The 72,089-nt window shown below is 40.2% G+C and overlaps 4 protein-coding genes, 2 long non-coding RNA genes and 1 pseudogene across 8 annotated transcripts in view; 6 read left to right on the forward strand and 1 right to left on the reverse strand.

Moving 5' to 3' along the window:
- Positions 1-443: 443 nt before the first annotated feature.
- LOC131244321 (pentatricopeptide repeat-containing protein At2g29760, chloroplastic-like) lies at positions 444-2,718 on the forward strand (annotated as a pseudogene).
- Positions 2,719-13,454: 10,736 nt separating this feature from the next.
- Positions 13,455-17,621, reverse strand: LOC131243991 (probable LRR receptor-like serine/threonine-protein kinase At3g47570). Its single transcript, XM_058243654.1, has 2 exons — positions 14,941-17,621; positions 13,455-13,938 (listed from the first exon to the last, which is right to left on the reverse strand). The coding sequence occupies exons 1-2, from the start codon at positions 17,615-17,617 to the stop codon at positions 13,487-13,489; spliced, it is 3,129 nt and encodes a 1,042-aa protein (XP_058099637.1). The 5' UTR covers positions 17,618-17,621; the 3' UTR covers positions 13,455-13,486.
- Positions 17,622-27,525: 9,904 nt separating this feature from the next.
- LOC131243992 (pentatricopeptide repeat-containing protein At2g29760, chloroplastic-like) lies at positions 27,526-30,946 on the forward strand. Its single transcript, XM_058243655.1, has one exon. It carries the CDS (start codon positions 27,589-27,591, stop codon positions 29,812-29,814), a length of 2,226 nt encoding a protein of 741 aa, XP_058099638.1. The 5' UTR covers positions 27,526-27,588; the 3' UTR covers positions 29,815-30,946.
- A 6,656-nt stretch (positions 30,947-37,602) lies between these two features.
- Positions 37,603-45,244, forward strand: LOC131243994 (uncharacterized). The gene is made up of 3 exons (XR_009170239.1): positions 37,603-37,697; positions 44,691-44,749; positions 45,149-45,244. It is a non-coding gene; the product is annotated as an uncharacterized LOC131243994 (long non-coding RNA).
- LOC131243995 (uncharacterized) lies at positions 39,199-39,955 on the forward strand. 2 transcript variants are annotated; one of them, XR_009170240.1, is made up of 3 exons: positions 39,199-39,331; positions 39,432-39,555; positions 39,777-39,955. It is a non-coding gene; the product is annotated as an uncharacterized LOC131243995 (long non-coding RNA). The 2 variants fall into 2 exon arrangements; XR_009170241.1 differs by having other exon boundaries at positions 39,435-39,555.
- A 7,312-nt stretch (positions 45,245-52,556) lies between the features above and the next one.
- Positions 52,557-56,933, forward strand: LOC131243993 (uncharacterized). 2 transcript variants are annotated; one of them, XM_058243656.1, is made up of 5 exons: positions 52,557-52,845; positions 54,068-54,107; positions 54,241-54,401; positions 54,484-55,224; positions 56,901-56,933. In XM_058243656.1, exons 1-5 carry the CDS (start codon positions 52,627-52,629, stop codon positions 56,916-56,918), a joined length of 1,179 nt encoding a protein of 392 aa, XP_058099639.1. In that variant the 5' UTR covers positions 52,557-52,626; the 3' UTR covers positions 56,919-56,933. The 2 variants fall into 2 exon arrangements, with proteins under 2 accessions (XP_058099639.1, XP_058099640.1); XM_058243657.1 differs by lacking the exon at positions 56,901-56,933 and adding an exon at positions 56,009-56,148.
- Positions 56,934-63,974: 7,041 nt separating this feature from the next.
- The window catches only part of LOC131243998 (clathrin light chain 2-like), an 11,084-nt gene continuing 2,969 nt past the window's right edge, over positions 63,975-72,089 (forward strand). Inside the window, exons 1-2 of the mRNA XM_058243662.1 lie at positions 63,975-64,560; positions 66,232-66,385. Of these exons, the coding sequence (XP_058099645.1) occupies positions 64,127-64,560; positions 66,232-66,385 (588 nt within the window). The 5' untranslated portion in view covers positions 63,975-64,126. The remainder of the gene's footprint in view (positions 64,561-66,231; positions 66,386-72,089) is intronic.

A 72,089-nucleotide genomic window follows, 5' to 3' on the forward strand; every position in this document is an offset into this window, starting at 1 on the left:
CTTTGGTGCATGGACATCCAAGACTAGGAAGCCCTCGAATCATTGAGCCACAGGACCTGCTTGCCCAAGCAAGCTTGTACAAACTCTAAAACCCCGTTGATAGAGCTCCACCGTTGCATGCTCTGTGTGTGTGTTTTTTTTTTTTTTTTTTTTTAACTTTCACCAACTAGAGTAATACAGGCCAGGTCAGCACTTCAAACGGCAAGGGTGACAAGTAATCCAACCGTAATCCGATCTTCATCTCCTCGACCAAGTGTAGAGAGAGGCGTTTCCCTTACAACCTAGGGTCCATAGCCGGGGCCCATAGGCCTAGTTGACGTCTTAGGTCTATCTATCTAATCATTCATGTAATGGAAATTGAGACGAGCCATTTTAGTTTACCGCATGTAATCCGCTGCCCGTTAATAACCCCAACCTTACAAGAAAAACTCACATAACTGAAGATGGCAACCATTAGTTTCCTGCCAATTCCCATCCAACATATCTGCCCCGCGAAATCCAACAGCTCTAATAACGGTATTAACGACCGAAACCTTCCGGACCATCCCACGCTTTCCTTGCTCCATGGATGCTCCCACCCGGCACGGCTCAAGCAAATCCATGCGCGCATGCTCCGTCTCGGCCTCTTCTTCGACGCCTACTCGGCCAGCAGGCTCCTCACCGCCTCTGCGCTCTCTACTTCTCCAAGCCTCGACTACGCCCACCGCGTGTTCGGCCAAATTCCCCAACCAAATCTCTATTCGTGGAACACTCTCATTCGCGCCCACGCTTCCCTTTCCGAACCCACGCAGAGCCTTCTCATCTTCTCCCAAATGCTACTCCAAGGTGTCCACACACCCAACAAATTCACCTTCCCTTTTGTGTTCAAAGCTGCTTCGGAGCTCTCCGCTTTAAAAGAGGGAAGAACAGTTCACGGAATGGTTGTTAAAAGTGGGCTCCATTCGGATGTTTTCATCCTCAATTCTCTTTTTCATTTTTATGCTGCCTGCTCGAATTTGGATCTTGCTCACCAGGTCTTTGTGAAAATTCCTCAGAGAGATGTCGTTTCATGGAATTCTATGATTACTGCTTTTGCTCAGGCAGATTGTAGAGAGGAGGCGTTGGAATTATTTTGGAAAATGGAGTCTGCAGGTATGAGGCCGAATGAGGTGACAATGGTGAGTGTCCTTTCTGCTTGCGGAAAGAAAGGCGACTTGGAGTTTGGGAGGTGGGTCCATTCTTATATCGAGAGAAACAAGATTGGAAGGAGCTTAATTTTGAGCAATGCCATGTTGGATATGTATTCCAAATGTGGGAGCTTGGAAGATGCATGGAGGTTGTTTGATGAGATGCCTGATAAGGATTCTTTCTCGTGGACAGCAATGCTTGTTGGATGCGCAAAATCAGGAGAATTTGAGGCTGCTCGACGTCTTTTTGATGCAATGCCTAGATGAGATGTTGCTTCTTGGAATGCCCTGATCTCTGCCTATGAACAGGGTAGCCAGCCTAAGGAAGCTCTAGCCATCTTCCACAAGTTGCAGCTCTCTGCTGAGGCAAAGCCCGATCAGGTCACACTTGTTAGCACACTCTCAGCTTGTGCCCAACTGGGTGCAATTGATTTGGGCAGATGGATCCACACATACATGAAGAAGCAGTGTTTCGGGTTGAATTTCCATCTCGCGAACTCCAAGTGTGGGGATCTAGAGAAGGCACTTGAGGTGTTTTGGTCCATTGAATGGAAAGATGTTTTCGTTTGGAGCGCAATGATTGCCGGGTTGGCGATGCATGGGCGTGGTGAGGCTGCAATCAACCTCTTCTCAAAAATGCAAGATGCCAAGGTCAAGCCCAATGCCGTAACTTTCACCAATGTCCTGTGTGCCTGTAGCCACTCAGGGCTAGTTGACATGGGTAGATTATATTTTAATCAAATGCTGCCTATCTATGGGATTGCACCTAAGGTTGAGCATTATGGATGCATGGTTGACATCCTTGGCCGTGCTGGACTCTTAGAAGAAGCTGTGGAATTGATAGAGCAAATGCCGATGGCTCCCCATGCTTCTGTGTGGGGAGCATTGCTTGGTGCTTGTAGGCTTCATGGAAATCTTGAGCTAGGTGAGCAAGCTTGTAAACGTCTCCTTGAGTTGCAGCCTAGGAATGATGGAGCATATGTGCTTTTGTCTAACATATATGCCAAAGTTGGGAAATGGGATGAAGTTACAAGATTGAGGAAGCTGATGAAAGATACCGGACTCAAGAAAGAGCCCGGATGCAGCTCAATAGAGGTCGATGGTGTCATTCATGAGTTCCTAGTAGGAGACATATCCCACCATCTATCAGACAAGATCTATGCAAAGTTGGATGAGATTGCTTTGAGATTGAAATCTGTGGGCTATGTGCCAAACATGTCACAGATCTTGCAGGATGTTGAAGAAGACAATGTGAAAGAGCAAGCACTATATCTCCATAGTGAGAAGTTGGCAATTGCATTTGGGCTTATTAGCACGCAACCATCCACTCCCATTCGGATTGTGAAGAATCTCCGTGTGTGTGGGGACTGCCACTCAGCTGCGAAGATCATTTCTAGTGTTTATGATAGAGAGATAATTTTGAGAGATCGGTATCGGTTCCATCACTTCAAGGGAGGGCATTGTTCTTGTATGGATTATTGGTGAATTTGGGTTGAGTTTAGCTGCAAATTTGATGGAGGGTCAATCAAGAAAACTCTTGTTCAGTCAGCCTGTGGTAATTCCATTGAACATAACACAGTAATTAGCAACACTGAAAGAAGGGATTGTTGTCTTTTGTTTTCATGTTTGTTAATGCTCTGAAGAGATGAAAGGAAAATGGATGCAGCACTTGATATCACTGGAGCAGGACCAGCAATCTAATCTGTTTGGATGCACAACTGAATTGTATTGCAAATATTCAGTTGACTCAAGAGGAAATGGCAGAAGACTTATGATGTTTTCTAGTATTCTTATCGAGGAAGTGGCCCTCAAATCGCATCTAAGCAAGACTGCAACTCATTTTATTAGAGACTAATGACTGCATTTCAATTTGATGATGCCCGGAAATGCACTGAAAGAAGCTGCAACAAATTGCAAGATTTTGAAGCTGGAGGAGAATGCTAGGTTGAAGATATTTTGCAGCTAATCTTGAAGGAGCCAAGGAAGTTCCCCTCGATGTTGAAGCTTATACAGGAAGCTCAGCCGGTCCAATCAATTGATCTAGATGGTCCATCAGGTCCAGCGTATATTTCATGGGTTACCATGCAAAAATCATAACAATTTGAGAATTAACCAAGAGCCTATGAAATGGAAGGTGAAGATCATCTAACAATTTCAACCATCTATGTTTTTGGGGGCTCTCATGGATAGCTTATAGCCCCCTAGTCCCGAGTCCTAACCTTTTCCATCCATGGCTTGAAAAATGGAGCTATGTGAATGAAAGAAAAACCAACTTACAGAATATTGGAACATCCGATTGTCATGAGTTCTGCATGGAATCCCACCAAATGTGTACTTGGACATAATGGACTGTACAGATCGATCCACTGGACCTCCCAAGTTTCCTATGCAACTAGTACATAACTTAATAGTGCTTACCAATGTGCAAGCCTGTTCTAAGAAAGTCTATTCAAGATCCAAGTCATTCAGCAGATGGCCCCAGTGTATGTTTCTCAGCACAAAATCAGGATGTTCCAGTGTTGCTGGTGTTGTATGCTAGTATCTGTGTTAAAGTGATAAAGTCCCTCAATATACATTGATACACCACACTCTGATAGCTTAAGCTTTTGGAGTGAATGGTTGTTTGACAATTTGTTGATAGTATTAATAGAATTCTTTCTTCAAATAGTGCATCATGAGAGACTTCTGCATCCAATTATTTATTTCGAGCAATCCACCAAAACATCAGGAAGACCTATTTTACATCTATCAATGCTTTGATCACCCCTCTTTAACTCATAGGGAGAGATTAGTCAATTATTGAAGATCTCTAGCTTTCGTTTATGGGGAGTTACTGTGTTCTTCGGAAGATTATGGTGAATGACACAGCAACAGAGAAACATTAATTTAGATTAACCCGACTATTGTACTGGTTGAGCAATCCTGACCTCCGATTCATGGACAATTGTTTGTTGAAAACAGGACCATTGGATACTTTTTATTTTCAACCATCCAAAAATGTCCACTAATCCATTAGTCAGTCAATCAAAGAAGCATAGGGACCCATGATTTGGACAGTTCAATTTGACTGATTTGTTGTATTCCACGTATGCACTTTCTAAGTAAAGCTGGGAATGTATGCATGTGTGGCCATATGCTGGATTTTCCAAGGCCCACATCTGAAACCCTATATCATGTTCTGCGCTTTGTAATGCACATGTGTACAGTTGTACAAATAGCACCTGTGACCTGCCAACGTCTAAAAACACTCCAAGATAGGGAAGCGATCTATATATTAGCAACCCCTGTTTGTATGTGCAGAAAGAGAAGGAGCTACTTCTCCATAGATAGAAGTTGATAATTGCTGTTGTACGTCCGTAGTAGAGGTCCACCTGCACCATCTGAATGGTGAAGAATTTCAGCGTCTGTGGAGATTGCCATTCCCCAGACTGCTGCGAAGCTCGTTTCCATTGTTTATGATAGGATGAATGCTCAATGCACTCTCTTCATTGCATCTGGAAATGAGGAACACGTGAAAAATCAGAACCACTTATCAGGTGATCCTCACAACATGGATGCCGTGTCTCAAAATTCAAGCTGACAGGATCATCAGGTGAGTCACATTTGCACAAATAAATTAACATTAAGAGAAATTGATGATGGTCCAAATTATACCTTGTGAACAGATCCACCTGATTTTTGATACATGGCATCTGAACAGCTAGGATCACCAACCATACGGATTATTCTATTAACCTGTACAGTACGTGGGCTTCTCCATGAGGAGGCCATGGACATGCCTTATTTCCTGTACAAGTGATCCTGACTATTCGAAAGTTGGGTTGAATGCAAATGGTCCACCATTCTATGATTTTAATCTGCCCGTAGAACATGATCAATAGATATGGTCATTTTGACCAAATCTTCATGCCTTGCCTATGGCCTATCATAGTGGGCACCTACCACTTTCATGTAGCCGGGTGTGGAAGAAGAGAAGATATCACCGTCTTCTTTTCAACTAAAAATCTCTATTACAATAAATAAAATTGGTATTATTAATGAAAAGGGTTGTTCACAAAGCCTTTTTATATTACTTAAAATCCTAAACTCTAAATTCTTTAAATTTTCAAAATAGTAAATTTATTAAAAATAGTAATTGACTTTGAATTAATTTAAACTCTTTTGTATGACTCAAATAAATACTTTAAGCTATTGGAGGACTCTCCAAGCCATAAAATAATCTAAAATAGCAAAATTTTTAATTTCCTAAAATAGTGAATTTTGATTTAAAACTAACTTCCGAACATAACGCATTTTTAGGAAAATTGTTTGAGGCTGATGGCCTTTCACATCGACCAGCTTGTAGAGCTCACCAAGCTTTCCAACGACTTATTATATCTGCAAAAAGAATAATTGTTCCCAAAGTTATGGTTGTCAAAAGCTATGGCATGCACCAGACCCTTCGATTAAACCCTTTGCCATAATTTCTTTTGATCCTAGCAATTCATGAGATTTTGTCTCAGCTTTTTCCTACATCGCTTGTGAATTATTCCAACAAATCTAGTCACCATAAACATCGTCCAACCGGCAACTTCCACTCAAGCGTTTGTGATCACCCTTTGAACTTAGAAGCCAAAGCTCCATGAATATTCTGAAGGAGAATTTTTATAGTCGATTCCCAATTCAGCACCAGAAGTCAACCTTAACAGATACAACTCAATCCTCGATAGGAACTGAGAGCCCAAGCTCCATTCATATTCTTAAATATAAAACTTTGGTAGTGGATTGATGACTTGTGAGAGACGATTTCCAATTTCGCACAAGGCCACATTGAAAGTATGACTGACTCAATTCAGGACTGACCGAGTCAGTCTGAGTCGCCGAATCTCAGTCCATGTTTTGATAATCTGGCAAAGTAATAATTTGAACTCATGCTCTCATCACAAATCAAGTTAAACAATCCACTAGGATGGGTCATAAACAAAAAAAAATGGGATTGTTCCATCAAGGCTGTTATTGGAGAGATCGATTCTGCGAAGGAAGGTGAGATTTGCAATATGTGGAGATACAGTGTCATTCAGGCTCCTGGACTGTAGATCTAAGGCTGTGACTCTTTGGTGCCTGGAACTGCAACTAACTCCTTCCCACTTACAGAAATGGATGGAATTGTTCCATGAACTGAAGACTCGAATATGGTCGTTGGTTATTTGAGATTTGAAAGTGAGGAGAGCCAGTCCATCCATTTCATTTCGTGAAGGGGTGGTAGACTCAGATAGGGAGTTGATGACACATGAAAAGAATGACTGACCAAATTACAATCAAACTCATATGTTGAAGGTCCATTGGGTCTGCTTTTAACTCTAAAGTTCACGAGTAATGAGGTATTTATACTGAAGCTGGCCTGCAGTTTGCAAGCTCATGGTTTAGTGATCAAGACTTTTGATATCATGGGCCCCACTCATCAGGATGACTCATTCAACACTATCATCTGGATTGGCTCTCCATCTCGCCTCATGGATGACTGATATTTCAAAACTGCTTCTCATGGATAACCTTTTACGCATTAAGAAGGAAATGTAATCTTCAACTTACATGTATATGGGTTAGTATAGAATTTTGTATAAAATGCGATAGTCATTGATCAACGAAAGATATGATCTGTAGATTTCAGGATGCTGTTGAGACCATAACAGTCACAAGTGGAATACATCCGTCGACATTTATTTATGAAATATACACATGCTATTAGAATAGAAGATTTTAAGTGTTGGAATTCCAGGGGCAGCAACAAGCTTTTAGAGTAGGTAATTATTTGACATGGTATCAGAGTGAAAGGTCTCCGCCAGTATGTGTTAGAGAAGAAGCACTGTAGTTATATTGCCTGATTTTTAGCTTTAGGACAATATCGAAATCAATGTAAATTGGTGAATTTGGTTATGGACCTTTTGCATTAGATCTAAACTATCTGTTCATGGATTTTCAGAGTCAGATCTGAACAGTCTGTTCCTTGATGTCATTTTTCTTTAGAATTATTGAGCCACACTTTGGGCATTTGGACCGATTGTTCAATTTTAACCATCCTTGAGCCCATCGAGCCATTTGACCACTTTGGGATGTGGGGCGTACTCTTGTCTCAACTAGGGTCAAGTCTCACGGTCTCTTGAATGGCTGAGTTAGAATGTGGGGCCGAAAATTGTATTCAAGAGGTCTTAATGTGGTCAAGGAGTTTCAACTCATTTTTACCTTAATTTTTGCTCCCTCTGGAGCATATGATCCGGCAATCTTGATTTCCTTATTGAGATCTTTGAATTAAATGGTCAGTCGCCCTGATTGAATTTTGGATGATGAAAACATTAGATGAACAAAATTAATTACATATTAAGTTGGCCTTATCTAATGATCGAATGGTTAAATTTGAGTAATAATTAGTCTGAATAATTTGATATTTAATATTAGGTAGTCAGATTGTCTAGAATCTATCCAAATTTATCCAAATTGATTGTGACTATTTAAAGAGAATTTTGGACAGATCTGATTCATTTCGTATCAGACCAGGCTAAAATTTGTCCCTTCATCTAATAAGCATGTTCTAATACATTTGATGGCTCATATCAACCTAAAGATGGGCTAATTATGGAAATTTGATTAATCTAGTCAATATATGTAGGTTTTTATTTTTTATTTTTTTAAACAATTACCTATATTTGAGTGGAGAGAGAGAGAGGGAGAGAGAGATTATTGTTGGGAATCCTTGGAAGCAAATCTCAAATTCAGATAATATAAGGTGAAGCAAACATAAACAAAGTAATCACAAGAACACACAATTTTTTCATAGTAAGACCCTTGTATGAAAAGACTATGGTACAAAGTGACAACAAATCACCATGAAATTAATAATACAAGAGACGGATTCACTTACAATGCTTGAAAAACCTTTGTTTTCACCTTCCAAAACTTTATAAATGTTTAGCCCTTAATTGGAATCTCATAATCCCATTTACCCCCATATATATATAGTGTCACACTTGGAATAAAAAATAACTAAATCGCACAATTACGCAAAATTACATGCAAAGTTGATAGAACGTTCGATAAGATTGACAGCCATCAAGACTTATTAATTGAAGAATACTTAAAAAACTATACGAGCAAAAGCTAAAATTTAAAATTTTCTTAATATGATTGAGTGGTCTATTGATAGCATCAACATACCTTGTTTTAGTTAAATTGAAGACATTTGACAACAATGATCTCTCAATAACATTTACTAGAGGATCTAACTTGGGACTTTTTCAGCTCTCTGCACTGGAATAGATAAGGGAGATTATCAACATTGATATTGCGATCTTTACATCGTGACCATTTGCGTGGAATGATCTAAACTGTCTATTATATTTTGTTTTAATTAAAATCTAAAATGATCGCATTGACAGGTTCTTTGAAGATGGCATGGGCTAAGATTTGTGGGGATTTAAAATATTTATGCTGCATATCTCATGAAAGACCGTTAACTAAGAAGCAGTCAAACACCTCATTTTCAACTGATGTTTATTTTCCATCCAACCCATTGATAAGGTTAACTATAACTGGATGGAGGGAAAATACAAAGATTGGCTTAATCCAAAACTTTTGTAGCCCACAAATGTTTTTAATGGTCATTCACCACTGTTTCTAGTGGTGTGATCCACCTAAAATTTTGATCTACTTAAGTTTTGGGATAACGTCCTAAAGTGAACTGAAAAAATGGATGAATGGCGTGGATATACAACACTTCATCAATGTAGGCCCTACACGGTAAGGGTAACACCCACCAAGGTGTTACCCATGGCTTCTCATGCAAGAAAACAGCATACTTATAAATAAGGTTATTATTAGTCTACGAAGGGACCGAGCATCGACAGAGAAATCTACTATTTGCCGTTGATGTTTCGCAACGTAGGGACCGATTCCTCCCCATGTGCTTGTTGAACAACCTTATTCTACATCAAGATCCCAAAACAGGTGGGCCTGCAACGTAAATAATATTTTTCAACCTTTAAAATCACATGGTGTGGCCCACTTAAATGTTAAAATAACCTGATTTTCGGGACGTCCATTCATTCTGATGATAATCGTAAGATGAATGGATTGGATGACATATGAAAAATTTTAAGTACATCACCTTAAAAGGTTTTAAAGGTGGGTGCCTTCATACATGCAGCACCCTGTGGTGTGACCCACATGTTTTGATCTGCCTGAAAGTTTTAAGACATGAGGTGAAATTGGAGAGGATGCATCAGATGGACCAAGTGGATTGGATTTGAGCTCTCTATCACGGTAGAGCCATACGAAACAGTTGTATAAAAAGCTTTCCACAGGAAATCACTTCGAGAGACACGGCCTCAAGTATGATATAAGCCTATTGGGTTCACGTTTGTGAATAAGGTGAGAAGTTTAACTCATTAAAATTCAGGCAGTTCTATGTTAAGCCAAAAATAGCCAACCCACCTATTTATATGAGGATCCAGACCCCATATTAGTTGGGTCTAAGTTAAGTTTAGGATTTACAATTGAATTTTCATACTAATAATGTTGTAAATGATTTAATGTCAGCTGCTATCAATTTTGATGATTAAAAAAAAAAAATGACGAGTCCAAATTCAATTAATAAACCAGATGGTTAATGCAGTCAATACAGTATTACCGATAAACTAGATTGTTATTGGGTAGACAAGGGTAACAATGTTTTATAAAAGGGTTGTGAGGGTAAGAACATATTGGGCTAATTAACTACTTTTTCTTGAGTTTGGGCGTGATTTAGATCTAGTTTTGGATCCATGGGGAGAAATGAAATTGGGCCTAATATCCCATGAAGGCCCTTGTTAGGTCAATAATTGGTGATTCATTATCAAATTATTAAATGATGAGAGAGAAAATTGTGTTAAGAGATAATTATGAAAAACCACCTACTTTTGTTCTAATTTCCAAAACATGCGTGCTTTTAAAATATCATTCGGTTTCGTGATATTACCCTTATCGTTTGGGGTGGATATGTTAAAGCGTCTATGGAGCCCACCTTTATGTATATGATTAATCGATGCCATCCATCCATTTTCTAAACTCATTTTGCGCCATGAGCCCAAAAAATGAGCCCGATTTGAATCTCAGGTGGGACCCAGGAATGTTTCAGTGGGAATTAATCTTTGGATCGTGACATGGATTTATTTGCTGTGGTCCACTTGGGCATTGCATCTGTTTCATTTTTTGGGTCATGCCCTAAAAGGACCTAGAAAAACGGATGGACAGTGTAGAATTCTCACAAATACCATGGTGGCCCCACCGACCTCTTGACCCAAGTCTGGTAGCAGAGTAGGTGAGACCTTGGCTTTCCTAAACACGGTGCAGCCCCAATAGTAGGGCCCACCTTGATGCATGTTTTATACGTCCACACCATCAAACCTTTTGATAAGATCATAGAAGCCTGGATGAATGGGAAAACAAATATTAGCTTCATTTAAAATTTAAGTGGCCCTTAATATGCTTTTAATGGTAAAACACTTATTTTTTTGTGTTTTGGTCCATCTAAAATTTGGATCTGCTTAATTTTTTGGGTCAATTCTTTAAAATGATCTGAAAAGGCAACAGGTAAAGAGGCTGAGTGGCTAAGGGATCTTCTATTAGAAATTCATTTCTGTGTAAAGCCTATATCGGCTGTGTCACTACATTGTGATAGTGAAGCCACATTAGCTAGAGCCTATAGCGGGACTTATAATGGTAAGTCTAGACATATTAGTCTTCGACATGATTATGTCAGACAATTAATTCGAGATGGAATTATTGCTATTTCTTATGTGATCCTTTCACTAAACCTCTACCGAGAGAGGTAGTAAATGCTACATCTAGAGGGATGGGGTTGAAACTCTTCAACCAAAGTTCCACCAGTGATGGTAACCCAACCTAAAGTCAGAAAATCTCTGATTTTAAGTTTAATGGGTAAGAACAAGTCACTGATATGTGGAAAGTTTTTCAGCACTAAAATTATAAAACCTCATCCATAATAGATAAGTGCTGAGCATTACGATAGAGGGTTGAGTCTTAAAACTCTTAATGAAATCCAGTCTATAAGGACAAGTATCTTATAGTAACGGAGATACTGGAAGGATTTCACCTATATAAACGTAGAGATGGTGTCGTCTCTTATGAGAGTTAGGAGTTTTTCTCTCGGGATCGTTCATGAATTAGGATAAACACATGGCCATTAATTGTGCTGAGCAAGATTGTGGGAACTCTAACAAACACATAGCGAATATGTGTGTGGTATTTTCAATTCTGTTATCTAGGAATAACTGGTTCAAAGCTGCGGCTACTAGTCACTTCGACAGAGTTTTGAAATACTTACACTAAGGAAAGATTAAAATCGAAAGATATATTTCTTTATGCCTATAAGCAAATCATTCTGGCAGTATTGTTTAACCGAAAAAATATTTTAATAAAAAATCAAGTGGGGGATTGTTGCAAAAAAAAAAAATTTGATTTTAATAAAAATATTTTAATAATAAAATATAATATAATATAAAAAGTTGTTTTGAAAAAACACTTTTCTACAGGTTTTTTAGAATAGTCCCACATGGAAAAGAGAAGAGAAAAATCTGTGGTTTATATGAAGGAAGTGGAGTATTATAATATTTACTTACCTAGTCCGTGGATTATGGACCTTGCGTGTTCCAGTGCGTAGCACTGGAACACCGGCGCGCGCGCTCGGGCACGGGCTCGGTCTCGGACTCGGTCACAGGCACGGGCACGGGCACGGGCTCGGGCTCGGGCTCGGTGCGAGGGCGTGGGCATGTGAGGCAGTGTGGCTGTAAAGGCGCTAGTGGAGCGAGACGTGTGCGAGTCGCGGTGCGACTAAGTGGCTATGGCGGGTGGCTGGTTAGTAGAGAGACTAAAGGACTAAGTGAGAAATCTCTCAGTATAAATAGAGGGACTGAAAAGAGTCAATGCAGTGATAGTGAGCCATTAGTGCGTCCATCATGAATCTGTATGGCTAGCCCAACAGCTAAAACGTAGCTGTTGTCTTACATACAGATCGCATGCAGGACTTGATGGTCCATCACTTGATCAACGGCCATAAAACGGCTAGTTTTCCAACAGCTAGAAATGGCTTAATGGAATTTAAGTCTCTGGACCATAACCCCCTAGCCATCCTAGCCTATAAAAGGAGGACCTGGATGGTTTTCCAATCCATCTCAACTCACTCCAGCAAACCCATACGAACTGAGACAGCCAGCCCTTCTCTACTCAAATATTCTACTGTTTTCCAGCAACATAGCAAGGCTTAAACCTTAGCTTGAAGAACAGACCAGTGGTGTAGTCTAGAACGGTTCAACTGAACCAGTAGCTGAAGATTTGAACTGACCAGTGCAGAAGTTTTTCTCTTCTTTTCTTATTCTTTTGGCATTTTTTCCTTTATATTGTAATACTGCCAGAAAGTGTGTAATTGAGTTCCATTTGATGGGCCTTCGTATTTGCTGAACGCAGACCCACACCAGGCTCGTCGTATCCTAGAAGCTATTTGCCTGTAACCTACCAGCATACTCAATTCACTTGAGTAGGGGCAAATAACGCTTTAAGGACAGCGTTTCAGACGTACTTCAGCCTATCCTGATTTCTAATTATTTTGCACTTTTCGGTTTCCATATTATACAGAACTACATTAATCTGTATAAAATCCAACAGGCACATAGCTTTTTTGATTACTGAATTGCTTGCTTACAGAATAAAGAAGTCATTCCCTCTGTTTTACATGAATGCAAGTTACTATCCACTTACAATGCAAACCCAATATTATTAATAAAAACCTTCCACTTCTATTTCACTGGATTCGATTTTCCTTTGGTTACAGGAATTTTGACTCCTAACATGGACAAATGAAAAGCATCACGTGTTCTTGTCCTTTCAAAAGCATACATGTAAGAAGCATATACCACGCTTTTTCATTGTGTGACATCATATATTACATTTGCGTCCTATTTCACTTCTCTTATTTCCTCTCTTTGTAAACCCCATTCCCAAGAAACAAGTCCCTTAGGGCCCGTTTGGTCAGCGGATTGGAAGGGATTGGATGGGTATTGGAAGGGATTGGAGGTTAAATCCCGGGATCGGCTGGGCGTGCCAAACAGACTGGGTGTTCTGATCCCGGGATACAGCAATCCCATGGATCTTAAGACAATCCACTGACAACACCATCATTACCTTTAAATCCCATCCAATCCACCCTAATTCGTTCAAATTTGTCTGGTCGTGTTTGGTTTGAGGGATTGGAAGGACATCATATATTACATTTGCGTCCTATTTCACTTCTCTTATTTCCTCTCTTTGTAAACCCCATTCCCAAGAAACAAGTCCCTTATGTCATTCATTTCCATGACAACATCTCCCATCTCCATTCGTTCTCTCAGCGATTCCGCAGAGCATGCAACTCCAATTCTAACTACTGAAACCAAGCAATCATGCATTTTACTCCTCACGTCTCTATCATTTTCAACATTAAGGATATGTTCTTCTTCATTTCCTTTTTCTCTACCATTTCCAACATTAAGGATATGTTCTTCTTCATTTCCTTTTTCTGAAAGCAATTTTGGATCCACAATCTCCATTACTTGTTCTGGAAGAGCCATCTTAGCGAATATGTGAAGGCTTAGACCATTGCTAAACATGTCATCAGTGGGTCTCTTTCCTGTAAACATCTCTAACAAAAGGATCCCATAACTGTAAACATCTCCATGCGAAGATGCGTCACCACCCATACCATATTCTGCAAGCGAAACAATTCCAGTATTCATTTAAAAGGTACCAACCATTTAAATACTAGAAAAGAAATTGAGATTGACAAGGAAGTTTATATCTAAATTGCTTTAGTTTGTTATGAGGCATCCAACCAAACAAACGCACAAGGCCTAAAACTGGATGATCCCACTCATCTGATGGGCCCAGCAAGGATAGAACCCATGGCCCAAGAACCATGCTGGCCGGATTATTCCAGCTATCTGGCTAGAGGTTTCTTCTACAAATAATATGCTACATTAGGCAACTCCTCTCAACTGTCTATTTTTCTAATCTAATCAATCAGGTTCTGATTTCCCACCCAACTGATATGAATTTTGGGCCATGGTCCTCAACGGTTGGGCTGTTGGTTGAATGGCCCACATCAGGTGCATGTTTCATTGGTCTGTTTATTTATTAATTTACTTAGTTAATGGCGAGGATCGTGCCTGGCCCACCAGGCGAAAACTTAAAAATTAGCCTAGCCTGAACAATGGCAGCCTTGACCAAGAAGGTAATGCACTGGCCTGACTCATTGACAGCACTATGTTTTAAGCAATTTGGTATCGAGATTTGAAAAATCCAACACGACACACCCTCACTTGGCAAGTATGTGGAACATCTAGGGTGTGCATAAGCTAGTCCTAGCCAGGAAGATCAATACATTCGAAAAACAAGCTAGTCCACTCGTTCTGTGGGCCACCATTATTGTGAAAGAATGTACTGTAGTCAATGTACATGTGTGGCTAACTCATCGTGTGGGCCGCCCTGGTTTTTGCATATACTCGTCTTCATGGTTGAGGCGATTTTATGAGCTGCTAAGATGTCTCACACACATTCCAAGTTTGAAAGTGTGCTGCATGTGTGTGAAGGTGCAGATGGTGATGGGTGCAGGTAGGGTTAGCAAATATTGTAAGTTTTGTCAGGGTATCTATGATATATAAAACTAGAAAGATCTCCCAAGAAAGAATAAACAAAATGCAAGTAGGCTTACCTGGTGCAACATACCCAATCGATCCCTTTATCACAACTGTGTTGGATTGATTTTGAGAAGAACCATTAGACGTTTTAGTAAGAAACCTTGCTAGCCCGAAATCGCCCACATGTGCATTCATATCTTCATCAAGTAGAACATTGCTCGGCTTCAGATCGCAATGAGCAATCGGTTGTTGGGAACCTTGATGAAGATAATCCAATGCAGAAGCCACGTCAATGGCTATGTTTAGTCTTTGAACAAAACTCAAATTCTTCAATTGATGCGGCCCGTCTGCTTTTGGGTGCAACCACTCCTCTAGACTCCCATTAGGCATGAACTCAAAAACTAGAGCTTTGAAATCATTACCTTTGAAATCAATACTTGAGCATGAAGTTAAGATCTTAACAAGGTTCCGATGCCGGATATTCCTCAAGGCCTCGGATTCGGCGATGAAGCTCTTGGAAGCTCCTCTCTGCTGAAGATTGAGTACCTTCACTGCAACAACCTTCTCATCGCGATCCAAAATCCCTTTAAACACGGAGCCATAGCTCCCTGTACCGATCAAATTGGCCGAAGAGAACCCATCAGTCGCTTTAAGGAGCTCAGCATAAGAAACCATTAAAAATTGGTCATCAGAAGACTTCTCCGATTCAGGTTTCTTTCTTTGCTTTCTTATGAAATGAAGAGCAGCAAATAAACAAAATGCTAGAATTATAAATGAAACCACACTAATCACTGGGATTACTATCCTGATGACATGAGATCTTCTTTTCTTCTTTGAAGTTGTGATAGGGCATGCTGGCAGCTGCAGAGTCGAGATACCCCCACAAAGCTTACTGTTTCCAAGGACTGAAATTGCACTTCCATTTCTAAAGATTCCTCCACTCGGGACTTCCCCGTCCAGATTGTTGAATGATAGATTTAAATACTCCAAACCGTTAAGCTTTTCTAGATATGATGGAATTCTCCCAGACAAGTTATTGCGCGAAAGATCCAGTTCTCCAATGCCTTTTAGATTATTAAAGGTCGAAGGAACACCTCCTTGAAAGAAATTGCCCTGCATGTACAGACGTTCCAAGCTCACACATTCGCCAAGCGAGACGGGAATTTCACCCGACAGCCTGTTTTCAGAAATGTCCAACTCCGGAAGATTCTTCATGCTTCCCACCTCTACTGGAAGTGGCCCTGTTAGAGAATTCCCCGCCAAATTGAAGGAAATTGAGAGGGAAGAAAGGCTAACAACTTCTTTGGGTATACTACTGTCGAGTTTATTCTGATAAAGGTGTAATATTTGCAGACTCTGGTAGTTTCCAAGACTCGAAGGAATGCTTCCGGAAAGATGGTTTACTTCTAAATAGAGTTTGAGCATTTGAGTGATGTTACCAAGAGAGGGTGGAATTCGCCCTGTAAATCCATTTCTAGACAAGTCCAGATACTGGAGTTTCCGAAGCTTCCCGATCGTAGGAGGAATTGTGCCAGTGAGCAAGCATCGATTCATATCAAGGGCGGTTAAGCTGACGAGGTTTTCAATCCCGGGAGAGATTGTTCCGGATATCTGATTCACTGCTATGGAAAGAATCTCTAGTTGGGTTGATAGATTGGCTATGGAGCTGGGCAATCTTCCTTTCATGAGATTTGCACCTATTCCTAATACTATTAGGCCGCTGCAATTGTTCAGAGAAGTGAGGAGGCTCAAATCATCGGATTCAAGCCGATTGCCTCCAAGACCCAGCCTAACAAGATCCTTGAGGTTTCCTAGATCGGTCGGAGCAGGTCCGGTGAAATCATTGTCAGTGAAATACAGTTCGGTAAGCCCAGAAGCATTGGTTATGGAAATTGGAATATGCCCTGTAAAGCGGTTCGCACCCGTATAGAGCATTCGGAGATTAGGAAGGGAGAGTCCTAGATCGGGTGGGAGGCTTCCATGAAGTTGATTATCCGCCACGGAGAAGAGATAGATAGAAGAGAGATTGTAAAGCGAGGGAGGAATTGTACCAGACAACTTATTTCCACTTAGTTGGAGGAATTGTAAGCCGGCGATGCGTCCTAGTTCATGTGGGATGCTTCCTTCGATGCCATTTCTTGCCAGAGAAAGATGGGTGAGAGAGGAAAGATTTCCCAGCGAAGGGGAGATTCTTCCTGTGAGATTGTTAACTGAAAGACCCAATCCAACGAGCTTTGTAAACGAATCAAGATCGGTGGGAATTCTCCCGACGAGCTCGTTGTAGACAAGATCAAAGATTCTGAGGTCGGAAAGGCGGGTGAGATTGGATGGGATTTCTCCTTGCAGTGAGTTTTCATGTAGAAGGAGAACTTTGAGCCGGAAGAGGCGGCCGATGTCTTGGGGGATTGTGCCGTGGAAACTGTTGTTGAAGAGATCGATTGCACGAAGGAAGGTGAGGTTTGCTATGTGGGGAGATATGGAGCCCACCAAGCTTTTGGACCTTAGATTTAAGGCTGTGATTCTTTGGTGCCTGGAACTGCATGTTACTCCTTGCCAGTTGCAGAAATAGAGGGAATTGTTCCATGAGCTCAAAGCTCGGACTGGACCACTGGTTATGAGAGATTTGAAGGCGAGTAGAGCGAGTCGATCAGTTTCATTTCCCAAATGAGTGGCTGACTCTAACGGGGAGTTGATGCACAGGAGGAGAATGAATGACGAAACTACCCTCAAGCTCATGTGTGGAAGGCCCATTGCGTTTTGCCCTGCAAATGATCAGCTGTAGAGTGGTGGTGAGATTTATAGAAAGGAGGACGCGGATTTGCCACTGAGGATGTCGGTAGCCAACTGGTCGGGGCTCAGTGGGCCCACCATTGCGTATATGTTTCATCCATGCCATTTATCCATTTTTCCATATCATTTAATATTGCGAGGTCAAAAAAGAGATAGATCTAAATCTCAAGTGGACCCATCACAGAAAACTGTGTTTGTTGAACGACCACCATTAAAAACTTCTTGGGGCAACAAAAGCTTTTGATCAAGATGATATTTGAGTTTTTTCCCTTCATCTAAGACAGTGTGACCTAATCAACAGGTTGGATGTCAAATAAAAATTACAGTTGGCCCTATGGGGTTTTTAATGGTGGACATTCAATCACCACTGTTTTCCTGTGGTGTGGTCTACCTGAGATTTATATCTGCTTCATTTTCTGATTCAAGACCTAGAATGATCTAGAAAAATGGATGTACGGTGTAGATAAAACACGTACTTCACATGGTGGGGCCCACAGACCACCGACGACTGTCACTGGCCAAACCGCGACCCACGGAGTGTAGCAAGAGAAGTACGTTTCGCCTACGTAGATGACTTAAAAAGTTTGCTTGCCGTTTACGTTTGTATAATTCAGGCCCCAAATTCCAGTTATTCAAACCATTGACATCCTGTCCTCACCGCAGCCGTGGATGACTCATGTGAAAAGCTGGAGTAAAATAATCATTGATCTAATTCTTTTCTAGTTGAATGTGAGTCATTGAAAATGTAATCTTCTTTGTGATACGATTTGAAAATTCACCCAATGGTCCAATTTTAATAATTGAATATCGGTCAGATTGTGCAACTTATTTGCTTTTTTATTGTGACTTGGTGCCAAATGCGCCCCTAGCTTCTTAGATTCACATTGTAGCCTGTATAATGCCTTGGATACATCTATCTTATTTCATTATTTTGATAGGAATTTTGATGTAAACACTCTCTCGGGCAGGATCGAGTAGAAAAGGCCCGATCAGAGGCAGAAGCCATCAAGATCATCAGAATCTTAAAATAGACATATCTCACAAATCAGAATAAGTTACTTAACGTACCATATATGATTTTGGAGTAGGACGAGCTACTTTAGTCAACCAATTCGGATAGCGATGCCCATGCCGAATTTGTGAGATTCTATCATATCGACGGTTGAATTCCATCTTTAGTTCCGTTTTTACTATAAATAGTTGATTTTAATTTGATTGTAACTCTTCGCTTCAGGAGTTGTGTCCAACATGAATAGTGCCTAGAACAATTAGGAAAATAACATGGTTAAGCCACATAGGAAACTTACTATAAAAAGTAAATTTATTATTTATAATAAGTTACGAATTTCTAGGAGTTTTAGTTTTAGTTTGCTTCTGATTTCTCTCCTGTGAGCTCATTTATTTCGATGAATCAATTAAAATTTAAATTTATTAGAATTTATTTTTGTTTTATTGCTTTCTTTCCTCATGGATTCTAGAAGTCTCTGTGAGGAGTTTAGAGAAGCTCCGTGGATTCAGAGTATTTATACTTGAGGAAGACGGTGATTGACCTCATCACGTTCATCCCTGCGTCAAATGTAGAACGTGTCACAGATACATTCCTAGCATGGTTGGACCAAAAGAAGGTGGACCATAAACTAATCATAACTTTTGATCCAAGTATCGTTACGACGCACCAGACTGAGTATCATGAACCGAAGTAGCACGAGAACTCAAGGATAAGTTCTTTTAAAGTGGAGGGGACTGATGTAGAGCAAGTCGCGGACACTTTCATGTCCAAGATGGACCAGAGAAGGTTCGATCAGAGGCAAAAGCCATCGAGACCGTCAGAACCTTAAAATAGGCATGCCTCGCAAACCGGAATGAGTTACTCAATGTACCATATATGATTTTGGGGTAGGACGAGCTACTTTAGCCAACCAGCCCGGCTATGAAGGGTTACCCACGCCAAATTTGAGAGATTCCATCATATCGACGGCCGAATTTCATGTTTAGTTCCGTTTTTACTATAAATGGTAAGTTTTAGTTTGATTATAACTCTTCACTTTAAGAGTTATGTCCAACCTGAAAGGTTCTTAAAATAATTAGGAGAATAACGTATTATGCCACATAGGAAACTTACTATAAAAAGTAAATTTACTATTTATAGTAAGTTACAAATTTCTAGGAGTTTTAGTTTTAGTTTGCTTCTGATTTCTCTCTGGTATCCCTATTTAAAGGGTTGGAACTCGTTTATTTCAATGAATCAATTAAAATTTGAATTTATTAAAATTTATTTTGATTTTCTTGCTTTCTTTCCTTGTGGATTCGAGAAGTCTCTGTGAGGAGTCCAGAGAAGCTCCGTGGATTTGGAGTAGTTATCCTTGAGGAAGACGGTGATCGACTTCATCACATTCATCCCTGCGTCAAATTCCATGAAGGTTACCTCCAGCTCATCCATTGGATGAATTAGATTGCACACACATTTACCATTTTGACACTTGCATGGTGTGTAAAGGGACAGGTAAACAAATAAAAACATTTACATAGCTGGGCCCATCCAATATATAAATTAGATTGCACGCACATGTGCTACTTTGACAAATGCATAGTCTAAATGGAAGTTTATTTGAGCAAACCTCTATAAAAAGTGATAATATGTTGTCGGCATTCAAACGGAAGTTAGGATAGCATTCATCTCTATGGGCCCTATCATGCTGTAGCGAGGAAAAAGCACGAAAAATAGAAATAAATTATATAAAATTCACAATTTGATTGATGAATGAAATAAACAACTTCACAACCCTTTAAATATGGATATTAAGCAATGGGAGAGGTTTCAGAATCAAACTACAACTAAAACTCTTAGAATTTGTAACTTACTATAAATAGTAAACTTACTATTTATGGATGGTCATGATTTCCACTAGTGTGCAAGGTTTTCGGCCAAAAATAGTAAGTGTCCTATTTGGCTTCACTACACTGTTCTCCTAATTATTCTAAGCACTTTTCACGTTGAGCGCAACTCCTACAGCCCAATGGACCAATGGATGAAGAGTTAAAATCAAACTAAAACTTACTATTTGTAGTAAAAACTGAATTAAAATAGGGAAACGATCGTTGATCTAATGGTATTTCTGGAATCTGGCTTCGCAACTTGGCATAGCAGGGTTGGGTGGCTAAAGTAGCTCGTTTTACCCTAAAATCATATAGTTTAGGTCCAATAACTTATTCCGGATTGCGAGATACCTCCGATTTAAGGTCTTACAGTCCGGATCACTTCCGTCGTCAACCGGGCCTTTTCTAATCCATCTTGACCATGAAACTTTCTGCGACCTGCCCTACATCACATCCTTGATGACCCATCACTCTCAAATCACTTTGCTTAGATGATCTGATCAATGACTAAGGAATTAGATGATCCACATTAATTATATTAGAAAATATAAAATATCCAATAATGGATATCAACCATCCATCTCGTGGAGCCCACCCTTGATAGTGCATCCCGTTCAAGTCACTTTAATTGGTTGATTGTAATCGTCCAATTGGTAGTTACGGAAAGGATAAATTATTAAGAAAGCTCCAATAACTGATATGGGCCGTCCAAGTGTAAGGTCCACAATTGATGCTCCATCTCTCATATCACTTTGATTGGCTGATCCTAATTATTGGGAATAGACTGTCCATGTCCTGAATAATGGAAAGATCTAAGCGTGAATATGGACCGTTCATCACAGAGGGCACACCTTTAATTGTCCATTTATCTCAAGTAACTTTGATTGGATGACTCTAATGATGTAATTAATTGTTTGAAAAGATCTAAGCATTGATGTGGACCATCATCATGTAAGGCCTCCTTTAATTGCCCATCCTTTTTTCAAATAACATCAATTGAATGATCTCCAAATGGTCTAATTAGTAGTTTGAAGAATGGACTGAACAACTATACACAGTATGCTACAAATGTCTAAAGCATTGATGGGACATCTCTCATACAGGGCTCACCTTTGACTAACCACCTGCTTAAATGCATAATTTAAATGAAAATCAGAGATTCACCGCTAGAAATTATGACTTTGGTAGTAGAGGTGTGCAAGATGGACCCGATTCGACTCCGATTCAAATAGAATCAATGGCCTGGATCGGTTAGGGTCAGGTAGGAGCGAGCATATCCGAACGTTATTCAGATTGAGTTCAGATAAGTAGCAAATCCGACCGAACCGAACCAAAATTTGATCTGTTTGGATCCGATCTTAACTGATCCGATTCAATCCGGTGTGATTTAACGGTGGAAATCAATACTTATACTTTTTCCTATGGTATGGTCTACTTGAGCTTTGGATATAAATCAATTTTGAGTTCAACGACTAAAATGATCTGAAAAAATGAATGGACGGCATGGATAAACCACATGCATTCACGGTGGCCCCACTAGAGTTTACTAAGATAAGTGCTATCGAGCACTTGCGTGCACACCACTGCAGTGAGACAGTTACAGGTTGAGTAATGAGACTCGCTAATGAAGAGTGAAGTTACGTCAACAAGTTCCGTGGGCCCCTCCATGATGTATGTTTTATACCCACACCTTCCATCCATGCGGAGAGATTATCTTAGAGCGTGTTTGGGCGGTGGGATTAGAAGGGATTAGGTGGGATGGGATTCAAAAAAACATAATTACTATCCATGGTAGGGATTCTCTCCTATTGCCATGGGATAAGATTAATGTCATGTTGTGTTGGTAATATGGTGGTACATTGAATGGATATACCCACCATCATTTGAAATTACTGAGAATAATAAGCATGTGTTATATCTAAACTGTTCATTTGTTTTGTAACCTCATTTTTTGGCATGGGCCTAAAAATGAGGTAGATCCAAAACTTATGTGGGCCCAAAGAAGTTTTCAACGGTAAGTATTCAATCCCCATTGCTTTCTATGGTGGGGGTCCACTTGAGCTTTAGATTTATCTGATTTTTTGGCCCATACTCTAAAACAATCTCAAAAAATGGGTGGACGGTGTGGATATAGCCCACACATCATGGTGAGACCTACACAACTTGCTAGCATTGAGTAAAATTGGCACAGTGTTCACTCCCCAAGTATAGGGTTGTGATGTAGTAATAAACTCGGTGAGACCGAGGTCGAATCCCAAGGGACTGATACCTGTACGTTATCAGAAACTAAGTAGAACGAGAACTAGATTAAGATGAAATCTAAATCGAATGATTTTTGAGGAATAATAGTGAAATATTACTCTAAAACTTAAGGAATTCAGAAGAAGGAAACTAGGGATTTAGAGGATCCACTTGTAGAGATCAGGGAGATCTTATGCCTGCATCAAGAATCATGGAAATCAACTGAACTTTACTTGATCTAGTTTTCACGAGATGAAAGGTATATGAATTAGAATAGATTCCATCACCAAACCATGCCCAGGAGACAAAGCAAACAATAGAATTAAACTAATTACCAACCAATCAACAATGCATGAAGGTTAGGAAGGGTACCGTCATCCGACCATGCCCATAAGACGATAGTGAACAACAGGGCTTCCTGACGTCATAAACATCAAAAGGAGGAAGAAATACTCAAAGCCATCGCAGATCTATTGTAATTTCAGTCACAACAAACCATTAAAAAAAACTGAAAGTATTCCTTTTAATTGAATAAAATCAACATCAGTCATTCTAAAAAAAGAGGCACAAGCAAAATCTCTCCCATTAGACTACGAGCTTCACCTCTTAGCCCTAGCTAAGAGGTTTAGCCACACATAAACATGATTAGGCTAAATCTCAAAAAGAAAAGAAAAGAAGAAGAAGAAAACAAACAAAGAATAGGAAAAACAAACAAACTCTCTCTCCTGTGCTTCACGTCCTAGCTGTTCCCCCAAAACTCCCCCCTCTCCAGCTCTCCTAGGACGTTTTTATAGCTACTAGGGCCGGTGGAGAAGCTGTCGCAGCAGCTACACACGCGCAACGAAAGCTTTTTCGCAGCAAACTTCGGAGCCTTCAAACTTGCCACTTTCCTAGCTCAATTTTCAAAGAAACACCATCCCTTAGGACATTTTTGAGTACTCTACATGATAGACGGTTCAGATTTACCATATGATGAAAGATGGTGGGCCACAACCGCCTGAAAATTCAGATTTTTACGGATGTGCGAAAGCTTCCGCACCTCGTCTCTGTCGTGATCGGTGGGCCCCACAGAGGTATTTTCAGGGAAATCCACCCTGTCCATTGGACTGATGACGATATTTCAGTCAAGAATGGGTGGTTTTGAACATCCATTCACGAGGCTCAGAGAAGAAATCACACCAAAAATCATTTTGAACGTCGCAGGACCACCTGTTTATAGCCTCTGTATCGCGCACATGTGCAGGCATGGGTGTAAAATTTTAGCAAGGTTTTGTAGTATTCGAGGCCCTCTACACGATGGACTGCTTGGATCATCCGAAAAGTTACTCTGTGGGGCCCACTAGCGTCCACAAAACGGACGCCGTCCGTCCGTTACGCAGTGCAAAAACGGCTGCTGCCGTTTTTAGAAACAGACGCGGGTCAGCGCCTGCTGACCCGCTAACTCGGCTCGGTGCGCGGCTGGAGTGCACAGTACCGTGCACTTGTAAAGACAGATGGGGTCCATTATGATGTATATGTAAGATCCGATCCATTCATTTGTTTTGTCAGCTCATTTAATGAGTTGAGCCCAAGATTGAAGCATTTTTAGATACCAGGCGGGCCCCAAATCACTGATTTATGGGCTGATCTGTCTGTTGGACCACTTCCAGAGGGATTCAATGGCTGAAATTTGACGTGTACGGTTAGTTTTTGGTCCTCGAGCCATGTATAAAGTTTCGAGCCGAACAAATGATGAAAACCCAGTGATCTTCCATTCTGGCTGACTTTCAGGCCTTTGAGCTTCAGTTTCTCAATTTTCGCGGACCTCTGGTGTGTAATTCCGTTGATCTTGGTCCCCTAAAGTCCGTCCCTTGCCGTTGGTGTCATCGGAGCATTAAATTCATGCTTTAAGCACCCTTTTTCAGTCCGAGCTCCTAATTACACCCTGCAACAAAAACACGATTAAAATATAACATTAAGCATTAGCATGTACGTAAAATCAGGTACTAATCAGGGTCTAATATGCAATATTCGACCCTCATCACACAGAACCCGATGCAACTCAATCTAATCTAATTCCAAGCTTTTCCATTCTTCCCAAACATGGAGTGGAATTGGCACGAGACCAGATGAATCCCATCCCACCTAATCCCTTCTAATCCCACCGCCCAAACACGCCCTTAGGGCAATACCCAAAGATCGGGTTAAATCCAAATCTCCAGTGGACCCCAGAAATGAAAAAAGTGGGACAGTGACGCCCACCATTGCAAATTTCTAAAGGCCAGGAAAGTTTTAGATCAAGCTAATATTTGTGTTTTCTCTTATTTCAAGTCTTTTTTAACTTTTGAACAAGTTGGATTTCAAATAAACATTATGGTGGGCCTTAGGATAGTTTCAATGGTAGGAATCACTTTCCCTGTTGTTTTCTTTAGTGTGGTCCACTACAGATTTTTATTTACCTCATTCTTTGGTTCATTCCCTAAAATGATATCTAAAAATGGATGAACGGTGTGGATATAACACATACATCATAGTGGGGCCCACGGAACTTGGTGACGCATGCCAACTCAACCCATCACCTTATCTAATCCGCGTGATAGGCGGTAGCCCGTAGCCCGTGGGCATTTCTTGCCCATCACGTCAAGACACATGTCGTGCAAAGAGGAGTAGAGATAGGCGTCGAGCTCCGAATTGTACGAACGGCTCAAATGAGATCAAAGTTACATGGCCCCCACAGTTATGTATTTATTACATCCACAACGTTCATTCATATTTTGAGATCATTCTGGAGCATTATATATATAAAAAAACAATCATATCCAATGATCAACTGGACCACACCACAAAGAGCAGCGAGAATAATGATTTTCACTGTTAAAAAATTCGTAGGGCCCACCATAACGTTTATTTTCCATCTAATCTATTATTAAGGTTAAAAATATATGGATGAAGAGGAAAAACAAATTTCATATTACTCCGAAACTTCCATAATGTCCAAAAGGATTTCAATGGTAAACGTTCAATCCCCCACTGTTTTTTGTAGTGTGGGCCAACTGATCTTTATATCTGTCTTATTTTTCGGCTCAAGTCTTAAGACGAACCCTACAAATGGATGGACGGTTTAGATATAACACATACATTATAGTTTGACCACAGATTTAATCCGATCCGAATTGTACCTAACCCGATCTGACTCGGTTTCTTGAACGAGTCAGACTCGATTCGAGTCAGGACAAGTGTACAGCCGATCGGTTCGTGTCAGGTGTCTCGAACTCTATCCTGAGTCGGATTAGCTTATTTAGATTTCAGATTAGATCGAGTTGGACCTAATCCGATCCAACTCGGTCCGATGCCCATAGTTTGGTGCATGGAAATCCTAGAGTAGGAGGCCCTCTATCATTGAACCACAGGACCTGCTTGCCCTAGCTTGTACAAACACAAAAACCCCACTGATAGAACACCATTGCATGTTTTGTGTGTGTTTTTTTTTACTTTCACCAATTAAGGAGTGTTAGATAGGCCGAGCTCGACCTCTCTGTACAAGGTTAGGATAGTTGTTGATCGACTACGATTTGAAGATGGGAAGCTACCCACCTTAAGACCGCATGATCCGTCTCTTGACAAATGCGACCCGACCTCACCTTAATTGCGTGGACCAGGTCGGATCACCTCAGGTCGGTTAAACCCATGCTCCATGGAATCCAACCTGGCCTCTGTCTAGTGGGTCCGCGATCTCGGCCGAAGATCTAGGAAACCGACTTTGATACGGTTCTATCTGGGATTCTAGCCAAGGATCTGGAAATATCTTCTTACGAAACAAAGAGTTTAAATTCTATTATAATCCATCCCTACCAAAATAGAGAAAGGTCCTCTACGCCATTGCCTCTTTCTATCTATAAATAAGGGTACCCCCAATAGTGAAAGGTACACATAATCTTTAACCCTAGAACCTTAATATTCTATTAGACTCAGATTCATTTCTTGACTTAGGCATTGGATAGCCTCCTGATCTAGCCAGGTTTTTCTCGTCCCTTACTTGTGCAGGTACGTGAATCTAGAAAAGGTTAACTAGATTTCTGCATCAACAATGAGAACGGAGACGGAGAAGGGACCTCAAAGCATATGTGCCAGCTGGCAAAACTGCGTGAGACCCGGTCCCAAAAATCTTGCCAGTCTGCTCAACGAGTGGGCCACACGTGCATATGAATGCGGATCATTTGCCGTTTCTGACCCTGGCTTTTCATACCTGATGAATGCACTAGTCAGAGTTTCATCTTCACAGTAGGCACCACGCATATTTTACATGTTACATATGTAAAATCGACTCTGTCGGTGATAGGCCATGGGCAAAAATTAGACAGATTAACAACTTAGGTGGGTCACACCATAAGGTGATGTGACAACGGGTTTGTGCAAATGTGTCAGCAGAATGGGATTGAGTCGGGCTCAGGCCTAGCTCAAAGCCAGAAAATTGGTTAGCCCGACCATAAAATTAGTGAAATCCCTGTTAAAATCCCATTTTGATTCTGTCTCGTGATGAATGTTCCTGGTTCATCCTTCATCCATGTGTTGTCATTGATGGTTAAAACAGTCAAGGACGAGTCGAGTTAAAATGACCCGACCCCAAGCTTGGTCCGGAAATTTTATTTTCGCTTATAAGCCAGAGTCTATAGGCGGGCCGATGGGCCTAGTTGACGTCTTAGGTATGTTATATATATCTAATCATTCTTGTAATGGAAATTGAAACGAGCCATTTTAGTTTCCCTCCCGTTAATAACCCCAACCTTACAAGAATATAAAAACAAACGGATGAGTGGAAACTCACATAACTGAAGATGGCAACCATTAGTTTCCCGCCAATTCCCATCCAACATCTCTACCCCGCGAAATCCAACAGCTCTAATGACGGTATTAACGACCGAAACCTTCCGGACCATCCCACGCTTTCCTTGCTCCATGGATGCTCCCACCTGGCACGGCTCAAGCAAATCCATGCGCGCATGCTTCGTCTTGGCCTCTTCTTCGACGCCTACTCTGCCAGCAGGCTTCTCACCGCCTCTGCGCTCTCTACTTCTCCAAGCCTCGACTACGCCCACCGCGTGTTCGACCAAATTCCCCAACCAAATCTCTATTCTTGGAACACTCTTATTCGCGCCCACGCTTCCCTCTCCGACCCCACGCAGAGCCTTCTCATCTACTCGCAAATGCTGCTCCAAGGTGTCCACACACCCAACAAATTCACCTTCCCTTTTGTGTTCAAAGCTGCTTCGGAGCTCTCCGCTTTAAAAGAGGGAAGAACCGTTCACGGAATGGTTGTTAAAAGTGGGCTCCATTCGGATGTTTTCATCCTCAATTCTCTTATTCACTTTTATGCTGCCTGCTCGAATTTGGATCTTGCTCACCAGGTCTTTGTGAATATTCCTCAGAGAGATGTCGTTTCATGGAATTCTATGATTACTGCTTTTGCTCAGGCAGATTGTGGAGAGGAGGCATTGGAATTATTTAGGAAAATGGAGGCTGCAGGTATGAAGCCGAATGAGGTGACAATGGTGAGTGTCCTTTCTGCTTGTGGAAAAAAAGGCGACTTGGAGTTTGGGAGGTGGGTCTATTCTTATATCAAGAGAAACAAGATTGGAGGGAGCTTAATTTTGAGCAATGCCATGTTGGATATGTATACCAAATGTGGGAGCTTGGAAGATGCATGGAGGTTGTTTGATGAGATGCCTGATAAGGATTCTTTCTCGTGGACAACGATGCTTGTTGGATGTGCAAAATCAGGAGAATTTGAGGCTGCTCGACGTCTTTTTGATGCAATGCCTAGACGAGATGTTGCTTCTTGGAATGCCCTCATCTCTGCGTATGAACAGGGTGGCCAGCCTAAGGAAGCTCTAGCCGTGTTCCACAAGTTGCAGCTCTCTGCTGAGGCAAAGCCCGATCAGGTCACACTTGTTAGCACACTCTCAGCTTGTGCCCAACTGGGTGCAATTGATTTGGGCAGATGGATCCATGCATACATGAAGAAGCAGCGTTTCAGGTTGAATTTCCATCTCGCGACCTCGCTGATTGATATGTACTCCAAGTGTGGGGATCTAGAGAAGGCACTTGAGGTGTTTTGGTCCATTGAATTGAAAGATGTATTCGTTTGGAGCTCAATGATTGCCGGGTTGGCGATGCATGGGCGTGGTGAGGCGGCAATCAACCTCTTCTCAAAAATGCAAGAAACCAAGGTAAAGCCCAACGCCGTAACTTTCACCAATGTCCTGTGTGCCTGTAGCCACTCAGGGCTAGTTGACACGGGTAGATTATATTTTAATCAAATGCTGCCTATCTATGGGATTGCACCTAAGGTTGAGCATTATGGATGCATGGTTGACATCCTTGGCCGTGCCGGACTCTTAGAAGAAGCTGTGGAATTGATAGAGAAAATGCCAATGGCTCCCCATGCTTCAGTGTGGGGAGCATTGCTTGGTGCTTGTAGGCTTCATGGAAATCTTGAGCTAGGTGAGCATGCTTGTAAACGTCTCCTTGAGTTGCAGCCCAGGAATGATGGAGCATATGTGCTTTTGTCTAACATATATGCCAAAGTTGGTAAATGGGATGAAGTTACGAGATTGAGGAAGCTGATGAAAGATACCGGACTCAAGAAAGAGCCTGGATGCAGCTCAATAGAGGTCGATGGTGTCATTCATGAGTTCCTAGTAGGAGACATATCCCACCATCTATCGGACAAGATCTACGCAAAGTTGGATGAGATTGCTTTGAGATTGAAATCTGTGGGCTATGTGCCAAACATGTCGCAGATCTTGCAGGATGTTGAAGGTGACAATGTGAAAGAGCAAGCACTATATCTCCATAGTGAGAAGTTGGCAATTGCATTTGGGCTTATTAGCACGCGGCCATCCACTCCCATTCGGATTGTGAAGAATCTCCGTGTGTGTGGGGACTGCCACTCAGCTGCGAAGATCATTTCTAGTGTTTATGATAGAGAGATAATTTTGAGAGATCGGTATCGTTTCCATCACTTCAAGGGAGGGCATTGTTCTTGTATGGATTATTGGTGAATTTGGGTTGAGTTTAGCTGCAAATTTGATGGAGGGTCGATCAAGAAAACTCTTGTTCAGTTAGCCTATGGTAATTTCATTGAACATAACACGGTAATTAGCAATACTGAAAGAAGGGATCGTTGTCTTTTGTTTTCATGTGTGTTAATGCTCTGAAGAGATGAAAGGAAAATGGAGTCAGCACTTGATCACTTTAAGCTTCAAGTAACAGAAGCATCATGGAGCCGGACCCACAATCTGTTTGGATGCACAACTGAATTGTATTGCGAATATTCAGTTGACTCAAGAGGAAATGGCAGAAGACTTATGATATTTCCTAGTATTCATATCAAGTAAGTGGCACTCAAATTGCATCTAAGCAAAACTGCAACTCATTTTATTAGAGACTAATGGCTGCAATTCAATTTGACGATGCCCACAAACGCCCTGAAAGAAGCTGCAGAACCAAAGGCTCCAACAAATTGCAAGATTTTGAAGCTGGAAGAGAATGCTAGGTTGAAGATATTTTGCAGCTAATCTTGAAGGAGCCAAGGAAGTTCCCTTGATGTTGAAGCTTACACAGGAAGCTCAGCCGGTCCAATCAATTGATCTAGATGGTCCATTAGGTCCAGCGTATATTTCATGGGTTACCATGCAAAAATCATAACAATTTGAGAATTAATCATCTAACCAACGGCCTATGAAATGGAAGGTGAAGATTATCTAACAATTTCAACCATCTACTTGCTGGGGGCTCTCATGGATAGTTTATAGCCCCCAGTCCTGAGTCCTAACCTTTTCCATCCATGGTTTTAAAAAATCGAGATATATGACTGAAAGAAAAGCCAACTTACAGAAGATTGGAACATCCGATTGTCATGAGTTCTACATGGAATCCCACCAAATGTGTAGTTGGACATAATGGACTGTACAGATCGATCAACTGGACCTCCCAAGTTTCCTATGCAACTAGTACATAACTTAATAGTGCTTACCAATGTGCAAGCCTGTTCTAGGAAAGTCTATTCAAGATCCAAGTCATCCAGCAGATGGCCCCAGTGTATGTTTCTCGGCACAAAATCTGGATGTTCCAGTGTTGCCGGTGTTGAATGCTAGTATCTGTTGATAGTATTAATAGAATTCTTTCTTCAAATAGTGCATCATGAGAGACTTCTACATCCAATTATTTATTTCGAGCAATCCACCAAAACATCAGGAAGACCTATTTTACATCTATCAATGCTTTGATCACCCCTCTTTAACTCATAGGGAGAGATTAGTCAATTATTGAAGATCTCTAGCTTTCGTTTATGCGGAGTTACTGTGTTCTTCGGAAGATTATAGTGAATGACACAGCAACTGAGAAACATTAATTTAGATTAACCAGACTATTATACTGGTTGAGCAATCCTGACCTCCGTTTCATGGACAATTATTTGTTGAAACAGGACCATTTTATTTTCAACCATCCAAAAATGTCCACTAACCCATTAGTCAGTCAATTAAAGAAGCATAGGGACCCATGATTTGGTCAGTTCAATTTGACTGATTTGTTGTATTCCACGTAAGCATTTTCTAAGTAAAGCGAAATGTATGCATGTGTGGCCATATGCTGGATTTTCGGAGGCCCACATCTGAAACCCTATATCATGAACTGCACTTAGTAATGCATGTGTACAGTTGTACAAATAGCACAGGTGACCCACCAATGTCTAAAATCACTCCCAGATAGGGAAGCGATCTATATATTAGCAACCCCTGTTTGTATGTGCGGAAAGAGAAGGAGCTACTTCTCCATAGATAGAAGTTGATAATTGCTGTTGTACGTCCGTAGTAGAGGTCCACCTGCACCATCTGAATGGTGAAGAATTTCAGCGTCCGTGGAGATTGCCATTCCCCAGACTGCTGCGAAGCTCGTTTCCATTGTTTATGATAGGATGAATGCTCAATGCACTCTCTTCATTGCATCTGGAAATGAGGAACACGTGAAAAATCAGAACCACTTATCAGGTGATCCTCACAACATGGATGCCGTGTCTCAAAATTCAAGCTGACAGGATCATCAGGTGAGTCACATTTGCACAAATAAATTAACATTAAGAGAAATTGATGATGGTCCAAATTATACCTTGTGAACAGATCCACCTGATTTTTGATACATGGCATCTGAACAACTAGGATCACCAACCATACGGATTATTCTATTTACCTGTACAGTACGTGGGCTTCTCCATGAGGAGGCCATGGACAGGCCTTATTTCCTGTACAAGTGATCCTGACTATTCGAAAGTTGGGTTGAATGTAAATGGTCCACCATTCTATGATTTTAATCTGCCCGTAGAACATGATCAATAGATATGGTCATTTTGACCAAATCATCATGCCTTGCATATGGCCTATCATAGTGGGCACCTACCACTTTCACGTAGCCGGGTGTGGAAGAAGAGAAGATATCACCGTCTTCTTTTCAACTAAAAATCTCTATTACAATAAATAAAATTGGTATTATTAATGAAAAGGGTTGTTCACAAAGCCTTTTTATATTACTTAAAATCCTAAACTCTAAATTCTTTAATTTTTCAAAATAGTAAATTTATTAAAAATAGTAATCGACTTTGAATTAATTTAAACTCTTTTGTATGACTCAAATAAATACTTTAAGCTATTGGAGGACTCTCCAAGCCATAAAATAATCTAAAATAGCAAAATTTTTAATTTCCTAAAATAGTAAATTTTGATTTAAAACTAACTTCCGAAAATAACGCATTTTTAGGAAAATTGTTTGAGGCTGATGGCCTTTCACATCGACCAGCTTGTAGAGCTCACCAAGCTTTCCAACGACTTATTATATCTGCAAAAAGAATAATTGTTCCCAAAGTTATGGTTGTCAAAAGCTATGGCATGCACCAGACCCTTCGATTAAACCCTTTGCCGTAATTTCTTTTGATCCTAGCAATTCATGAGATTTTGTCTCAGCTTTTTACTACATCGCTTGTGTCCAACAAATCTAGTCACCATAAACATCGTCCAACCAGCAACTTCCACTTAAGCGTTTGTGATCACCCTTTGAACTTAGAAGCCAAAGCTCCATGAATATTCTGAAGGAGAATTTTTATAGTCGATTCCCAATTCAGCACCAGAAGTCAACCTTAACAGATACAACTCAATCCTCGATAGGAACTAAGAGCCCAAGCTCCATTCATATTCTTAAAGATAAAACTTTGATAGTGGATTGATGACTTGTGAGAGACGATTTCCAATTTCGCACAAGGCCACATTGAAAGTATGACTCACTACAAGAAATATATGTATCAGCGGCGCACGACCAGTGGCGGCCACAACAAACCGCCAGTGTACATGTAAAATCAGTGGCGTTTTTACGTGGCCGCCAGTGTATAGAAAAGCTACCGCCGCTGAATTCTGAAATAAAAAAAAAAGAGGGCTTTTTCCCCCCACTTCCCCAAATCGCCCCATCCCCAAATCGATCGCGCGTGCCATTTCTCTCCCAAAACCCTTCTTCCCTCCTCTCCCAAATCGCGCCTCTTTTAGTCCACAATAACCGACTGAAAGTCTCTCTCTCTCTCCAACGTCTCTCGATCTCCCTCTTTTAGTCCACCAACCGACTGAAAGTCTCTCTCTCTCTCTCTCTCTCTCTCTCTCTCTCTCTCTCTCTCTCTCTCTCTCTCTCTCTCCAACGTCTCTCGATCTCCCTTTTCCACTCCGGTCTCTCTTGATATGGCTTCCATTTCCATTGCTTGTTGAAGATGCTTATCTCTCGGCCGTTGCCCGGCGAGAAGGCCCGCAAGAGGAAGAAGCACCAGAAACAGCCGCAGCAGTAGCTCCTCTTCTCCAACAGCCGCAGCAGTATGCTACTCTCTCTCTCTCTCTCTCTCTCTCTCTCTCTCTCTCTCTCTCTCTCCTGATTTCAACATGTATGAAATGTCTTGCAGAGTGTGATGGATGATACGCAGGCACTTAGAAATTGCATACATGAATGTTGCATTTATAGTTCTGTAAATTATTCAATTAATTTTTATATGGACAGGGACAACACTCTCCACATGGGCAGGGACAACACGCTACTTGTTTGATGAAATGCTTTAGCCAAATCCTTTTTTGGATGAAACCGTGCTATCAATTGGACTTGAGACCACCTTTCTCAATTGGGATCAGCGGCCAAGTCAATGTTACAAAGACAACTGGTCTGGAAATCTGGGAAGATATAGTGTTCATGGTTTGGTGCAGATACACTATGAAACAACTGGTCCGGAAATCTGGGAAGATACATGTGGCAAGGTGGATATGTTTGTTGCAGGCATTGGAACTGGTGAAACTATTTCTGGCATTGGCTATTTTCTGAAAGACAAAAATCCTAACATAAAGGTATAATATGATGATGTATTTTATGGTCGGAGTGGCTTTAGGAACGATTCCAGGGCTGGCCCACCATGAGCTGAGTTGGTTTGAGGCCTTTCCAGGCCAGTTACATGAATGTCCAAACAGGACAGGCTAGGCCAACTTGTCAGGCCTTTAGGGTCCTTGGATGCATTGTTGACTGCCTTGAATACCTGCAATGTTCGTTTCCTCAAAAACCAATTGGATTTGTTTTTGGGGTCTCTACTAGTATCCTGCAGGTAAGAATTGGGTTACTAGTATTGCAGCAGCTAAGTGGAGTCAATGACAACCTATTTTATGCAAGCAATATTTTCAAAGCTGCTGGTAGGTTTAGTTATCAATATTTTCACCAGTATTGTGCTTCTTTTTTTTTTTCCAGTTGAATGTGGACAGTTGCTGTTTTTACCTTCTTAGCCATCTTTTTGTAGGCTACTAAATTCCATCTGGTCCATCCCAAGCCTGGGTAGAGGGTTGATGTCAGGTTTGTTGATGGGCATTGAACCTTTGCCAAGCAATCATAAAAAAGATCCCAAATAACTGGGACAAGGCTATAATGATAATGATGACAATATACCATCTAATTGAGTCCAGATTTGAAATAACAGGATTCTCCTATCAAGGAGATTTTCTTGACATGGCCCATTATGATGATAATGGTCACAATATACCATCTAGAGTACTATAGCATTTTACTCACAACATATTGAAACCACTTGTTTTGAAATATCTTATCCATTACTCAGTTTTCAACATGCATGACATGGGCAGTCTGTAACTGTTTCCAATCTGATACGTTCAGTTAGTCTACAATTCAATATTGTCAGAATTTGCTGGCCATTGATTGGTGAGGAGACAGTTCCAACTGAACTGATAGTTCTGCATTTTGACACTTCACAGAGGGAGGGAGAGAGTTAAGGATTTCTTCAAACATGTTTGTCTTACTACTTTTCACGATGCCATTTGATTCATCAGCTGGTTAAGGATCTCTTCAAACAAGTTCAAGTCGCCACCGTTTGTCTTACTACTTTTCACCATGCCATTTGATTCATTAGCTTGTTTTGAAAGGTTTTTGGAGGTCCATCTGGTATGGATCTGTTCATAAGCTTTGTTTTGTCTTACTTAATGGCTTGTTACTACTTTTCACCATGCCATTTGGTTCATCACAGTTTTTAGTGTTTTCAGAATGCCCTGGGAAAGGAATTATGGTATTTGGCATGATCATCCACATGTATAATCAAATGCTTATTAAAAAACAACAGCACTAACACAGAGGAGTCTTTTTTGCTGCTCTTCTATGGTGATTTGATGGATTCATGGATTTAAATTTGCTTGCATTTGATTCGAAGTTTTAAGGATGCAGGGGCCTATAGTGGTGCTTTTGGTAGTCTTGAATTTTGAAGTTTATCACCTTTCAAAAAAAAAAAAAAGAACAAGAACGAAAGAAAAGAAAAGAAAAAAAAAAGAAAAAAAAAAAGAGAGAAGTTTATAATGTTATTTTGTGGGGTTTATGTGAGGTTTTGTGGGCCTGATCTATGGCATCCCTAATGAAATGTTAAATAGAAGTGATTGACGGGGGAGAGAGAAGTTAACAAAAACAAATGCAGCAACTGAACATTGGGTGATAAACAAATGAAAAAGAAGAAGATTTGAATGCAAACATTACTGCAATAGCTACACCATTTCAGATTATGTTTTGTATTTTAAAGTTACCACTAACAAATAGCACAAACAGACTCTTCCATGTCCATCCTGCAAATCACTTTGGATTATTGCAAAGGTTGGGTTCAATTGTAAACTTTGTGAAGCATAAACCAGGATGTTCTTGTAGTTTCAACAATCTTGATGCTTTCTTTTATATTTGAATTTTGCTGTTCCATTCCATACGTAGATTATTGTTAGTCAACCATATGCATATGATCTTAACAAAATCCAAGAACTACCCACACTGAAATAGTAGGGAGTGATATATTTTCTCCTTTTTGGTAATTTGAAGATTAGTTTGTGCAAATGTTATGTTTTTTTTTTGTTTTTTTTTTAAAGATAATTCAAGAGTATCGTTTCCTATTTAGATCCATTTTGAAAACCATATGCGAAGTTGTAGGCATCATTAAAAAAAGGATTGATTTGATACATGTCATATCTGGATATTTGATGTTGAAAAAAAGGATTGATTTGATACATTTTATATGTGGATATTTGATGTTGAGTTCAATTTCTGATTGGCCATCACGGGTTTTCTTTCTATTGGTGTTAGCTTGGTAAATGCCATGCAGCCGTTGGATGGGTTTGAATGTTTTTGGTCAAGTTTCCAGAGGGTGGGGCCGAGGCCTCAATTTTCAATCTTGATGGGTACAGCTGGGGTTTAGATCCGACAACATTTTCCATTTTGGCCCAAGATCTTGCTCTATAACAGTTATGCGGCTGCAATTTAGTAAGTCGGTGGTGCCCCCTACATTTAGGCCCCGCCCAGATGTCCATTTTCCATAACCATTTTAGATTTGTAAAGTACTAGAAGGTTTTGGAGTCTTCATAGAAATTGTATGATCCTCCAGTCTTTTTTTTTTGTTAGTGGGCTGCTGTTTAATCCTGTCCATTGATGGAATGTGAGCTATGTAGTTTGTACCATATGCTACTTTGTGTGTAGTATCTACTACATGTGACTTAAAGCTATTTTAATGAGCTACGTAGGTTGAAGGTAGTGTAAGCTATTTAAGATACTGGCTGAAACTTCTCATCTGGCCTACTTTTTTGTTTCTTCTAGAGGCTTTATAGTTGTCATTGTGGTGCTAGCAAAGCATGAGTCTTATTTTTGTTAATTTCATCTTTTGAATACAGCAATAGCATTTCTTCAGCAATGTGGGTGTTATTTTCTCTTGTTATAATGTTTTATGGAGGCTTGCTAATTATTATAATGAAGGCCTACCATTCCTTGCCCCTCCAAACTGTATTTGCCAAGCTGGCTGATGTGTCAAGCATCCAAGCTGTCTATCCTCACTGTTTAGAGTGGAATGTTAGAACAATATTCATGTAGCCAACCACAATTAACTGGGTTAAGGCTAAGAAGAAGTAGACAATGATGATCTTGTATTTCTATCTTTTGTGTGTGTGTGTGTGTGTGTGTGTTTTTTTGATTGATTTGTCTGAAATGCAAGTATGTGATGTGCAGAGATGCAGAGAGTGCAAATGTAATAGTGACTGCTACATGAAGGACTAAGATTTTGGGACATACGGTATGGATGAATGCTTGGTTCAATAGATTTTGGGACAACTTCTTGCATTGCCGGTCCCAAGCCCGGGTAAAGGAGGAGGGAAAAGGGCGTCAAGGTGAGTTGTGTCATTTTCTTCCATTTTATGTCTTTTGCGATAGTATTCAATTAAGTTTAAGTTTAATACACTCAGAAAATGTTTCTTCATGGCAGCCTTATGTTGACTTGGCGAATAGCTATGGCACTGGGAAAATGTCAGAATTAGAGAGTTGTCTTGAGACAAACATGGAGAAGTTCAAAACTGTGAGTTCTCTATCTTGAATTAGTTTTCCTTACTTTTTGCCAAAGCTTGGTAGTCAACATGTTACTAAAAGGCAGGCCACACTTATACCATTGGTGGGCTGAACATGACATGATGTTTCTTCTGTTGATCATTTTATAATGCCTATTTGTATGTGTGTATATAATTTTATTCTGCTTTAATGGTTATTAGTTTAGAGTACATTTGGTTGCCACTAAAGAGATTTTTCTTCATATTTCATAATTTACAGAAACCTACTAAGAGCCTAGGAGTAGAAATTCCAAAGTCATAAATTTGTTTTTCTATGCCTATGAAATGCTCATGAGCCAAATGCAGCCTGAATGACGTTCTGATGTAAGATGTTAGAAACTATTCATGAAATGTAGGTTCCAGGGTGTGTTAGAAACCATGCAGGACTTACCGAACCAGGAAATGCTGTAAAGGGCCTACTGATTCTTCTTGAAGTTAACTGTGCACAAAAGTATTTCCTTCATCGATTCCCATGAAGAGTTGTTGCTCTGAGAAGAATCAAGAACTGCTTTATATGCAGGATTTGATGCTGCAGTAGCAGCTAATACACCAACCGGTTCACCAGCAAGAGAACTTCCCTCGGTCATAAAGTTGAAGCCCCAAAAAGCCAAGTTGTTGAACAACCTTACTGATAACTGAATCATTTCTTAGAATCTATCAAATTACCCAAAGCAGATAACTTTAGAATACGAGTCACGATAGGCAGTTTTACAGTTTTCAGGTAGCTTTCCACTTGCAACTCTACAAGTTCATTGTAATTTGATCTCAAGTGAAGCAGCAAAGGTGATATGTCCTGGATCATTCAATCAGTGTGTTTTTCTCATGGTAGTCCATCATGTTCTGGACTAGGCAGTTCAGATTGATGGATTGAACTGTTCAAATGGATAGATGAGACTAGGAGAACTGTAACTTATAATGCCCTGAGAGCACTGGAGAATTTCCCTAATATAAAATATCTAAAATAGATGGCTGAAGTGCTATTGTCCAATGGTTGAGATCCTTGCTATCCAAGTGAACACCCAAGTCCAGTACAGTCCAGTAAAAAGTACAAATTTACAGGACAACTCAACCTAGAATGCAGCTGAGTCGAGTTCACTGGGTCAGATGCCTAGTCAAGTCATCGAGTTTTGGAACTATGTCCGAGAGGAGCTAAGATGATGATGGTGGGTCTATCAAACCACCTAATAAATCAGGTCTGGGCAGATTACCAGCCTTCTAATCCTATGGCGTTGGCAAAGCACCCAAAAGCAATTGTGTGGGTCATCGTAGTTTGGGTTTTAATAATTGCTTGTCATCTTCATTTGAGAGTACCGTGGAAAATAAAGATGGAAACCATGAACCGCTCTCTTCAATGGTGTAGGTGTGTCTTTTGCTTTGGATTGTTCACCTTTCATTTTAGTTGAGAGCCCCTAATGAATTCGTCTTCTGAACATATCATTAATTACTGTGTTTTATTGTTTGCCAGCAGGCTAAGGCATTGTTAGTAATTCCTAAGAATTCTACACTTTCACCCATTCCCGATTCTTTGTGCTTAGAAGAGAAGGGCAGCCCTGCTACAAGGAGTAGCAAAACGAGGATTGATCATGGTGAAACAAAATTACAAAAGGTAAATGTGTCCTCAATTAATAGAATGATAGTAGAGAACACAAAATTTCACTCCAAAATAAATTGGCATTCTATAAGAATAGGATTTTGATGTTGTGCAGCAGCCTACTTGAGATTCGAACAGAATTGAGTCATCATCTGCATTTGAAGGCAACACATTTATCTTAGAAAAAGAACTACACAAGCAATACATGAAGTCGAATTTGTTAAAACGTTGTCGTAAAGGTTAGCCTTTTTCTGTATGTATTTAATTTACTGCATTCTTTTTGGAATATATTTTCCTATGTCTTGTTTTCAGTCCAATTTTTGTTATGTATTCAAGATTTTGGATATTTTATGTAAGTAGTTTTTTGCTATGATCTACATTGGTTTCATGATAGTTTTATACTCTTTTCTTTTCTCTTTTTTGTTAATCATGTTAAACTAACCATTACACATGACAACAGGGCATGAGAAGCATAACACGCAAGACTGCTCCAACGTTACAAAAAAAAGGAAGGAATACTCTGCAAGTGCATGTGAAAGCAATTTGAATGAGAGTGCAACAGAAAATAGTGGTGTCTTCTCAAGTGCTGGTCCATCAACTAAGTTATTTGGTGAGATGCAAGACAAACCCAATGTTACAAAAAAGTGGAAGGAATGCTACACAAGTTCAGGTAAAAGCAATTTGAATAAGAGTCCAACAGAAGTGGTGTCTAATCAAGTGCTCATTTGTCAACTAAGTTATTTGGTGAGTTGAGTATAGATAGGGTGTAAATGTGGTTTTTGGATAAAGTAGGATGTGAATTGAACATGAATTAATACGCATTTCACTTTTTTTGGGGAAATCTAAGACACCCAATTCAGCCATCTATTAAAACTGAGTGCGAAGTTGAAGCTAAAGAGTCAAAATTAGATCCAAAGGGGTTGTTAAGAATGAAAATAAAGTTGAAGGAGTTAAAAGCTCATGAGTCTGAATGTCCCCACAACAAAGGACCCTTAGCAGATGGTGGTTCCATGGTTGAAGAGTTCTGCAGAAGAATACATAAAAAGAAAAAAAAATATTCTTGCCATGAAATCGATGCATGATTGTTGCAAAAAGAAGGAATCTAATATAGTTAATAGAAGGGGGGGTATAACTAGTATGCTGATATCAAAGAGCCAATGCATCTCTAATAGGGAGGTTGTTCTGAGTGATGAATGTCAATGGTTTGCATTGAAACCAACTGCTACTACTTCTAGCACTTTGAATGTCACCAGGTTACAAGAAACAAAAGGTTCCTTAGAAAAATCAGATTTTCTGTACTCTTTTGCAATTTATTGATTTATTAAAATGTTGAATATAAAAGTTTGAGTTATGCAGGGACAGCTGATGCGGCAAATGAAAGCTCACTCGTCACGTGGCAGAAAGTGGGATGGGCAGATGGGGTAACTGGTGGTATTGTAGGATCACAAAAAGAGTCGAGTGAACCTGATAATCTGAAGAAATTAGTTAAAGCGAGAACTCCCTTTGGAAAGGACTATTCACTTGCTGAGAATACCTTCAAAGAAGCTATTAATTTGAAACATTCAGCTGACCGTTTAAATGTAGCTACAATAAAGAGGATTTATATGATCCTCAACTTGATGATATGCATTGTATAATCAGGTCCTCAATTGCTGCAACTACGTTTTGGTGATCCATGCCATTAGTCTGATGGGATCCACAGTAGATGGGCCATGATTCACGAATCTCCTCGATGACAGTCCTACTTTTAGTTGTTGGCATGCTAATAGACTTGAGAAAGAAACCCAATAATGGTTCATATTCTACTGAAAGGGGGCCAAAGATTTTGGTCGATCCCATCCATTGTGTAGCCCATCAGATCAACAATTTGGATCACTGAATCATGGGCCTCATTTTTACAAAGTGAAGATAATCATCCTTGTGTCAAGTATCATAAATTCCTGTTGTCCTTCTAGAGTTCTTCACTTCTTTACTTTTCAGTCTAAATGTGCAGAATGGAGAATCAGAAGTTGAAGTTAGTGGAATATATCTTCATGTGGCCTTACAATTTCTACTTGCCGCATCGATGTTTGAGGTTCGTGACATCAGAAGTGCAGAACTAGGAGAAATAACTGAGTCGACAGAGATCTATATCGACACACAAAAGATCTTGAAGTAAGTTCTATGCCATTTTGAGAAGAAAGTATGATTGACTCATCATTCATGAAGATACCTAGGCTATTGCATATGCATTTTCCACTATCATTGGCCTGGATTTTGAAATAGTCGAGCGAGGCTGTGGGCTGTGACCCTATTCAAAATTTTGATTTGCTTGACCCAAGCCCAGCCCATTGACAACCCTAATTTCTACCACTTCTTAAACAATGGTGACTCACCTACCATACACATTTGAGTAATTTGGACTGACATGCACGGATTTGAAGTTTATGGTGGATGGGTCACCACCATTTTAGAAATGAAGGAAAATTCATATTGCAGTCGTTACCTTCCAAAGAAATTCACTTTCACGTTTGTCATGGAAAGGCTGAATGCAGAAAATCCATAGCCATTTTTTAAAATGCAATTACAAAATCATGCAGAAATATGAATTGCAATTTCCAATAATGTTTTCATGTATGCTCCGATTTTACCATTTGAGACGTCAACAAAGTGGATTCATTCTAGAATGGGCATTGCAATCTAGTAATTTGCGTGTGTATTTGAATATAACAGACTAGGTTCCTGATGTAATTTGGTTTTTGGATTAATGAAAATTTTGATACCCGATGGAATAAATGAAGTAAATACACCATACGAGAATATTTGAATTCAGAGAGATAAACAACTGGACTGAAATTGAAATCTTTGCACTACGGGCACTTAAACAAGAACTCAGAAAACTATAGTGCCTTCCACATCCTAATCCTACTCTTTTAAGAATCGCAAAATCATTGGATAATCAAAAAAATCAACAGGTATAATCTTTCAAAAAAGAAAATAGCAGTTTTAGTTCTAGAATCTTAGCCCAAAAATAAACCGCAACAATCCAAAAATTCAGCACATGGTGGATCATACTGTGGGCCTTGGTCCTACAACATTCCCCTTCATTTCAAGGAACACTTCACCCAAGTAATTGACAGAAGCATCTAACTTATTTCAACTCGTCGCCAAAATCAGCATGTAGCGCATCCAAGCCAGAATGATCAAGAGCCCCAAAGTCAGTCTCTATTTATGCCCAATTCTGTGAACAGGCCGATTCAAGGTTTCAGATTGCAAATCTTGCCCAGATTAGGCCTACCCATTGGTGAGTTACGTTTAGTTGTTAACAGAAAAAGCAGGGTCTGAGCCATGGAGTTATGCTATGTTGTTAACAAAGTTAGATCACTCACATCTAGACTAAACATTTGTCTTCTTATATTTTTAGAGAGGCTTTACTTCATTGATCATGAGCTGGCAGAAGGGTGTAATCTAGTAATCTCTTTGTATAGGGAATTCTTGCCTGTTATCTGGAATTCTCTTCCCTAAGCTCAGTTTTCTCAGCTTCATAGTTTAAAAATTCAAGAATTGGACTCAACTCGATGTTCATTCGCGTTGAATCAAATCAAAAACTTGACCCGACTTGACTTGATAGTTAATAACTGCAAATTGAAAACAGTTGGGATGGCTGGAATAATTAAAATGACTTAAGTTTATATAACGATTATAAATAAGAAAACGAGAAATGCTTTAGTTCTCTTAGAGCACTATAAATTATAGTGCTCCTAGTTGCATTGGTCCACTCGGACGCTACAAGTTTCGCTGGCCAAGGATACGGAAACAATATTGATATCGCCAATAATTTTGATGATAACTGGAAATGCGAGGAAACATGGGGAAAATGGTGGAATTTTTAGTGAAATTTTAATAGATGTTAAAATCTACATATTTAGAAATAAAAAATTGCAAAAAGAATGCATACATAACAAGTTTCCATTTAATGGGGCCTTAAAACATGTGTTGTTCTAAGAAATCAGTCCAACCATCCTAACCAACCTATTTAGCCATCCAACCTTCCATAAACACATCCATTGATATTGTAAAATATCAACAACACATAATGTTTCACCAAGAAATCATCAACAATTGTAAAGGAAATGGAAAGTTATGGTCTCAATATCACGCATGTTGCGATATCGATAATATCGAGATATTATCAGTATTATCAATGACAAGTTGAACACTAATACGACCATGTGCCCATGAAAAAAATTGAAATAAAAAATTTTCTAATAAACAAAAATTTGATGATATTTTAAGACTGAGAATTTATTCGTCATTGTGGCAGGCATACACGAACAAGCTGGAGAACAAGGTTTCACGTCTGGAAGAAGAGAATGAAAGGCTCAAGAAGCAGAAGGTCGGCATTTCATCTCTCCTTGCGATTTTATTTTTTTTTCTAAATGGGGTTGCAGGACCATGCAGAGTTGGTTATATCTAAGTTTTGGTCGGATATTGCCTAAGAATTAGATTGTGTTTGTTTTCCTTTTGGTTACATTTTAAGGCATCTTATGTTTAAAAAGCTAGGATTCAGTGGCCTTATTGTTGTTTTTTGTTTGTTTTTCATTAGTTTCTCATAGCAAGTTGCGATTTTGGTTCGTTTCCTTTTGCTATTGAAATGTTAGGAATTTACTTAGCATTTAGAAACTGCGGGCTGCTCCTTGTTTATTTTTCTTTGTTGGATAGACTTGGTAGAAGAGAAGTATCTTGTCCCAGCTTCTTAGGGTCTGCTTCAGGGATCTTTTTTTTCTTGGTTGCCAAAATTCCTATCTAGGACCCTATCTTGTGTGAGTGAAAAAGTCATCTTGTCCATTATCACCACCTCTATCATGGTCTTGTTAGAGTATCTAAGGGCCTATTTGGCCGGGTGGATTGGAAGGGATTGAATGGTATTAGGATGGATGGCATGGATTTCTAGGTAATGATGGTGTTGTCAATGGATTGTCTTGAGCTCCATGGGATTGCTATATCCCTGGATTGCTATATCCAGTCTATTTAGCACGCCTGGCCAATCTGGGGATTAAACCTTCCCATCCCTTCCAATCCCACGAACTGAACATGTCCCAGGCAATTTTGAACGGATTAGGGTGGATTGGATGGGATTTAAAGGTAATGATGGTGTTATCAGTGGATTGTCTTAAGATCCATGGGATTGGGATCAGATTACCGACTCTGTTTGGCACGCCCAGCCAATCCCGGGATTTAACTTCCAATCCCTTCCAATACCATCCAATCCCTTCCAATTTGACCGGCCAAACGGGCCCTAAGGTAAATTAATGGAATCTTACGAATATGAATGAACTGAATCAATCATATTTATCATCTACATTCTGACTGTTGAGTTTTTTTATTTCTTCAGGTTTTGGATGCTTCTTGTACATGCTTGACTAGCAACGAAATCCACTTCAAGAATATCAGGTGATGACTTATGTTTGCTTTTTCTTTCTAAAATTTTCATACTTGGTGTGTTTTTCTTACTAGTTTTCTTTACAAGGCCAATTTTTGTTTCCTTTGTTGCTTATGATTTGCAATACCTGCCAGCAAGCAATTGAGTAGGGGTTGTATTGTGGTGCTTGTAAGCCTTGTAGCACCGTATAGTTTGATACAATGACAATTTATTCATGTGATTGAAGTTCCAATTGAAGGCAAATCATTAAGAAAAAAGGAAATTAAAAAAGAAAGAAAAGAGAAGAAAAGTTCCAATTGATACAATGACAATTTTTTTTACTGTGACGCTTTCCCAACTATAGAGGTGACTTGTGAAGCCGATTGTCCTTTTATTTTCTTGTTTGTCATAGGCCTTGATTGTTTATAAAGGTTCAAGTCTTCAACAAATAGAGGGCTTGGTTCTGCAGCACTCTACAGCTCCAAGCAGTATAATCTCAATGCTGTGCCACTTACCGAATCAGCTATATGCTTCTCAGCCCATTGCAGGGAAACTTCTCAGGGAGGAATTTAGGCTCATTGCAAGAAAAGGGCCTACATCACACATAGTGGACACGTGATCATGGACAATGAGGTTGGTGTTGTAGACATTTGCCAGAAGATGTGGCTAGGAAAGGAAGACATATGATCGGTCTAGAAGGGGACCGTACTGAAACAGTTCATGTGAAATGCTAAGAAAGGAAGACATTTATAGTTTGTTTTGAAAACTTTAAATAGACCATTAATTGTAATTTTGTTGATATTGTGCTAATTGTTGTCTTGATGAATGTTAGATTATTGGGTAATTCAAATTCTTGTCATTCAATCATAGGTTTTTGATAGTTATGCAGATAGAAATTTGATAGTTAGATTGATGGAGATTTGATTGTAGGACAGCAATTATAGGAAAGGATTAGTCAGAATTAATAGGAATTTGTGTGAAAGGATTAGTAAAGAATCAAGAGGAATTTCTATTATCGGTACTTCTAGCGGCGTTTTTCAAAGCTTTAGCGGCGTTTCTCTAATTTTTTCCCACCACTTGTTAGTTCGCGTTTCTAGAACTTTTAGCGGCGTTTCTAACGAAATTTACATACGTTTCTTATCACTTTAACGGCGATTTTATAGTTTTGCGGCATTTTTGTCGCTTTTTAGCGGCGGTTATTGGAGTTTTTATCGGCAATCGCAGAAGCGCCGCTAAAATCTACTTTTTGCGGCAGCTGTTAAAAACGCCGCTAAAAATAGGAGACTGCCGGTAAAACATACAGCATAGCCACCCGACCGCCGGTAATTCTTATACCGGCGGTTTTTGAACTTTTAGGGGCAGAAGACTTATGATATTTTCCAGTAGCATATCAAGTAAGTAGCCCTCAAATTGCATCTAAGCAAAACTGCAACTCATTTTATTAGAGACTAATGACTGCAATTCAATTCGACGATGCCCACAAACGCCCTGAAAGAAGCTGCAGAACCAAAGGCTCCAACAAATTGCAAGATTTTGAAGCTGGAAGAGAATGCTAGGTTGAAGATATTTTGCAGCTAATCTTGAAGGAGCCAAGGAAGTTCCCTTGATGTTGAAGCTTATACAGGAAGCTCAGCCGGTCCAATCAATTGATCTAGATGGTCCATTAGGTCCAGCATATATTTCATGGGTTACCATGCAAAAATCATAACAATTTGAGAATTAATCATCTAACCAACAGCCTATGAAATGAAAGGTGAAGATTATCTAACAATTTCAACCATCTACTTGCTGGGGGCTCTCATGGATAGTTTATAGCCCCAATCCTGAGTCCTAACCTTTTCCACCCATGGCTTGAAAAAATGGAGATATATGAATGAAAGAAAAGCCAACTTATAGAAGATTGGAACATCCGATTGTCATGAGTTCTACATGGAATCCCACCAAATGTGTACTTTGACATAATGGACTGCACAGATCGATCAACTGGACCTCCCAAGTTTCCTATGCAACCAGTACACAACTTAATAGTGCTTACCAATGTGCAAGCCTATTCTAAGAAAGTCTATTCAAGATCCGAGTCATTCAGCAGATGGCCCCAGTGTATGTTTCTCGGCACAAAATCAGGATGTTCCAGTGTTGCCAGTGTTGTATGCTAGTATCTGTTGATAGTTTTAATAGAATTCTTTCTTCAAATAGTGCATCATGAGAGACTTCTGCATCGAATTATTTATTTCGAGCAATCCACCAAAACATCAGGAAGACCTATTTTAGGTCCATCAATGCTTTGATCACCCCTCTTTAACTCATAGGGAGAGATTAGTCAATTATTGAAGATCTCTACCTTTCGTTTATGGGGAGTTACTGTGTTCTTCGGAAGATTATAGTGAATGACACAGCAACTGAGAAACATTAATTTAGATTAACCCAACTATTATACTGGTTGAGCAATCCTGACCTTCGATTCATAGACAATTGTTTGTTGAAAACAGGACCATTGGATACTTTTTATTTTCAACCATCCAAAAATGTCCACCAATCCATTAGTCAGTCAATCAAAGAAGCATAGGGACCCATGATTTGGACAGTTCAATTTGACTGATTTGTTGTATTCCACGTATGCATTTTCTAAGTAAAGCCCGAAATGTATGCATGTGTGGCCATATGCTGGATTTTCCAAGGCCCACATCTGAAACCCTATATCATGAACTGTACTTAGTAATGCATGTGTAAAGTTGTACAAATAGCACAGGTGACCCACCAACGTCTAAAAACACTCCCTGATAGGGAAGCGATCTATATGTATGTGCGGAAAGAGAAGGAGCTACTTCTCCATAGATAGAAGTTGATAATTGCTGTTGCAAGTCCGTAGTGGAGGTCCACCTGCACCATCTGAATGGTGAAGAATTTCAGCGTCTGTGGAGATTGCCATTCTGCAGACTGCTGCGAAGCTCGTTTCCATTGTTTATGATTGGATGAATGCTCAATGCACTCTCTTCAATGCATCTGGAAATGAGGAGCACATGTGAAAAATCAGAACCACTTATCAGGTGATCCTCACAACATGGATGCCGTGTCTCAAAATTCAAGCTGACAGGATCATATAAATTAACATTAAGAGAAATTGATGATGGTCCAAATTATGCCTTGTGAACAGATCCACCCGATTTTTGATACATGGCATCTGAACAACTAGGATCACCAACCATACGGATTATTCTATTAACCTGTACAGTACGTGGGCTTCTCCATGAGGAGGCCATGGACAGGCCTTATTTCCCGTACAAGTGATCCTGACTATTCGAATGTTGGGTTGAATGTAAATGGTTCACCATTCTATGATTTTAATCTGCCCATAGAACATGAATAGATATGATCATTTTCACCAAATCATCATGCCTTGCCTATGGCTTATCATAGTGGGCACCTACCACTTTCACGTAGCCAGGTATGGAAGAATAGAAGATATCACCGTCTTCTTTTCAACGAAAAATCTCTACAACAATAAATAAAATTGGTATTATTAAAGCAAAGGGTTCTTCACAAAGCCTTTTTATATTACTTGAAAGCCTAAACTCTAAATTCTTTACTTTTTCAAAATAGTAAAGTTATTAAAAATAGTAATAGACTTTGAATTAATTTAAAATCTTTTTGTATGACTCAAATAAGTACTTTAAGCTATTGGAGGACTCTCCAAGCCATAAAATACTCTAAAATGGCAAAAATTGTAATTTCCTAAAATGGTAAACTTTAATTTAAAGCTAACTTCCGAAAATAAACCCATTTTTAGGAAAATTGTTCGATGACCTTTCACATCAACCAGCTTGTAGAGCTCACGAAGCTTTCCAACGACTTATTATATCTGCAAAAAGAATAATTGTTCGTGAAGTTATGGCCATTGAAAGCTATAGCAGGTGCCAAACCCTTCGACTAAACCTTTTGCCATAATTTCTTTTGATCCTAGCAATTCACGAGATTTTGTCTCGGCTTTTTCCTATATTGCTTGTGAATTATTCCAACAAATCTATTCACCATAAACATCGTCCAACCAGCAATTTCCACTCAAGCGTTTGTGATCACCCTTTGAACTTAGAAGCCAAAGATCCATGAATATTCTGAAGGAGAATTTTTATAGTCGATTCCCAATTCAGCACCAGAAGTCAACCTTAAAAGATAGAACTCAGTCCTCGATGGGAACTATGAGCCCAAAGCTCCATTCATATTCTGAACGATAAAACTTTGATAGTGGATTGATGACTTGTGAGAGACGATTTCCAACTTGGCACAAGGCCACATTGAAAGTATGACTGACTCAATTCAGGACTGACGGAGTTGGTCTGAGTCACCGAATCTCAGTCCATGTTTTGATAATCTGACAAAGTAATAATTTGAACTAATGCTCTCATCACAAATCAAGTTAAACAATCCACTAGAATGGGTCATAAACAAAAAAAAAAAAAAAAAGGACTAAAATGATGTCTTCTTTGGCACCGGTTAGTGATCAGATAATGGACAAAGCGAAAGTCAATCAATGGTACAAATTCAACAAATAAATGGCCGTTAATCAAAGTTTCGGATAGTTCATTCTTGTTATAGTTTGTGACCATCAACAGTGGGCCACATGTTTGGATGGTTTTAATTTGAGTGAACTCTTAGCCGTTGGTACAATGTGGGAGTGCAGGCATCTGAAGCATCAGTCTGGGAGAGTATGCTAAAGTACTCGAAACAATGCAACCACATTTCCCACTTTCTTTTCTTCACTAGATTTGTTGCTGGAATGCATCCCAATCTATTGCAATACCATGTTTCCGGAATTTTTTAAATTGGATTTGGATTCTTTTCAATGATCAAGGCTTTTTATGTGATGGGCCCCAGTAAAAGAGCCAAATTATTAAGGGCTACAATTTAATAGCTTTTAGTTCACTTATATCCACCACACAAACTGGGACTGATCATTTAAATGACAAGTCGCAATGCCATAGATTGGGATAAATCTAGCAAACCTTGATAGTTGGTTTGCTAATTTCATATCAGTGTCGGAGCTTTCTCACCCTCATGCGGGCACATATGCCAATATGAAATACGTAAGATCTGAGTTTTGCATCATGTTAGATGCGCCGGCTAAATCCTCTGATAAAAAGGACCCGGATTGGGTAGTGAAACGAGATTTGTTTGGCCCACGTGCAATGTCAGAGGATGTGGCTAATCGACTCTTGCCCACATCATTTCACCACCGCCGGAGGTGGTGTGGGCTTCACTCCCCAATCTGCATCTTATCACCTCAAGTGGTCCCATGGCATAATAAACTAAAGGGTGTGTATTTCATACTCTGGTTGCATATGCCACTTGATATGCAGGTACTCAAAAATGTATATATGTTGATGCAGAAATCTGGTTCACGCTCACCGAGCTCCGAACGCTCACGCCGAGCACTATGAGCTTGCATAGGAGGAGAGCAAAGGAGACCCTATCTAGAGTAGGGGACCATCCGATGCCAAAGTCAAGCTAGGAATCTGGGTCTAAGTAGCGTAGCAGGGGCTTAAGGTGTGAGATTCTGCGTACCTGTTCCTTTAGATATATCTCTTATATATACCTTTGTCTCGAGATAAACATGTCTGTCATTCTCGGCACGATCTTTGCCATCGAGTAAGAATAGTGCATGCGCTGATGTTGGCCGTTACCCCAAAATCGTACATCAGATGTTATTTCAGACATGCATTACTGGAGTTAATCTTTTAGCGTGATTATAGGACACTCCTTTGTTTGAGCCGACCCTTACAGTCCGAGCCTACAGATAGATCGGCCCTGATTGCCTTGTTGACGAGAATTTGGTTGGGATAATCGGGCAAGGTGTGTAATGGTTTCTTCCGGATTCCAAGTTGATATCAATGCTCTACAAAAGAACTTGGAAGCTGAACCTTGGTTGTTATGACCTGGTCAGTGTAGACAAATTATCACCAATCCGAAGCTCGACTCATCTACCTCTGTCATCCGTCCTGCAATGATGAACTTGTTTAACTGATCGAGTCGGGCTTTCTTCAATCAGGGTCGGAATACACCTGTCTTGGCGCAAGTGCTCGGTCAACTGAGCCAAGTCTACCTCTGTCAAAGTCGGCTAAATTTTCCCATAACACATATCATGCATCAACTAAAATTACACTAAATTGCAAAACCCAATGTTATTAACTGTCAAAAAATCATATTCATCAAATAAATGTCCACCAATAGGATGGTCACATCACCAAATAAGTGCAATTTTTTGTGGATGTCCACATCCAAACACCTGGAAAGCTCATATCTTGTATTTTTGTCCCACATTGGCATGTGCACCTGGGTGTGAATGGCATGGGTTGCCACGCCTGGGCTGCAGCCATCTAATGGACGGTGAAAGCTCTAAACTCAGCAAATAAATGGCCATGCTGGCTGAGTGATCTATAGACCTGTTTGTATTTTTATTTTTATTTTTTCTTTAAACCGCCCATTGAATGCCTGTGATCAATGTCCTCGATCATAGCATCAGGCCCGGGCCATTTCTTAATGGGCAAGCATCTTTCTGAGTTGGTGCGTATATATCCACCATCCAACAACAGTGAGTGAGAATCTTAAAACATATGTTAAAATGGACTTTGTATAGATTCAAATATTGGAATGCGTATGGAATCCCGCCAACGTCTTTTAAAATGGCGAGGACAAGGAAGTGGAGTGCGTCATGCGCCTGCCCAGACTCGCTCGGTCCTGGTAGGGTTATGTGGGCCCCACCGTGATGTATGGGTTCTATCTACGCTGTCTATCCACCTTTCCATATCGTTTAGGGCACAAACCAAAAAATGAGACAGATCCAATTCTTAAGTGGACCACAAGTTGGGGATTGGACACTCAACATTAAAAATTTCTTAAGAGCTGCAGAAGTTTTGACCAAACTGATATTTTTACGTGACGTTACGATCATGTTGGATGTAAGATAAATATCACGGTGGGCAATGGGAGATTTCAATGGTGGGCATCATTATCACTGCTGCTTACTGTGGTGTGGTCCACTTGAACCTGGAATCTACCTTTTTTGGGCTCATGCTCTGAAATGATTTGAAACAATGGATGGATGGCGTAGATAAAACCCATACATCTCCGTGGCCCCACAGACCCCTGTCTAGATCGAGTCCGTCCAGGCAGGGCCAGGACGCAGTCCGCGTGGCTCATGCATTACGGTGCCCCTCGGCCGCATTTGAAGTTGTGCTCTCTGTATTAAATGCATTCACGTGTCATTTTCGTATTTTAACTTATCTTTTCGGAACAATACCGTGCAAGCATACTTTATTGGAACGCAAGTACTGATCAAGTCATGGGCCATAACATATACATCTGTTGGTCCAAAATCAGGACCCTCCACCCGTCAGGTGGGCCACAAAATTAGAAAATACAATAGATGGACGAATGGCCTCCTGCAGTGTAGATTTTTGCCTCACCGAATGAGATAACTCGTCTGACTTTTATCACGGGATATCCCAACAGTCTTAAGCAATATTCATGAACGGTATTGATCTCTCACACGTATGCCAAATTCGCACCCATACCAGTCGACTGTCAGTTCGTTCCTCGATTCTTGTTTCCTAACGTACATCGCGCGGCGAACGGAACAGTTGCCGAGGAGAGCTTGGCAATCCTAACAGAAAAGCCACGTGGCAGGCAAGAAATCCTCCACCTCAGTGATTCTCCACTCACTCCCCCCGATCTTCACAACAGTTTCCCCGCGCATCCAAACTCCCTCCTGAAACGTGGAGGCAATCGGAACCGTAGGCGGGAGCCCTCTCTCGTCGCCTCGGTTATATAAATCCATCTCAGCCACTACAACCTGATATACACAAAACAACAACAAGACAGAGAGAGAGAGAGAGAGAGATTTGCAGAGGCATCGATGGATGCCCTAACGAGTTCTTGCTCGAAGAAGATCATCGCTAGTAGCTCCTACGGAAGGAACGGAGCTTCGTTTTGCAAAGCTCGTCTTCTCGGACCTGCTGAGATTCGATTTGTCCGATCCCTGAAGCTCGATTCCGGTTTTTCCATATACCGACAGTCGATTTTCCTGCTACAGAAGCCGATCAGATCGTCGTCTTCTCTGTCTGCGCCAGCTGAGGTACTAGTTTCGTTCCTTCTCTCTCTTGAACTTGTGTTGCTCGTTTCTCTGTCTTGATTCTGTAATCTCCACCAGCTTTCAATTTCTTTTTCTTGATTTCTTGCGATCGTTTTGGCATTTTCGATTCTGTAATTTCTGGTTCTGTTCTTATTTTTTGGGAGAAATTAGAGTGAATCGTGTATTTCTGAGATGTCGCTTTTTGTTCTCGGTCTTGTAGCGTTTTTTAAGCTTCTTTTCTTGTGTTATTGATTTTTGTAGTTTTTAGAGATCTTGCCTTTTTCTGTTACAATCTTTTTAGAAAGGGATCGTGCTTTCTGCTGCTTCTTTTCATCCCTTCTGGCCGATCTTGTCGTTTTAGGGTTTTGAACTAGTCTATATAGTTCTGATTTCAGTTCTTGATTTCTTAGAGTTTCATTTCTCCTCTTCATGTTTTGGACCGTTTGTGGTCTCTCTCTCTCTCTCTCTCTCTCTCTCTCTCTCTCTCTCTCTGAGTTCTTGAATCTTGATTGCTTAATAGAGTCATTTCTCCTCTTCACGTTTTGGACCTCAGAGTTCTTGATTCTTGATTGCTTAATATCGTCATGTCTCCTAATCACGCTCTCTCTCTCTCTCTCTCTCTCTCTCTCTCTCTCTCTCTCTCTCTCTCTGTGAGTTCTTGATTCTTGATTGTTTAATAGAGTCATTTCTCCTCTTCATGTTTTGGACCTCAGAGATCTTGATTCTTGATTGCTTAATAGAGTTCTCTCTCTCTCTCTCTCTCTCTCTCTCTCTCTCTCTCTCTCTCTCTCTCTCTCTCTCTCTCTCTCTCTCTCTCCTGATGTCTTGTTTTTAGTGTCTCCGGATCTTTCTGTTTGTTTCCTTTTCTTCCTTTTAAAGTTTCATATTCTTTTTTCAATTATCAATGGTCTGTATTGTGTTTTCGGCTCTGTAATTTCTGAGATTTATTTGTTTTCTTTTTTGTGTTATGAATATCGGGAATTGACTTGTTGCTTAAGGGTGCATTTGGTTGCAGCAAATATCATGAAATTTCATGATATTTAATGATTAAGCAACCTAATCTGGTGCAAATTTCATGACAGTTGGTGCAACTAAACACACCTGAGCAGGTGATCTTTTGGATGGAACAATCCTTCTGCCAGAAATCATTCTGCAATTAAATGTGTTATTGAAATTTAATCATGATTAAATATGGGTTTGAACTTCTGAAAATTTACTAATGCAGGTAGATTCAGAGAACGTGGAAACACAGACCCAGCTGAGCCGTACGTTTTTATTCTAATCCCCCAATTATGTGGAATTTCATTCTTCCGTCCTAATTATCTGATCATAAAATGTTAATGCCTCTGATCTCCCTGATTATCTGATCATTTAATTTTAATGCTGGTGATTCATCAGATCAATCAAAAACTGTTCATGTGAAATTCGAGTTGCAGAGGGCATGTCAATTCGGCGAGCAGTTTTTTCTCACTGGGGATGATCCCATTTTTGGCTTGTGGGACCCAGCAAATGCTATACTGCTGGATTGGTCGGAAGGCCATGTCTGGACTATTGGACTGGTAAGAAGGAATTCAAACACAAAATAAGCCTAGATTATTTCTCTGCAATTCCTGACATCATTGGGTTTGTGTTTTTTAATAGGATATTCCTATTGGGAAAACAATCCAGTTCAAGTTCATACTCAAAGGAATCAACGGAGAGATCCTATGGCAGCCCGGCCCAGACCGGTGTTTCCAGACTTGGGAAACTGAGAATACAATCATCATTTTTGAAGACTGGGAATATGCAGACCTTCAGAAAGTAACAGAGGAACCACTGGCTGATCTGATAGATGTATCAGAGGCTAATGCAACAGGAGAGTTACTGGTTAACTTGGCAGAAGAATCCATGGCTAACTTGACCAAGGAACCAAACCAAGAATCGATGGCTAACTTGACCAGGGAACCAAACCTCGTAGAGCATGTAGCAGGAAGCAATATCGGAGCTGTAAACAATGAGAACTGGATAAGTGTGGAAGATGCTAAGATCCCAATTAGCCATGGAGGTCCTGTTCTAGTTCCTGGCTTGACCGCTACTCCTGCTCCAATTTCATCAACTGAGGAACCAAACCAAGAATCGATGGCTAACTTGACCAGGGAACCAAACCTCGTAGAGCATGTAGCAGGAAGCAATATCAGAGCTGTAAACAATGAGAACTGGATTAGGGTGGAAGATGCTAAGAGCCCAATTAGCCATGGAGGTCCTGTTCTAGTTCCTGGCTTGACCCCTACTCCTGCTCCAATTTCATCAACTGAGGAAGCATTTTTTAAAGAAGTCACAAATCGCATGGTCACCGACGCTTCTGTTGCAGCTGATGAAGCTACCAACCGTGACACACCTGAGGTAACCATCTGAAGAGGCAAGGTTTTCATTTTCGAGTTCGTTTCCTTAACAAGCGATTGACTTCCCATGGCACTCCCTTTAGCCCAAGTGAACTATAGATATGGCAGAGCTTTTTGTTTGTGTGTGTTTGTTTCTTTCAATCTTTCCTACCACTGATAAAACAGATACATCTCTGGTCATTGTCGGAACTACAGTTTTCATCAATATCTACAATGTGCAGATGATAATGGCCAGGGTGTTTCTTGTTGTAATGCAACATGTGAATACTATAGTGGTCTTGGATCCTGCATCTTTGTTGAAATGAAATGTCTGGTTATCATAGATTGTCCAAGTCCATTCTTTTCTCAACAAGATTGAAATTGATGTGGGCATCATAAATTGGAGAACTGTCACCATTTCATAACAGATAACAGTTCTGCAAGTCGCCTTGTTGAACTACCATAGGCGTTTGTGTTTAATTCATCTTCTTCAGATATTCAAAGTAACAAACCGCTTGCAAGCACCTCCTTGAGAAAAAAAAAGGAGAGACAAGTTTCTGGTTTTAATTTATCAAAAGGATATAGCATGAGTTGTGTACCTAAAGAAGAAGAAAATGAAAGAAAGAAATCCATCCATGACAGCATGCATTCCATTCACAATGCATATGTTGACATCCTTTTCTCCCTTTCCTTTCCATGTATCGCATAACTGTAAAACCAGCTATCCGGGAAGCAAATGCATGAGACATCTAATGGTAGCCTCCCCAAGGAGGAAACCCTGATGACTTACAATGTTGTGCTTGAAGAAAAACTGAATGATAAAGGGCCTGAAGAAATGGCATCCGATGGTGGACCTGAGGAAGCGGGCTCTGGTCACAGGCCAGAAGAGCAACCTCATTTGTCTGAGGAACCCAACCACCAACTCCCAGCAGTTGGCGTTTTAACGAATGACATGCACTGGGCTGGTAAACTGGTGCAGAAGCTCTTCTTTAACCTGGGTTTCCTTAAGAATCAGCAACTCAATTGAACTGCGCAACGAACAAAAGCACTCGTTTATATCCATAGCAGCAGAGGCAACCTTTCCTCTCATATTAGTGTAATCATCCTTCTGTAATTCTGTGCCACACTTTCTTGACATTGGGAGAGTGTTGGAGCTTGCAGCAATTTCTAATGTCTTCTGTAATGCGGCTGTTGTTGGTCTGTATAATGATGATGGTTTGTATAAGATACTCTCGTACCAAGCCAGAGGCTTGAAGATTCAGGATTCTTACAGATTCTTTTTGAACTGCAACAATATGAGATTGACTTCACCTAATTTATTCTAGAAATCAGAACATGCGCTTCAATATCACTAATCAATCGAACTCATATCACGGAGGGATGACTAATCCATCGTGTCATCATGCTTCATTTGCTTTATTTCTCTATTCTTTTCTTTTTTTTTTCTGTTTTTTTCCTTTTCTCATTTCAATTTCAGTAGGTAGTTCATCACCTTATCATTTGCTTGTGGTGGTGTGCATTGTTTTATTTCCTGCCATAGTCCGAAATACCATGATGTTAGTGAATCATGATATGCTTGTTAGTTATGTTTCTGTGCATTCCTTATCTTCTACATTCGAGTATCACCTGTGGACAATTAGTCAGCTGGCATGCCAATGCATTTTACGTATGCAGTGTCTAATGCAATTTGTGCATAAGGTAGCTCCACCTCCATGATCACCTGGCACCGAAAGGCTGGTTCAATCATCTCTGTTGGGGCACAATGTTCCTCGAGTTCACCTGTTGTCAGGTTTACTCCATCCATTGCTTTTGAATGGTGTAGCCAGCCTGATCACCGGGCCACTGGCCTGATCTTCTATGCCATGTTATCTTCATGGCCCGCCCACCTTATGTGCAGGGTCAGATGTCATACACGTGAGAAGTGGTTGAAAGTAACTTCCCATCCAGCTGGGGTGCATGTGATTGTACCTCGGTATAAAGTTACAACCAGACATAAAATACGTATGTAGTTCTGGTTAGCCTACCTGCATACAATCAACCACATGTGCCATTGTGGCAAACCTGTGCATATCCAAGCTGTCCACCTGGTGGATCCAATGGCCTTGAGGATGTTTTGGCAAAGAAATCAGGCTGCTCCACTCATCGGATGGTCCACCATGAAACAGGTGGATTACTTCCAAGTTTTCTTCAGTTATATAGTTATTCCTTAACTTTGCTGGGTTGCCTCAGGCAACGCATTGTCCGAGTGTTGAATATGGGCCCATGGGGCCGACTGTGGGCAGCCACTACTAGGTGGGTAAATTCAAGTATAGCCCATTTGATGATTTGATGGGCATTTTTTTTAGTCATGCAATGACCCGTGGTGGGATGTAGATGTTGGATGGCTTGAATATTATACACAAGTATCAACTTCATAAAAAAATTGGATGAAGTCAGTTTTGTTCCTCAAAAAGCAACTTCGTTGGAGCATTATTTGGTAAAATGTTAATTCGGGAGGAATTTTGCAGTAAAAACCCATCATGTGGGCATACATAATCTCTCTGATTAGATGTGATATGGATAGGCCTTACCTGCATCATAACCAACTTTTCTTATAAAAGGGAGACATTCCCTTGGTTAAGGACATCATGCATCAAACCTCAGAGAAAACCGAGTAAGCCATTTGAACTGGACATTAAAGAGGTGATCAGCTCTTTTTCACTCCCATAGTAGTTAGTTAGGCAGATCAATGGACGAGTGTTTTCTTTCTTTGCCTGGAGCCGGTCTGTCCAGGCAGGGGCAGGACGCAGTCTGCTTCCCTGTTGATCCCACACAAAGGTTCAATGTGATCTTCAGTCCAAACTAGGGGTGCATACAGGTCGGGTGATGTAGAGCGGGTCGCGAACAGTTTCATGGCCAAGATGGATTAGAAAAGGCCCAGTCGACAATAGAAGTGATCCAGACAGTTGGACCTTAGATCGGGTGTATCTCACAATCCGGAATGAGTTATCAGGCATAAAATATATGATTTTGGGGTACAACGAGCTACTTTAGCTAACCAACCCGGCTATGCGGGGTTATGCAACCCGGATTTGTGAAATACCCCTTGATCGACGGTCGTTTCCCCGTTTTAATTTCGTTTTTACTATAAATAGTAAGTTTTAGTTTGATTATAATTCTTCATCCGTCGGGCTTTATGAGTTGCGTCCAACGCAGAGAACGGTTTGGTGAAGCCAAATAGGACACTTACTATTTTTGGCCGAAAACCTTGCGCACTAGTAGACATCACGACCGTCTATAAATAGTAAGTTTTTTATTTATAGTAAGTCGCGAATTCTAGGAGTTTTAGTTGTAGTTTGATTCTAATTTCTTTCTCATTCTTGGTACCCCTATTTAAAGGGTTGTGAACTCGTTTTTATTAATTAATTAATCAATTTTGAATTTATTAGAAGTTATTTCTATTTTCTGCTTTCTTTCCTCGTGGATTCAAGAAGTCTCTGTGAGGAGTCCAGAGAAGCTTTGTGGATTCGGAGTAGTTATCCTCATCATGTTCATCCCTGCGTCATCGAGTCGGTCTAATTCTGGGGTGAAACCGGAACCGGACTATGAAAACCGGTTCAGTTCCAGATCTATTCCACGGTACCGGGCTTTTAAAAATCCAGCCCACTTGGTATGAGATACATTTACATCCATTGTACATCCATGTTTAAAAATCTAGGATTTGTAATTTTGAATTAGAATCCAAATCCATGTTGCCAAATGACCCCTGAGAAGTTTTAGATATGTCCATATAATGAGACAATTCAATAAGTTTCGCACGGAAGGAAAACCAATGAAAAAACCCACACACATCACTATTTGCATTTTTCAAGTCATAGTTAAAAGACTTTCAGAGCAAGGGACTATTAGATTCAACAAATTATGTTCCATGGATCAATTTTATGCCCATATATGTGCATTCCCAAATCTAATTACCGTGGCCACAATGAGGTAATCTAGGCCACTTAACTATTTTTTCCACCCCTAAAAAAAGTAGGACTTTTGAAGGGGAATAGTATCATTTTGATCATGCCTTGCAAATGAATTGTAAGGAAAATGAATGTAGTAACGGTCCAAATCCGACCCAATGGGGTGCAATGTGCCTCACATATGAGTGAAACTCAAAGATGTGTTCAAGATTGGAAGATCTCATCAATGAAATAAAGGTTAAGAAGGAGACAATTCATTTCCAAAGGAAAATTAACTAGATAATAAAAGGTTGAGATATTCTAATTTTTTCTCCTTTTTGGGTTATCCCATCAGTTGTAAGGCCTATCAATTAAAGGGTTTGGATCATTGAACCGCAGTCATGAAATGAAGGAACAAGGAAGGATATACCATAGTAAACTCACCCCAAAAGAAGTCTTAATACCAGTGGCTGCAACCTTGCAATATGAGCCTGAACAATGGGACTGATTATTGGCTGCAACCTTCCAATATGGAAGGAATTTAGAGCTAAAAAATGGTTTGATTAGTAATGCATAGGACTAATAGTTATAATTGAAAACCCATGTGTATTGTCGAAAGCCTCTATCCACACACCAAAGCATATTATATGTGGTAGGTAGACACATGGGTTGCTAATTCTACAAACATTTGGGACCCACGGTTTGGATCCACGGTTCAGATCAACGGTTCGGTTCATAGTTCGGTTCGATTCTACATGCCCCTAAACCGGAACCGAATTGTATCCAACGATTCTTGAATTTTTAAAACCGAAACAGAAACTAGTGCAATCTATAATCGAAGCAAACCAGACCGTTTGATCAGTTCCGGTCTGGTTCCATGGTTCTACCGGTTCGATGTGCACCCCTAGTCCAAACGTTTCAAAGAATGATCCCATGCGGTGGCTAATCAATGACAGCTATTTTGAATCGGTGCAACTTGTCACATTTGTAAGGTTTTAGGTGGGTCACACCATAGTGATCACATGATACTAAAATCTGGCCGATCCACTTATTGGGCATGCCAGCTATCCGTTCCTTTTCTATTTTGTTTCCCACCAATCGAGTGGATCAGTCTGATTTTTCATTCCAAGTGATCATCATATCACGGTCTGTCACACCTTTTGCATGAATCCGATATCCTATACATATGAGTTGTTAGTGGGAAAGAATGATTTTTTTTTTTAAACTATTAAATCATTCAAAAATGCCATCGAGCACCAGTTGATGCCATCAAACAGTGTTCGATCTCATCAAGAATTTTTAGATTCTCTCCAGTTGGTTGTTGATCTAAGTACTTTTTCGATGCCATCAAATATGGATCAATGACATCGATGCAATTGAAGAAGATCCGATTTTCATGTCTTATCTTTGTACTATTTACGTATTAGTTCGATGCCATCGGCATGACATCGATGTTATCGAAAGATAAGTTTCGGTGACATCGAATGAATCCACGCAGTTTTTCGCGGAGTTGCGATTTTACAGGATTTGTTTTCTATTTCGATTGTGATTCTTCCAAAGACTATATATTGGGGTGTAATCAGAATTAGGAGGTAAATTTAGAGCTTTCTAATTTGTTCTAGAGTTTCAAGGGTGTAGCTTGGGTTGATTTGAGGTTGTTCGAATTGGGTAATCTCTCTATTCTTATAATTTTCTACTTTCATAGTAATATATGTCCCTTTGCACTGTGGTTTTTTCCCGTAAGAGTTTTTCCATGTTAAATTTGGAGTGTTTGCGTTGTGCTTATTTGGTATAATTGGATTATTTCACTCAATTTATCTTTGTATGCTTCCACGTCCCCCAACAACTTCAACTTAGAAAAATGACTGCATATGAGACTAAAATAAAAACATTAAAATTGTTAGAATTTCTATATACATGAGCAATCAAATAGTGAGTTAATATCACAGGCTGCAACTTTCACTTACTTCTAAATAATCTATCTATAAATTAATCATCTCAATAAAATTTTCCACATTTCATCTATGCCTATCTTTTAAATGGCTTCAAAATTTTAATAAACAAATAAATAAAACTCATTTTAATCAAAGACAAACATATTTAATTCGGTTTTTCAAAAAATGGATTTTCAATCAAAAAATTTCTTCTTGAATTTGATTTTTACAAAATAGTGCCCCCAACGAATAAACACTCCCCAATAGTGATTTTTTATAAATGAAATTATATTATGGGTTGTTTGGATGCCTAAGGTCTTTAAGTTGTAAAAAGATTACAGGTAGTCCGATTACAAAGATTGTTTGGATGCATCTATTTGCCTGTAAAGGCTTTACAGCCAGTAAATAGATTATAGTTTCTACCTATAATATGAAACCAGGCATTATACACAGTAGAATACGATTGTTGATATATATTCATGATTTGTGGGCCCATGATGAATGGAGATCAACCAATCTATCTAGTGTGTGTATGTTTTAATGCTCTCTTAGAATATTAAAAATAAATAAATAAAAAAATAAGTCCTTATGTGATTTTGTGGATTTTTAAAGGTTTACCACCCAAGCTTTATAGTATGATTACATATTTTATACATTGTAAACAATTTATAGGCCGCCAGACACACAATCTATTAACCTGTAAATAGATTATGACTCAAAAGCCAAACATGTTACATCCAACTGGTACGTATACACACTAACAAATTATATACAGTAATAAAAATACAATTAGGGTGAATCCAATCATAAGGTGGGCCCAGCTATAGAAATTATATACACCGTTTAAAATATTCCTATTCAAGTGTAGGCCATCTAATGATTTGATAGCCTAATGTTTCTTAGGTCTTAAGACCAAGGTACCGGTTTAGGCCCCACAACTTACCACACTCGGATCTTTGTAAAAGATTAAAAAATAATAATTTACATGAGAGCATTTTATAATTCCATCTCTCAAAAAGCATCTATATCTAATTCCTAATCGGCCAGCATTATTTGGTAAAATAGATTGGATGTCTTACACGTGTCCATGTAGCCACGTGTGAAAAGGGTGTGCCAAAAAAGCTTACATTTGCTGGATTGGGAACAACATCCTTGCAACATCTGTTTTACACACAGGTGTAGAACGCCAAGCTTGTTTGCATACCACGTGACATCCACTCCATCCATGAGTCGCACTATTCAATGCTACGGCCTGGGACTAAAACTCAACTTAGATAAGCTGCCTACTTAGGTGGGTCCCACCACATGAAACAACATCGATACGCCAACTTTAAGTTTTTGTTTGCAGCTACAATGACATGTTTCTTTCATCAAACGCGTCCATTGAATGTCAGTATGGATACGACTAAATAAGTAACTTTTAACTTATGTTAAGTAATTTATCTTTTTTTATTTAAGTTAGTTTAATAAGCATTATGATAATTAAAAGTTACTTATCTTCATAATAGTTTTTTAAAATATTTTTAAAATGACTTTTCTACTTCAATCTCATGGAACATGTCAAATGAGGTTCTCTCTCATGATCGATATTAAAGGAGGCCACCGTTCGCATTGATAGTGGAGCTCACACGGTAGACAATTCACATAAAAGGTGGGCCCCTCATGGTGGATATCATGGCCAACACATTTTAAAGGTGGAGCCTATATGACCGGTCCACACCAAAGGTCAATTCTAATGATGAGTGACCCATATCTAAGCCGGGCTCTGCATAATGGATGGCCAACATCAAAGATGGGGGCTCACATGATGGACGGTCCAGATCAAAGGTGGGCTCCACATGATGACAATAACATTAATGGTGGAACCCACTTGATAGATGACCAACATCAAAAGTAAGTCCTATATAATAAATGGTGCACATTAAAGGTTGAGCTTAATGAAAAATGGCCCACATCTAAGGTGGGTCCTGTAGAATGGGCAACCCACGTCAAAGGAGGGGTCCATACAATGAATGGTCCGCATCGAAGGTTGGCCATACATCCAACTCACATACAACACGTTAAAAAATCATATACACCTATAAAATATACGGTGAATCCAGCTATAAAGTGGCCCAGCTATAAAAATTATATGCACTATTTAAAATATTCCTATTTAAGTGCAGGCCATCCGATGATTTGATAGGCGTAATGTTTTACAGGTGTCATGACCAAGGTACCATGTGAGACCCACAACTTACTACTTTTACTACTTTGTAAAAGAAAAATATTCCATGAGAGCATTTTATAATTCCATCTCTCCAAAAAAATAAAATCAAAAACACCTATTTCTAATTCCTAATCGTCCACCATTATTTGGTAAACCGATTGGAGATGTCTTGCACCTGTCCAAGAAAGCCTGTTTGCTTACCATGTGAAATCCACTCCACTCCGTCTGTGAGGTCCGCTCCTCAATGATAGGAGATGGGTCTAAAAGTCAGCTTAGATAAACCATTCCGGTGGGCCACACCACATGAAACAATAAGGATAGAACGACAACCATAGGTTTCTGTTCGTGGCCACAGTGATGTATCTATTTCATCAAATACGTTCATTAAGTGTGGCTCACAAGGAGGAATGGAATATCCAAAAATCAGCCTGATTTAACTGTTAGACGGGCCACTCGGCCTACACAAAATGAATTAGAGGTTCTAGACACAAATTTACGTTGTCCCACTGGATCTGCTCATGTGAGATTTTCATGGGGTTTATATTCTCTATGAACGGTGAAAATAAGTCTTCTCACTGGTGGACGGAGTCGATTTTACATATACAACACGGTGGGCCCCACAGAGTTTGAGTGCTTCACGAGCTGCGTAAAACACAGGTGTTGTAGACTATTCTAGTCCGCTGGCTTCCACCTAAAGATTCCTGAAGAGAGATTATCAAGGCCACTGGATTTGCTGGGGTGAACGATAAGATACCGGAGCAAACGGGCGCCGATTAGCGCGCCGAGGAACCGATCGCAGAGACACGCGACTCGGGTCCAGAGAGAGAGAGAGAGAGAGAGAGAGAGAGTTGAAGGATGTCTGGATTTGGTGACTCGTTCGGAGCTGAAGGAGACGATCCGAGACCCGCCGCGTCGACTCGACCTTTCGATGACGACGGATACCTAGGGTACGATCCTCGCCTCCCTTCACAGCGCTTCGACGCCTTCTCCAATTTCACCGACAATGATTCCAACAAGGATCCGGTCGACGACTCGTCTTCACCCGTTTTCAACTCGGCGGCCTACACCGAGTTAGACGACGCGTTTCCATCCCAGGCCGGACCCGATACACCTCCTCCTCCTCCCCCTCCGATCTACGGCAGTGGGGGCGGATTCTCAACTTTCTCTCCGGAATCAAACGGGAAGGCGGCCTTTGATGGGGTTTTTGCAGCAGAGTCCGACGGTCCGAACCTTCCGCCTCCTTCTGAGATGCAGCCCGAGGAAGGCTTCATACTCCGCGAGTGGAGACGGTGAGAGTCTATCTTCTTCTTCTTCTTCTTTAATTATCTGGATTTTGATTTAGCTGATTTTCTACTTGTTTCGTCTCTGCATGACCTTTGATGTGATCGGGTTGATATACAGGAAATTACTCTTTTTTCATCTCTGGCCTTCGATATCCATTTTAATCTTGAGGAATTAGAAGTTCCTGATTTATCAGGATGTGTATGCTGTCCCGATCCACCCAGCTAGTGATCTAGACTGGTGATTAATGGGCCCCCATGTCAATGGGGGATGGTTCTAAAATCCTCCAGACTGGAAGATCCTAAACTTTGATGAACTACAAATTGATGATTATGAAACAAAAGATTGGAGAACAGGGATCTTCCAGACTAGAAGGTTTTTTGGGGCATGCCCCATCCATGGTGGGCCGATCACCAAACCATATGTCCCACATGTAACCATTCCTCTTTGGTAGCTGAACTGAGTCTTAGCTTCCCCAAACAATGAAGTGTAGGGTCCCAATGCATCGGGTGTGTATCCTGATGCCCCATGCCTATAAATTTTTTACTTCCGTGGATTCTCGATGATCTCTATCTCTGTATGAAGATTCAACTTGACTGAAGTAAACTTCAAACATGAGGTCGATGCATATGGTTTTTTCATAATCTTGAAATTCATCTGTATAAATTTTCAATGAGAAAACAGTGTGGAGAATGGCTCTATTAGCAGTTTGGTGGTCTATATGGGAAGAAAGGAACGGGAGATGCTTTAACGACATCTCCAACTCGGCGGAATCAGTGCTTGTTAGAGTCCGTCATTATATGGCTGAATGGGCCTCCATTTTCGTTAATCTTCAGGGTTGCAATTTGTTCTGTAACTGAGGGGATTCATCTCGCTATCTCAGCGAGTTTTATTCCCCTTTTCTGCTTTCTTTTTACTGTTTTCTGCTTTTTGTTTTCCTGTTTCTCTGCTTTTATTATTTCTCTACTTTTCCTTTTTAATAAAGTATCTGTTACCTCTCAAAAAAAAAAAAAAATCAATGAGAACTCATTACTAATATTCTTGTGGATGCTTTTCTTTTCTTTTCTTTTTGTTGAGATTTTTTTTTTTTTTTGGTTGAGTATTCTTAGTGGTAATCTTGCTACCTGAATATGGGGCGATGTTGTTGTGGGACTGTTTCTGTATTCCATTTCTTGCTAAACAAATGTTCATAGATTTATCATCCTAGAAATGATCAAATTACCATGTACAACTCATGGTAGATGTCTTTGGTTCCATTGTACAAATATAATCAGATCCTTCTCTCTGTTTTAATCTCAACCTGACTGAAATACAATGTGGATATGACACATTTATTTACTGTTTATAGATTATGGTTGTCGTTAGGGATGCAATTTAGGTTCAGATCAGCTCGAACCCGATTGGCGCAACCCAAGTTCAGGTCAGGTTGTCAAGGTCCTCAGGTTGGATTCGGAATGGAAAATGCCAACCCAATTTCAAATCAGGATGGGTTCAGTTTAGGCACCTCGGGGTGGAATTCAGCTTGGGTCGTCTTGAATTTTGGTCAGGTTCCAATTGCCCCTCAACCCCACCCAACCCACCCAAGTCGCACCCCTAGTTGTTGATAATTCTCCTTGAAATGATAGATTGTTACAAGTTTCCTTACAGAATACATCAGCTGTTGCTTTTCTGTTGCACAGACAAAATGCTATACGCCTTGAGGAGAAGGAAAGGAGGGAGAAAGAATTGTTGGCACAGATAATAGATGAAGCAGATGAATACAAAGTTGACTTCTATAGGAGGAGGAAGCTCACTTGTGAGACAAACAAGACAAATAATAGAGAAAAAGAGAAGGTAAGCTTCGACCATGTTTCGTTGGGTGCACAGTTTATATATATACCATCTATGGTTTTTTATCTTAATGACCCAGTGACTTTATAATCTTCATCTTCCCTTCTAATACTTCCCTCCTTATGTTTTAAATTATGATCATCAATCTCTACTTGTTTGAATGATTCTGTCTTTGTCTCACTTTCTTTAATGAATGCCCTTTTTTTTTTTAGGGGGGGAGGGGGGAGGGTTGTAGGAGACTCAGCTATCTCATTTTTCCTCCCAAAGTTGTTTTCCAATGAATTGAAGCTTTTGCTATTCAAGGTTGTGGGTGTTTGTGGGTTTGGGGTTTGGAATATAGGATAAAAGAAGAGACCAGCTATCTCACTTGCCTCTTTGATTTTTTTTAAGAAGGTTATTTCTCAACTTAAAATGTTGCCATTTGAGGATTGTTGGTTCTAATTGTGTAAATTGTTTTGTTCTTTTTTCAATCTTGCTTACTAATACTCAAAAGAAACTTTTGGAGAACCTTAATGTTAAGCTGGATAAATATTATGAAACCATCGTATTATCCAAAATTTTGAGTTCTCTCTCTCTCTCTCTCTCTCTCTCACACACACACACACACACACACACACACACATATAGTGATCAGCTATTATATTAAAACTCTCTCTCTCTCTCTCTCTCTCTCTCTCTCACACACACACACACACACACACACACACACATATAGTGATCAGCTATTATATTAAAACTTTAGGAGCAGAAGGTATGAAACAAGATATGGAATATGAACCCTCCTGCAAAAATAAATCATAAAGAGTTGAGCATCCACCAAGTGCCAGTTCAGGCAAGGTCCGGGATGTTTATCAAGCCTATGGTCATTCACACTCTTTGTTCAGTTACTAAGTCCATGATAATTTATTATTCTGCATTCAATTGTTGAAGCTGAGTTTATGATCTCCCTTAGGTTTGTAGGCCCACCAAGGTATTCAAAATCGATTACGTAACGGCTTACGTAACAGTAACGGTCATAACCGTTACGTGTTACGGGGCCAAAATGGTCGTAACAGCCATTATAGAAAAACGGGCCATAACGGCCCCATAAAGGTCCAGTAACAACATTTTTCAAAAAAAAAAAAACGGCAGTAATGGCCGATACAGGGGCTGTAACGGCTGTTAAAGCTCGTATCATAACGGTAACAGTGGTGGCCATTACGGCCACCGTTACCGTTTTGGAACACCTTGAGGCCCACTTGAAAATTAGAGAGAGGAAGTGGGAAATCTTAAGTATTATCTATACTACATAAAAAGAGTGTTGTTGCTCTTTAGAGTGAAATTCCCTGTGTGCCGTGAGGGTACTCTCGCTCAATGGATTGACAACTTTCATTGGCACATGTGATGTGGCCACATATGTGAGTTATCCAAGATGTACATCAAATAGCCCTCACTCTAAGATGTACGTCAAATAGCCCTCCTATCTAATGTTATAAATAAACTATTATAATAAAATCACACTTCAATGATTTAACATAATAGTGGTTACAATAATCCATTAAACATATTTTTCTTAGTGGCTCTTATATTGTATATTTCATGCTACGGGGGGATCCGATCACCATACCTCTCAACATATCAGTCCCAAACACAGAGCATTACATGCTTATTTGTGGTAACAGAGGCCAAACAAATTTGAAAGAAAAGGAGAGGACTGCGTGTAGGGTCATTTTCCACTTTCGAAACACCTGTCGTGGCCCATGGTTGCACAATCTGACATTTCATTGGATGAGCAACACTTTAGGGGTGGTTTATTCATGAAATCAAAGGTTTCTAAGGATCACACATGAGAGAATTTGGTCATGTTGTTCTCAGCCATCCATTTCTTCCACAAACTAGGAACCACCTGGTGATTGACCAGCCTATATCTTTTGCATGGACATACAGCCGGTGGGTCCCAGGTGGTCGCTTTAGATCGCATTCCTTCTGTGACATTGGTACTTGTGCCCGTGTATACAGGCATGGACTGTTGTGGCCTTATCAAACCATGTAATGTAACTGGGCTAGACACGTGTTATTTTGTGCAGATGCCATCCATCGGATGGGCCCACATCTTACACGTCTTTTGCTGCTAGATCCAATTCATTCATCCGTTGAGCCAGCTTACATTATTACGTGAGCCCAAAAAGCAGGCAGGTTGAACGGGTTGGGTGGCATATAAACAACATCATGCTGAGCCCATGAATGTTTCAGTGCTGGGTGTTTCCATCGACACTCATTCATGTGGTGTTCCCCACCTAAGTTTTGGATGCATCTCATTTGAGTGCTCATGTCCTTACATGGAAGCAGATGGAGTGGATGTCACACAGACATTGTGGTGGGCCCCACAGTTTTTTTTTTTTTTTTTGTAACACAGGATTCTCGCAACGGGTGTTATAGGAAAGCTGCCTCTGGTATTTTTTGTTTTCCCTTTGACAAGGTGGGGCCAACGTTATTAACGGGTTCAATGTTGCCTAAACATCGAGGTCGGCCCTAGAAAGGTTTTAGCAGTAGGCAATCTTATCCCCCCATGTCCTGTGGTGTGGGAGCGGTGTGGGCCAGCTGAGTTTAAGATCTGGCTATTTTTTGGCTCACCGCCTCAAAACTTATGGATGGAGTGGATGTCTCAGAGGCATCATGGTAGGACTCACATAGGAGATGTATGTGAGGAGTCGTCACCAACGTTTCTAGAATTTGCAAGGACCCAGGGAAGTTTTGGATCAGGCTGACTTTTGGCTTTTCCCTTCATCATGGTACTAATCAGTAATCACCTTGTGAACTGGTTCAATGGATATAACCTCACGTTGGGGCCATGAAGTTTTGAATGGTGGGTGTCCCCACCTCCATTGTTCCCTATGGTGTTGTCCATGTGTTATGGATCGGCCTCATCTTTTGCCCAAGTTAGAGAAAACGACGGACAGTGGATGTCACACACACATCACTGTGGGCCCCAAAGAGCTTATTTTACAGAGGCTCCCTTTAATCTCAAGAAAATGGACTGAGTGGATGTCACACACATTGTTGTCCATGTGTGTGCATTTGAAATTCACTCCCCTATAAATGAAGCCAATCAAGGGAATGTTTTACCTCATTGAACCAGGGGCCCACCATATGTACACAGTCATGTGATTAATATGCACCATGCCCTCTCTAGTATGTTCATAATATACTACAAAATAATATTAATATCATTTTCATCTCTATTCAAGAAGAAGTTGCAATATTATATTTTTACATTTATAACATAATACAGTGTAGGTTAGTTTTCTTGTGTCTACTTCACAGCCAGGTTTTCTTTGACTTTGCCAGGTCACTGAATCACATGAAAACTTGAAAAAAACTTGCCAGAGTCAGGTCAATTTTGTGTTGTCTAAGTCTACACTTTCTTTTGACTTGGTTTGGTATCACTACAGGTCAACTTGGGGGAGTCATGGGTCAAACCATTGACGCAACCACTTTGTCGTAAAGGAGCTTTGGACATTTACCCATTGAAATCCAAAAATTTGTCTCCACATGATGGTAATTCAAGAGTCAAGACTCAATCAAGTTTTTAAAGATCCAACTCTTTTACACATACACATGCCTCAAGCTCACCCCGAAGGCCAAAAATCATGCTAATCTGGCACTCAGGTTGGCCACACCTGAGGGAACAATGTAAAATCATGCCTAAAACCTCTCAATTCACTTGGTGTGGCCAACATAAGTTTTGAATGGCCTGATTTTTGGTGTGCCCTTGATCCTGGTGGGCCACGTCTGACAAATGGATTGGACGTCATATACACAACATGTTGTGCCCGATAAACTAAACAATCTGGAAGAGTTTATTGGTTTAGGGTTTAGGGAACAGTTTGCGTCAATTTGATTAGTTTGAACGACCATAGGCTAGATGGGGAACATGTTTTATTGGTTTAGGGTTTATGGAACAGTTTGCATCGATCTGATCAGTCCAAATATTGGAGTCCACTGTAGATGGGAACAGATCCTAAATCTTGATTGATCAATCTTATCCTCTAGTCATTTTCTTTTCTTTTTTCTTTCTTTCTTTTTTTTAAAAAAATTTTAATTTGGTCCTGTTATATGCATCCACCCATTATGTTTTTTAGGTTCTGACTGATAAAATGGGTCCACAATTTGGATAGTTTGGATGAGGTACATGGAGCAATGAACACCATGTGATCTGTGGTTGAGTGCATGCATATGCGTTGTCATACTCTCCTAGAGGGTATCTGTGATTTTCCTCTTGATTCATAGTCGGACATCTAGTTACTGAAGATAACAGAAGAAAGAAAGAAAAAGAGGAGAGAGAAGAAGCAACCAAGAAAGAATAGAGGACAGAAGGAAGATGAAGAACGATAGACTCGTTCAAGGCAACTGACCTGTAGCGGGTCTTTGCCAAAGTGACTTACAGTAGGACTTGATGCATTTTCTTACCAAGTCAAGTTGACTTGGCTGAGTTTTGAGTCAAATTTGCGAATTGTAGTGCTACATTTCAAATACTACAGAGAAAGAGCTCTGATAATGGACCTCCTGCAAGTGGATAAGGGGCCTTGGTGCACACGAGCTAACGTAGCACTCATGTGAGAGATCTAGACCATTAATTGGGCAGTTGGGGATCTTTCTAGAAGAGTAGCAAGGGTGCATAAGGAGGGGGTGAGGTTTTCTATCAGGAGAGGTCCTCCATTAGGGGGATATTTGGGTCAAAGATGCTCCTCTCACCAGTACATTTCGTCTCCATTCTCCCTCAACTTGAGTAAAATGGCTTTGATCAAGGACTGTTATGAGTTTATTGGGGGCCATGTGGTTTGGAGCCCCACCTTTCATCATGGCTCGAAAGATGATGAAATCTCTTGCTTTGGAAATGATGGGTGTTCTTAATGAGATGTCTATTGACCCAACTGAAAATTCTGGAAGTGATCACCAATTAAAGGCTTCTCTTCAAACTCTTTCTTTCTTTTTTTTTTTACCCTTTTCCAGGCTCATCAGAGGAGATTAGGTGGACCCTCCCCTTGCGCTTTGGGTGTGGGGGAATGTCACCCTCCTTGGTGAAAGCCTTTGCTTGGTTGGCAGTTGCTCTGATAGTTATTAATCTTGAAAGAGGAACTTTACAATGCGTAATAGGGGAGAGGAAGAATCCATGAACCATCTTTTCATCCATCGATGTTCTGCAAGACAGGTACGGAGTCATATCCTCCAACTTTTTGGTGTGGAGATGGCCTTGCAGGTTTCTTTGGGGGACCTTATAAAGGGATGGTGTGGGGCCCTTTTCCTCAGAAATGTAGAATCGTGTGGAGAACGGTTTCGTTTTGGAAAAAAAAAAAAAAATCTTGTTGAGAATGGTTCTGAACGATATTATGTGGACCATATGGAAGGAAAGAAATACAAGGATCTTTGAGAGCAAGGAAGAATCATTGGAGAACATTAAAGGGGCTTTTTGTTCCTCGGTGGATTGGTCAATGTTTAGATTAGACCTGAATTATGCCTTCAGGGAGGCGTTCCTCAGGGACTGGAAGGGCGCATTATTGGACGATAGGAATAGCAGCTGATTCTATGTCAGGAATCCAGCTCCTATCCTTGCCAGATTCTTATGGTTTTTTTCTTGCAGCTGTTTGTTATTTTCTTTGAATAGTTCTTAGTGCAGGATCCTTCTAACTAGTTGTTTGGAAACGGGGGCACCTCTCACCTTTGAGTG

The sequence above is a fragment of the Magnolia sinica genome, chromosome 4, assembly GCF_029962835.1.
Source record: "Magnolia sinica isolate HGM2019 chromosome 4, MsV1, whole genome shotgun sequence".
In the NCBI taxonomy this organism is placed as follows: Eukaryota; Viridiplantae; Streptophyta; class Magnoliopsida; order Magnoliales; family Magnoliaceae; genus Magnolia; species Magnolia sinica.

What these genes read in the sequence shown, in the direction of transcription:
- LOC131243991 (XM_058243654.1), bottom strand. Translation starts at nt 17,617, where the DNA reads ATGGGCCTTCCACACATGAGCTTGAGGGTAGTTTCGTCATTCATTCTC. An exon ending in GATTGGGTATGTTGCACCAG is followed by an intron (nt 13,939 to 14,940) that starts GTAAGCCTACTT and finishes TTTCGCTTGCAG; the next exon opens with AATATGGTATGGGTGGTGAC.
- LOC131243992 (XM_058243655.1), top strand. Translation starts at nt 27,589, where the DNA reads ATGGCAACCATTAGTTTCCCGCCAATTCCCATCCAACATCTCTACCCC.
- LOC131243993 (XM_058243656.1), top strand. Translation starts at nt 52,627, where the DNA reads ATGGATGCCCTAACGAGTTCTTGCTCGAAGAAGATCATCGCTAGTAGC. An exon ending in AACACAGACCCAGCTGAGCC is followed by an intron (nt 54,108 to 54,240) that starts GTACGTTTTTAT and finishes GTGATTCATCAG; the next exon opens with ATCAATCAAAAACTGTTCAT. An exon ending in ATGTCTGGACTATTGGACTG is followed by an intron (nt 54,402 to 54,483) that starts GTAAGAAGGAAT and finishes GTTTTTTAATAG; the next exon opens with GATATTCCTATTGGGAAAAC.